The sequence below is a fragment of the Lactuca serriola genome, chromosome 7, assembly GCF_051521515.1.
Source record: "Lactuca serriola cultivar US96UC23 chromosome 7, Lser_US96UC23_V15, whole genome shotgun sequence".
Taxonomy (NCBI): Eukaryota; Viridiplantae; Streptophyta; class Magnoliopsida; order Asterales; family Asteraceae; genus Lactuca; species Lactuca serriola.
In genome coordinates, this window is record NC_136414.1 from 182,224,051 (window position 1) to 182,296,139 (window position 72,089).

Consider the following 72,089-nt stretch of genomic DNA (forward strand, 5'->3'; position numbering starts at 1 on the left):
CTGATTTATTTGTGTAAAATTAGGGGCTTTTATAGCAAAAACTCAACCAATAAAGGTACAACAGTGAATTAAATTACTCATATTGTGTTGATTATTTTATTGGAATGATAGTATCATTTACTTGTTGACTTAAATTGTACAAGCTTTTGGAGGATGTGAATGATTTATTACCACATGTTGAGCACTAATAATATGCAAACCATATAGTCTCCAATGTCAAGAAAATGTTTAATGATGCCCACTTCCAAAACCTTTTAATGAAAACTTGTAATTCAAACAATAAAGTCGACTTTAAGACAACTAATGAGCTAATTTCAGTTGTTAGACCATATTTCTTATGTGTATGTGATAAAGAGTGACCCAAAAACATGTTCAATAGTTTTTACCATACACATACATGTTGTGCATCAGTAGAAAATAGGAGTTTGAGAGCTTCAACTCTCTTATTAAATATGCTAGGAAAAATCCAATCATAACCTTGTTGGAGGAAATAAGGATTTATGTGATGGATAGAATTTGTTAGATGAATAATAAGGGTTGGCCTTGGGATAACCAAATTTGTCTAAAAATTAGGACCTTACCGAATGAGTTGAAAAAAGAGAAAAATGTATTGACATGTATTTCTAATGGCTTAAATCAGTTAAAGACCATATGTATTGGGAAAGTAGTATAAATGGATATTGAGAGGAAAAACATGTAGTTGCGGATTATGGTATCTTAATGGATATGGATATGTACATTCAGTTGTTATGGTTTGTTATAAAAACAAAGATGTGGAGTATTATTTCAACCATATGTTTAGAGCTAAAATGTAGATGAAATATTACAAGTACATAATTATTTCTATACATGGCTCCTTGTCGTCATAAACCTCATATATCCAACTTTTACCTCCAAAAAAATACAAGGATGTTTGGGGTTGCTACTAGCCTGTTATTAATAGGAAAAAGGATGCATTAGAAACGGTTGGGACATATAGAATGTTAAAGGAAGGGAAGTAAACAATGTAATGTGTATTTAAGGAGCATGGTCATAATAAAGCAACATGCAAGAACGTGGAACCAAGTGCATGGTCAACAAGAAGTAAGAAATAAGTTAATAGACCAAATGTATGTAATTGTATTATCATATCCTTATTATTTATAGTTGGTAAGATTAACTGGAGAAGTGCATGTATAAGTGCATAACCAACAACAAGTAAATATGGATCATCAAGCATGACCACATACGAAACAACAAGTAAATATGAAACATCAGGCAGGTACAAAAAAAGGACCACCTACTAAACTGCCAAATGTCTTAAAGAGGATGAGGAAGCCTGACAGAATTGTTAAGAATAAGTTTATTAAGCAAGTTCTTGGTGAAAATGGAGAAGAGGACACAACTAGAAAATCAATTAATTTAGAGTAAACTTTAAATGTGTTTGCACTTTGTAAAATTTAATGTAGTTGCAGTGTACTTGCATAGTTATGGTTCTTATTATTTTCCAATATGGAGACAACATGGGGGCATTTGTTTTGTCAATAGTATGTATGGTACCTTTTGTTTGGAAAAAATTATGAGTTATTTATTGTTTTCTAATGAATCATGAAATGTCTTTTTTTTTTTATGTATGTGGACCATAATATGTTTTTTACTTGTATATTTATGCATGTGGATGAGAATTTGTTTCGTACTGGTATATTTATACATTTGGATAAAAAATATCTTAATTATTATGTCACGAAAAATAATATAATACTACAAAAGAGGGAGTTTTCAACCGATCCCTGCATATTTTCGTTATACTATAAGGTTTGTTTATACAAACAGGCAACTTCTAGAACCTAAAGTCATGGATTGTTTACAGTAAAAAAGCCACTTTCTTGGTCATCTTGAGTTTTATATCCAAAACAATTATGACCCAAAAAAAAACTATACAACCAACATACCTGACCACTTATTGAACATAGACAACTTTGAAGAAGACACAAACAACTAAGATACAAATAATTTCATACAATAGTTGTAATTTCATTTGCTTTTTCAGTTGCACCACTTCTACCTTCAACTCCATTATATGTTGGTTTGACATTTCCTACTCTACGAGCCTTAATTTATTATGTTTAAAATATTTCTTTTCTATATGATCCAATTCAATTAATTGATCCCTAGCATGGAGTTGGTTTTTCAAATTTCGTGTGGTGTATGTGTAGTGTTGATTGAGTGGAGGGTCAATTTTCTTGAAGAATTATAGTTTTTTATTGATCATTGAAAGTATAAGAAAAAACAAAATTGAGTTTTCCTCTAACGATTTTATGGTGTTATGTTGTAACTCATTTTGAAGGTGGAAGCAAACAATAAGAAATTAAGTCGATTTACGTTCTCAAAGTTTACCAATGAATTCACACAGTTGAGGAATGTAAGAGTACCATAGTGTGAGATATGAGCAACTCTGAAAATAGATGCATATTTAAATAAGTAATGAACTTTCAACAACATTAACAGCACTATGAAAAAGGTAAACTATGGTTTCCCACTAATTTGATCATATGTGAAATCCAACTCCTTATAAGCTCGTTTTTTGGTCGTTCTAAGCTCTTGGATCTTACCATAGGCCTCTCTAAGCTCCGTTGTCGCTAATGAATGGTATATAGATCTATCTATGTAGTGTTCGGCCTTTTAGAAGCTTCATCAGAAGAAACTATTTGCTTTCCGAATGTCAGACATCATACGCCTCATAGACCTTTATCAAGGTGGAGAGCATTTTTGAACTTAGCACTTAGGTGCTTTTTCCCTGTGTGAAGATCCTTAAAAGAAAAACCAAAATGATCATAAGTGATTTGAAGTGGTGCTCCAATCTATTAAGGCTTCTACTCTCTCATTCTCCATGATTAGTCATGCATTCAAGCCTTGACAATCATTTTGCATGCATTCCTAATAGAGGGAAATGGATCAAATTCCTCATATTATATGAATTAAACTAAATGTGGATGGTTTTGTTATTGACTTAAATAATGTGTTTTAATGTTACTGCAACTCGTGTTTCTTAGCTATGTGAGGAAAAAAGCAAATAGGAATGTATTCTCTAGGTATGAGTTGAAGGTTGTTGGTCCATCACAAATTCGAGAAAGAAAACGACAACATTCTTGCTTTTTGGTGATCAGAGATTTTACTTGAAGTGTGTTTTTCAAACCATTAGTATTGGTTTATTTTAAAAGATAACCATATGGCCATTTATTCATATATGATTGGCATCTACGCAGAGTCATGCCAATGGGTGGGACAACATAGGTAATAGCACATGGTTTCCAATTTTCAGGGCCCCTTTTTTATACATCCTCTAATTATAGATTATAGAGATATTTTTTTGCCTTATGTATTAAGGCAATAGATTAGATTAAAAGCAACATATGTCACAGATGGAACTAATTGGAGCCAAAAACATCAAGAATGCTAAAATTTTGATTTTTAGTTTCATACCTTAGTCTTCGGCAGTTCGACTCTCGGTCTCTCACTCTTAAGTTCCACCTTTGTCTTTGTGTTTCCTTTTTGTACTCGCTCCGTAACTAGAAAGAATCAAAAAATCTCAAACAATGTTTCTTAAAATTGATACATATATAAAAGAGTGAATACTGGATTTTGAAAATCGATTTCTATTCGATTGATCGATTGACTATTGGCTATTTTAAACAAACAATAGGTTTAATTTATTGATTATGATTTCTAAATTCTAATTTCCATGATTATGATTTTTTTAAAAGTTTAATTTATGAAAGTTGATTTTATGATTTTGAGTTCTGAAGTCTAATTTTTTAATTCTGATTGTAAAAATTGATTTATTGTATTCGTTATTTTGGAAATCGATTTCTGATTTTAATGATTTTGAAACCCGATACCTTATATTAATGATTATGAAAATAGATTTATTGGTTTCCTGATTTTTGATTTTAGTCATTTGTTGTTTCACTGACAACTTATTTAATACATTCCTGATTTTGAAAATGGATTTATGATTTTATTGATTTTTTATTTAGTGATTTTGAAATTTTGATTCTTGTTTCTCTTAATTTTTTATTACTAGTTTTTTTATTTTCTATTCATTTTTGTAGTTAAATTAAAAAAAGTAAGAGAAACAATCTTAATCTTATTGTTGTTACCTTGTTGTTGATTTCATATTTCATAATTGATATCAATGGACATTACAACTAGGTGCTTTGTTTTTTTTACTTCTTTTTTCTCATTATTATTTTTTTTATTTAAGTTTAAATAGAAAAATATTGCCTAGATAACATTTATTTGAAAGTGAAATAAGAAAAAAAAAACAAAAAACCAAAACAACTGGAAACTATCTATAGAATGATATATAGATAAATTTATAAAAAAAAAAAAAAAAAAGTTGATACTTCAAATATCAATCATACACATGAAAATGAAAATGCAGACTATTAATGTTTGGAACCACTTTCTTTATTAACTTTTTTACTGTTGTAAAGGGTTTTGTTTTTTATTTTTATTTTCCTTCGGACCTTAAATCGACTTGGACTAGCCTTGCATCTACGTGGACGAAAACATTCCATATCACATATATCATGTCATTGATAAAACCTCTTAATAGGCTAAATATCCAACAATTTGTTATTTAAAAGATAATTTGAAAGTTCACACTTACAATGTACAAATTAAACGACATACACTTAAAACCAACATAATAGTTTATTTGTTAACTATCAAATTATCGCATAAAACAATTTTAACTTAAAGGTATTTTTTTGTTTATTTTTTTTTTTAATGTTTTATCAAAGTTTGGAATAAAGTACAAAGTGACACAAGTTTGAAGGATATTGAGTGACATCGTGTGACGTTTTCATAACTCAATTGTTTTTTATAACCCTTTCCATACTTTTGTGACTTTATATATTTCTATTTAAAATTGAAATTGTTTATTTGATTTTGTTAAATGTTGTCAATATTATTTATAAATTAAACTTGTGTACAAATTTTCGTGTATTAACACAATGAATCATAAAATTTATGCTTCGATTTTCCACAAATATATCAATTACGTGATTTAATTAAGCTGTGAAATGATACCACACTTATTTTTAAGTTACAAAATAATAACCTATATGAAATTATTTTATATATTATCTACAAATAGACTAAACATAAAACCGACCTTAGCTCAGTTGGTAGAGCGGAGGACTGTAGTGTTAACATAGCCATCCTTAGGTCGCTGGTTCGAATCCGGCAGGTCGGATTTCTATTTTTTTCTTTTTCTTTTTCTATTTCCCATATTTTTAATGATTTTAGGCGTACAGAGTACATCATTTATAACTTTTTTATTTATTACGCATATTTTTTTTTTATGATTTTAGGTGTATAAAGTAAATCATTTATTGATTTTAATATATTTTAATGACATATCATCAATACATATCAAGGTTCTATATTCATCATATTGTTCTTTTGTTTCAAATTCATCATTTGCATTAGTTAACTTTGTTAGAGTTTGACAAAAAAAATTCAATTGATAATACGTAATTTTTTAATTTTTTAATTTTTTAATTTAAACATGTAATCAAATGAATTATACACTAGTATTTTTATTTATATTACGTATGTATTTTACAAACCATTATATGAATAAAAGCAACGTCTTATCTGGAAAAAAGGAAGAACAAGGCATGGTATGTCTTTTGAAAAAAGAAATATAAAGACGAAATAAAGGGAAATAAAAAGAAAAAGGTAAAAACAGCATGATAAACAGATAAAGTATTTACCTTTGACTATTTCCAATGTTTGGAACAAATGCATCTCTGAAAGAAATCTATGCAGAAATATTTGACCAAACTTTAAGAAAAAAAGCATGTCAATGAACTCCTTCAAAACCAAAAAGGTAAATTATTATTGGATCAAATGATATAATCAGAAAAGAAAAACTAAAAAGAATCAGAATAGATAGTTGAACATGTCAAAAGTTATTTGAAATTTGTTTTAATGTATACCACTTATAAATTTGTTTAAAGTTAGATTTTTACTTATAATAGAAATTGTCCCCTTCCTGCTTTGTGGGATGTATTAATTTTCAATTGTATTTGTCAAAGTCATAAGTTCCAATGTCTGTTTTACAAATGACGAATCTGTAAATTTTTCTATTAAGCATATACAATTTTTCTATTTTTTTAAACACATGAACCTTTGCTATAAAAAAACATTTTGTAAAAGGACAATTTTGTAATTTATTTTTTACAAAGGGATTAAATATGCTAACATATGAAACCAAAGTCTCAAACCCAAAGAGTATATTATTTAAACATATAGACTATTACAAAAAAAATCATATGAACTTTTTTTTTTTTTTTTTGTAAATTATATACTCAACTTTTATAATTTATTTTTTACATAGAAACCAAACATGTCAATATACAAAAATATTATAGCCAAAGTCTAAAAACAAAATTATTCTATTTGGTTTTATTATATATATAATAATGTGGCTAAAATCTAAAAAACATAAGTACACTATTCACAACCAACTTGATTTTTATTATATATAATAAACTAGTTGTAAGACCCGTATGTTATACGGGTTAAATAATACAAAAATAATTAAACATAAATGTTTGAACAGAAGTTTATTTAAACATACGGGTTAGATAATACAAAAATAATTAAACATAAATGTTTGAACAAAAGTTTATTTAAATTTGAAATTTTAGATTTGAAATTAAATTTTAAAATTTGGTTTAAAAAGAAACATATTAAAAATACTATATAAGTAATATTGTAATTATTGGTTATTTTCAATTAAGGCAATTATTAATTAAGGTGTAAATATGATGTGTTAATTAAAAAAAGATAAAAAAAAATTGAGAAAATGACAAATGGAAAAAACATTTCTTCAAAAATACCAAAAAATGACATGTGTCCAATTTAATGAGAAAGTGACATGTGGCAAAATTATTTTCATTTATTAGGAAGGATACTATAATCGTTATATTTCAAGTTTAATACATTATTAATTATAAATAATGATAATAAACAATAAATTACATGGGCCTTATATATACAATAGGTCCGTTGGATTTCAAACACATATCTTTAATTTTAACATCCATGTGATTATGTATCTAAATTTGTATACATTAGGGATTAAGGGATTAGAAGTTAGGAGCTATGGATAAATCAAAGGTTCCATACTTTTATTTAAGGGAAGATGCCCCCAATTCCCATTGCCATACAGATGATTAATAGGTCCAAAGGTCTTTCTTAAGTCGTCCCATGTTCATGGCTCATGGCCCATGAAACGTACAATAAACACTATTGGATTTTCACGATTCTTGTCAAACTGATTACAAGTAAGAGGTTCATAAAATCAGGTCTTGAGTTAGACACAAATCAGAAAAATTTAAGTAATCGTAATTGGTATTTGTGATCCTTTGTAGTCATGCCACGAGAAACCATTCTCGGACTGGACGTGTGCTTAATCTTAAGTAATCGATAATCTTACAACTCCAATCAAATATATATATATATATATATATATATATATATATATATATATATATATATATATATATATATATATATATATATATTCTTTTATCACACTATAAATACCATAACATCCAACTATTTTTTTAATTCATACCTTCTTATTTTCTCCAAAAAATATTAATCAAAATGTCATCATCTCCATCATCCGATTCGACGGCTCTAGATGAGAATAAGTTTATCGATTCCGTCATGGCGAAAACAGTTGCATACTTTCAAAACCGATTAGGCGAAACTTCATGTGCACGATCTAAACCAAGAAAGTCGCGGTTGCGTAGAAAACGCGAAGCCGGACACGATCGTCTTATAGAAGATTACTTTGCAGATGACGTCATCTACGCTGCAAAGTTTCAACGTCGGTTCCGGATGAGGAGGGAACTATTCTTACATATTGTTACCGATTTGGAAGGCTGTTTTCCATATTTCCAATGGAAAAAAGATGCGAGGCGGATAAAATGTCTCTCTCCAATTCAAAAATGCACGACTGCAATTCGTTAGTTAGCATACGGCATGAACGCAGACAGATGGAACAAGTATTTTAAGATGTCAAAGCGTACCGTGCGGGAGTGTGTGTACAAGTTCTACAAAGTGATCTGTTTGGTTTATGGGCAATGATATTTGTGCAAACCAACTATGAAAGATATCCACTAATTGTACACGGTGCATGAAGGCAAGCATGGATTCCCTGAAATGTTTGGTAGTGTCGATTGCATGCATTGGAGTTGGTCATTATGCCCCAACGCATGGCGTGGTCACTACATGAAAGGCGACCACAAAGAACCGACGATCGTTCTAAAGGCTATCACATCACATGATCTTTAGATATGGCATGCATTCTTCGGTCCAACCGGTTCAAACAATGACATCAATGGTATTCAACGATATCTACCTTGGAAAGTCGCACGATGTACCTTTTCAAGCAAATGGAGTAGCATATAAGTGTGGCTACTATCTTACTGACGGTATATATCCTCCCTTGTCTGTTTTTGTGAAATCGTTTACATGTCCTAACGACCCGAAAAGGAAAAAGTTTAAAGAGGCGCAAGAGTAAGCTAAGAGGATGTGGAGCGAACATTTGGTGTACTTAAGAGACGTTGGCAAGTAGTAGCAGTCGGGGCAAGGTCATATGAAGTGAAAGGTTACAACATATAATGTATGCATGTACCATATTGCATAATATGATTCTTGAAGACGAAGGAAAGACAATATGTCGGTACAACGAAAATAAAGTTTTGCCAAATGTCGAAGGAGTAGCTATTGGTACACAAGAGTATAGGGCAAATAGAAGATAAGTACACAATCGCGACATTCATCACGCCTTTCGTGCTGATTTGGTGGAGCACGTTTATAGGACTCATATTCAGCCGTTGATAGAATTTTCTCATGATGATTTGTTTGACGAATCAGACGAGGATTTTGATATGTTCGTCGAGAGCGAAGATTCCGATGGCGAGAGTGACGTTCGGGAGAATGATGAAGACGATGAGGTAGATGAGGATGACGATGATTCCGAGTGACGTATTTTGGTTTTTTCTTAAATTATGATATCAACTATGTTTTCTATGTTGTGGTTTTTTTGATTTTTTATTTGCGTTCTTTTTTAATTTTCTACTTATTTAAATATTATGTTTATTGTATTTTTTATTTTAATTAATGAAATGCTTTTTATTTTTAATTAAATCTTAAGTTTATTATTAATTTAAAAGTTATAAATCATAAAAAATAATTAATTTTATTTAAAAAATAAAAAAGAACAAAGAAAAACAAAATAATGGGTGAAACTTCTCATCCATTCCTTGGTTTATGTGAGAGAAAGAAAAGTGAGAGAAAGGGTGTTTTGACCCACAAAAAATAAGGAAAGTTTCCTACAAGACCCTTCGATCTTGTGTCATATTGGCATAGCTATTATCACAAAATATAAATATAAAAACATTAAAATAATTATTGCACAAATGATCCTACCGCCACATTTGAATGAAATGTTTAACACTTATGTCTTCCTAAAATCTGGTCGTTCATCATTATCAACCTTTAAAGAACAAAAAAAAAAATGTAAATTCAAACCTCCACTACCTTGAACTTGGTATAAATATTATGTCACATGTTTTTACTGAACTTTTTGACACAATTATTGTTTTAATCAATCTGTAATTATCTAAACCTATGGTTGCATGACACTAGTTCAACAATGTGGTTGACGAGGACCTTTACCCTGACGAAAGGTTGAGATTGAGAACAACAAAAATCATATTGGTTTCATGTCGTTTAAAAAAAATGAGAATATGGAATGTGTGTGAAATGTAAAATATATAAAAATTAATGGACCAATTGAGTCAGAGAATATGAATATGAATGTCAAGAGCACAAAATATAAAAAGAGAGATAACAAAATATAAAAAGCTTATAATATATAATTTACTGAGAATAGTACATTAGAGTTTTTTTTTTTTTTTCTTTTTTTTTTCTTTTTTTTTTTAAGTTGTTTCGAAACTAAAACAACCCATCCCATTTATATGCAATGTATTTGGGCAACATGGTAAAAAGAATAACTTAAAATGGAATAAAAAAGAAAATATAGAGTTATTAGATTATAAAAACCAATGTTTCAAAAAAATAAAGACGGAGGAAAATATTAGTTGAATTTGTTAGGACTAAATCGGGTCTTTTTAGGGGGTGTTTGGATTAACTTATTAGTTTATTGCTTATTAGCTTATTTGTGGTGGGAATAAGCAATAAGCATGGGAAAAGATGCTTATTAAAATTAGCTTATTTAGCTTAATAAGTTGGATTTTATCCAAACACTCAAAATTAGCTTATTGTGGAAATAAGCAATAAAAACCTCTTTTTTTCCTATCCAAATACCCCCTTAATATAGGATGTGAATCCATTCCAACAAAAAATTAAAAAAGAACACCTCACTCGCCATAAATCCGCTCTAAACTACACTGAACAAGACTTGAGCCTGGATGCCTCGCTTGGCCAAAATCAAAGAGTTCGTTGTACACCTCTACTACTTATGGTTGAGATTCTCTATGGTCTTTGTAAGATCCAAGTTTTTATAGACAAACTATATATCTAAAAATTATACATAAATAAATTGATAACAAAAATGCTTCCATGATCGATAATTAAATAATTTTATTATATATTCTGATAATAGTATATACATATACATGTATTAATATGATAATACATGTAAATATGTTTTGGGCAAATGTCACAAAAGTCATTAAGTTTACACGAAAATTTGATTTTAACACTGCATTTTCAATTTGTTACAATTATAACCACTTAATCAGTCAACTCGGTTGATTGCTGATGTGGCATGCCGACGTGTCAATTTTAATGATGTTACATGTTGACATTTCATTTTAATGTGACGTTTTTGGTGACATCGCATTTTGGGTGTTAAAATTGCAAAAAGAACAAAAATATAGCGACTTTTGTAATAATTTTCTAAAATGTAGTGACTTTTGTGCAATTCAGCCTATCATCGGTCCCTATGTGTTTCTTCTCGTGTCGCTCCTATGTGTTTCTTCTCGTGTCGCTATATACGTACCTTTGTATATGTTTTTTAGTTAGACACTAGAACAAAAGAAACTAAAAAGATAGCTAATATGCATAATACCTACCTTCATTTCATCACTTTTTTCTCAGAGAAACCAAAGGGCTATCTGGGTTTGCTAAATGAGGTTACTGCAATCAAATGAAAACATGCAGGTTTAGTTAATATTTAACAAAACTTTGAGATATAATGTATATTCTCTTATTCATTTGAGTTTTTGTTGCAAAACAAAAGATGAACTAAATCCTATAAGTCTATTAGATAAAGATAAATACAACAGGCGAAGACGAATATACAGAAAGACTGACAATATTGATACCACTCGATTGAACAAATTGCATGGTTACTAAAAGATATAAGCAAAAAGGGGTCTTACATGTTCTCCTAATGTTGTAGGTGAACTCTCTTGATGACCATCAACATTGTAAATGAATTAGGGTTTTCAACATAAGTGTAGGAAATAGCTTCCTATACCTCCACATATGAAACACTCCATGACCTCCTAGAAACTCCATGGGTTCCTTTAGGGTGTGGGGCAGTGGACATGTTGTCGATAGCCAAATCTCCACACATTCATCCTTTATGTTTTCAAGTCTATTTTCCATGCACTTTACACTTATGGACACTACACATTGTTTATGAAAGGCAAATAAAAAACATCCGACATTCAAATTGCCTCCAACGATAATAACAATGTACGTATTTATATGTTTTAGCAAAAATAGCAATATATAACTTCATTGAACTTGTAAATTGTTAACAAATTTCACGATGTGTATTACTATAATTGCTAAAAAAAATAGGCATAACATTACGATTATGGGTAAAGAAATATTAGTATGTTGATATATATGCCTGAAGAGTGGCTCGATCATTTAGGGTTTCGAAAAGATATTTCTAACTTGTATTGTAAACCCCGTTTTCCATGATGGGTCGATTTAGGGTTTCAAGGAGTCAAAAGGTCGATTTTTGGAGAAAATCGAGTGTCATAATGTAACCATTGGGTGGTCACAACATGACAGGGGTAAATATGAGAAAAATGTTTTGGGACCAATCTCACGACATGAGACATAAGGTCTCACGACGTGAGAACTATTACATCCCAAACCCATGATCTTTTAGGGTTTTCTTCATATTTAAGCCCCTCTAAGTCATTTTTAGGGTTCATTACCAACCTCCAGCACCCTTTTACCTCAGAAAACCCCTAACCTAATTCTTTGGTTGATTCTTCACCTTTTGGAGCATTTTTTGGCTTGAAGAATAAGAGACGAAGGAGAAAAAGGTGTTCTATTGGTGGAGCTTACAAAGAAACATCATCATCGTCACCTCATTTTGTTTTTCGGACCTTTGTAAGTGGTAAATACTTAAACTTTATTGCTTAAGGTGGTTAGATCTAAGTTGTTGTCCCATTTATTTCATGTCCAAGCAAGTTTGATTGGAAGGAATACATAAAATTGGCAACGTTATGCATTTTAAAGGTCCTTGGAGTATGATTATTGTTCATATCTAGAATTTGCTTGATTATTGGACCCATGTATGAGGATTTTGGTCTAACCTCTTCATTTTGACATATAATAGATGGATGACATGCATGAGGCGTGCATGTTCATCAAGTAATCATTTTTATGGACCTTTGGAGTCCCCTTTGGCTTATGGAAAAGTTAGAGTGAAAGACTTTATGGATTAAGGACTTAAATCTTTGGATTTTGGCTTCACATTGTAGTCATGACGTGAGACATAAGGTCTTACGGCGTGAGAATGAAATATCCCATTTTTGGCTGAGTCTTTTTAGGGCTCACTATGTGATAGCAGGATGTTCACGTCTTGAGGTCAGCTCAAATGACTTTTCCATGACCGAGTTGGTGTAACATCTAGATCTCTAAGGTACTTAATTCCTTGAATTTATAGCTTTTGAAGGGGGGTCACGACGTTAGATATAAAAGGGATTAAAGGAACAAGAAATGTCTCGAAGAGGTCCTTATAAACACTTTTGGAGAGTGTAACACCCGGTTCCCGGTACGTATTTAAATTCAAGGATTGTTGTAATTTACTTTGGGACTCGGCGAGTTCGAGGCCCAACTCGTCGAGTAGACTCGACTTTTGATCGGGGGTTTAAGTGATCTACTCGATGAGTCGGGAGACCGTAATACTAATTGAATTTGAGAATGCAATTTACATAATCGCTATCTCCTTAAAATCTCTCTTAGTGAAAGCGTTTCCTCGTAATCATTTTCATGAAGGAGAGAAACCTTATGACACTTAGATTTTATGGTGCATGTGTTCCTATCCATGCGAACTTGTCGTAACCATAATCACAAGATAATGTTTGTGTCAAATCCAAACTTTTATGGACAAAACTTGTTCATACTTAATTTATTGCCATCAAGGGTCCCACCATTGTTTCCAAGTTATTTAGCAGCTCACATATGCCAGTCAATGTACTTTCATTGAACAAGGTGCTTGCCTTATGCAGTCTCGTTGAGAACTCGTAGAACTCATATGCATAATCACTCAACTGGATTGACAGAGAAATAAAATTTTGTCAACACGATAGGTTACAATCCTTAAGTCGTGTGCTAGTGTTTAATAGGTTTACTTCTTGATTTATATCATTGTGTATGTGTAAAAGTATTTTTAAGAGACGAACAAAACGAGAGAGAAAGTTAAAAAGGAACGTGTATGTGTAAAAGTAAAAATGAATCTAATACTTAAAAAATACAGCTGCCCTTCCTTTATATCATTGTGTCAAGATTATGGGTCGGATCCTAGGATCCGTGTGTCTAATTCTGCACAAGTTTAATAAAAACGAGCCGCATTCTAGAAGAAAGTCATAATAACTTAAACAACCCTTTGAACCTGATTAATAACAAAAAGTGCATCAACAAGGAATAACAATATGTACACAAGCAACCGTGTAACAAAAATAAATACAAAACTAATCCAAAACTAATAAATAATGACATTGAATGTTAAAAACACTTAATATTTTCAATAGTCAGCATGTCACATCATCAAAAACTGACACATCAACATGTCACATCAGCAGACAGCCAGTTTGACTGATTAAATTGTCAAAATTATAACAAATTGAAAACAAAATATTTAACAAGACAAAAGAAATAAACATAGTGTCAAAATAGTTAATATTTGCTACTAAGACCGGACGGAGCCGGATGCAGGAAGAGGGGCGGGACCTTTCTCGCTCCGATGAACACCGCACCGGCGGTGCGGGAAGGCTTGCGCGTGGAATGGATGGCGGGGTGGGGTTGTCACGTTCTCACTCCTCCATCGATTGGTTGTTTATTTTTTTAGTTCCAATGGCTATATAACGTTAAATCATTAATATATATATATATATATATATATATATATATATATATATATATCTATTCCTCCACTATAAATCCCATAACACCCAACATTTTCTTAACCCATACCTACTCTCTCCAAAAAAATATTAATCAAAATGTCATCATCTTCATCATCCAATTCGACGGCTCAAGAGGAGGCTAAATTTATCGGTTTCGTCATGGTGAAAACGGTTGCATACTTTCAAAACCGACAAGGTGAAACATCACGTGCACTGTGACATCTCCAAAATCTCGGCCAGAAAAGACCGATTTTCATTTATGCTTTTAAAATAATTTCAGAGTAAATCATTTTGATTTGAAAAAGTTGCGGAATTTGTTCCCAAAAACAAAACATGATAAAACAATGTTTACCAAAGCATTTCATAAAAGAAATGTATTTTCATTATATAATCAAAACTCGGGGTGTCATGTTCCGATACAGACCAATAAACATAAACGATAACATTACAAGTCATTCAACAAATATATACATATACAGACTTGTAAACAAAACAACTTGATGGTTCATCCATCTTATGCCCTCGCCCAACTTCCTGTAATACAAATAAAACTGAGTGGGTCAGGCTTGGGAGCCTGGTGAGCATATAGGGTTTTCAACCCACAATAAATAATCATATTTAATTTTTACCAACTGACATGCTGCCTTTCGTCAATGTCAGAAACTTGTTCTCTAGTTCCAACAGATTTTGAGCCGAGCAGAACTTGCGCTTGAACTGCACCAAGAATTCTGCCCATGACAATTGCAGTGGCTCATTAGGGCTTAAAGTCTTCCCTAGAGTGTTCCACCAACGAACGACTCCACCTCGGAACTGACACACTGCATAGATAGTCTGCAACTTGCCTTTGCAGTCACAAGTCATAAAGGCCACTTCCATTTCGGAGATCCAATCCATAACTCCAATCGGATCCTCCTTTCCATCGAAGGTCGATGGTTTGCAAGTTAGAAAGTCCTTGTACTTGCATCCCATTCCATCATTCCTTCCATCATGGTTATCTTGCCTAACTATCGGTGGGTTGGCTTGACCAACAGACCCACTGAAGTTTCCACCTTCCGAGTGCCCTTCATTTAATTCGGGCTCTTCCACACGAATTGACAGTTCTTCACGATTCTGTTGAAGCAACCGTCTAGTTTCATCCATCTGACGATCCAACATCGTCTGAATCATCATTTGCACACCAGCCATGGTTATTGGCTCAGGTGCTGCTGCTACGACAAGTATTTGCTCAATCGCTGGTGGTTGATTCCTGTTTTCATCAGCATTTCCAACTCCACTCCTCGTTCTCACCATTTTTGATCTACACACCGAATAAGGTGAAATTAGATCCTCAATCACGATAGATATTCAAATCATCATTATCACTCCGAAACGTTTACATGCTAGTTCTAATATCGTAGACGCACGCTTAGAATCCTACACACATAAAGTTTATAGATCCGGTCGGCAACAGACCATAGATCCGAACAAATAATATCATATATGACAACATATAACATTTAGCACATAAAACATTTTAGGCAACTTTCCTAAAATAAACTAGTGCTCGTGTCTAAAACATAACAGACACACATCTCAAAACTTCACTTAGCATTCTAAGTTTAAGTCTAGAAATCCTACAAATTCCTAGTTCGCTTAAACTAATGCTCTGATACCAACTGTGACATCCCCAAAATCTCGGCCAGAAAAGACCGATTTTCATTTATGCTTTTAAAATAATTTCATAGTAAATCCTTTTGATTTGAAAGAGTTGCGGAATTTGTTCCCAAAAACAAAACATGATAAAACAATGTTTACCAAAGCATTTCATAAAAGAAATGTATTTTCATTATATAATCAAAACTCGGGGTGTCAAGTTCCGATACAGACCAATAAGCATAAACGATAACATTACAAGTCATTCAACAAATATATACATATACAGACTTGTAAACAAAACAACTTGATGGTTCATCCATCTTATGCCCTCGCGCCACTTCCTGTAATACAAATAAAACTGAGTGGGTCAGGCTTGGGAGCCTGGTGAGCATATAGGGTTTTCAACCCACAATAAATAATCATATTTAATTTTCACCAACCAATAATAACCCAATTACCCATTCCCGTTATTCTCACTTTATGTCCCTAAGACACTAACATAAGGGACCTAGTCTAAGAATATTTCATCGGGGCGACAACACATGCTTCGGGGGTTCCTCAGCAATATAAGTCAAATAAGGCAACCATGAGGGGGATGGAGTACAGCGAATGAACACCCAAGTTCATTAACACCTACAGGTGGCGAACCTGCTAATGTTCCATAAGACTGTCTAGAAAAGTCCGTGGTCGTCATCTAAACTCCGCTAGATGACTGAATCAAACAACAACGAGGCCTCTCATCTGTTTATTACACACCAACTATCTACCCATGTTCTACCTAACATATTAGTAGATAAAAATATACATTTTTATACATAGTTTTAAGAAAAAACTGTATAGCATGCTTTGATCAATACATATTCCACATAACAGATGAGGCACACACACATAACACGTATTTCATAGAAAACAAATCAGATCTATGAGATAGAAGAGAGTGAATATACATTCACACATCTAACACAAAATATACACATAATACGTATTTCGTATAAAATACTTCATAATTATGCGTTAGAAGAAAGTAACCACACACTCACACCTATAAACAACAATATACTTAATACACTCGAACCATACTTGTATTATTATCGTGTTTATGAAAGGTAGTATACACTCACTTGATCAGAAGATGATCGGACAACACTACGACTTGCAGAAGTAGTAATCCTCAGCAGATCTGGAAGATCTTCACAAAAATCGAACTTCTCGCGGGCAGAGCTTCGGCTCGGGAACCGCATTTCTCGGGATCTTCGGGATCTCGGGACTTGCCTCGGGGCTCGAGAATAATACCGGGGCATCGGGGTATTTCTGGCACGCAAATCGATGCAAAACGGGAGAGAGAAGAGAGAAAAATAGCAAAGAACTCGGCTGCCTTCAGATCCTATTTATAGGAGGCTGGAGCCTCAGAGTACGCGGGGCGTACTGGTCCGAAATCGTCACTGCTTACGTATCCGAAGTGCTCGAGTGCGAGTGTCGACATTCCTCGGTGTACGCGCGGTGTACATGGGTACGCGGGGCGTACTTCGGATCAGATCGGTGACTCCTTTGGATAATCATCCGAATTAAAGATTAAATTTAAATACAAATTATTTAATAAACTTCGGAAATTCATATCTTCTTCATACGAACTCCGTTTTCGACGTTCTTTATATCCACGTGAAGGTGAGACTACGCTCTACAACTTTCGTTTAGACTTCGTCGGCTAATTTTAACTTTATTTTTATTAATTATTTTTAATAGGTCGGGACATAAAAACTTCGTTATAAATTCATAACTTCTTCGTTTGACGTCCGTTCTCGCTTAACTTTTTATCGCTTCGATACCAACAACGAGACCTTCGATCCTCGTTTAGATTGCTTCGGCTAAAAACCCTCGATCTCAAATCAAGTATAACATGCTGCATACCGCTAAGCCGAAACTTCGATAAATCATAACTTCCTCATACGAAGTCAGATGCGGGCGTTCTATATATATTCGGAAACCTCATTTCAACTACTACAACATTAACCAAAGATATCAAGTTTATTTTACACTTAAATTTTGACGCTTATTTTTATTCTTAATTAATCAAACCACATAATTAAGCAATTAAGCACAAACATATAATACTCAAATAATACAATCTTATTATTTCAAAACGGGTTACAAAGGTTAACCTAGACTATTACATTGCTAAAAATGGCAAACCCGTAAACACAGGCGTTACATGCACGATCTGAACCAAGAAACCCGCCGTTGCGTATAAATCGCGAAGCCGGACACGATCGTCTTATAGAAGATTACTTTGCAGATGACGCGATCTACGCTGTAAAGTTTCGACGTCGGTTCCGGGTGAGGCAGGAACTATTTTTACGTATTGTTGGTGATCTGGAAGGCCGTTTTCCATATTTCCAATGGAAAATGGATGCGAGCCGGATAAAAGGTTTCTCTCCAATTCAAAAGTGCATGGCTGCAATTCGTCAATTAGCATACGACATGGGCGCAAACAAATGGGACGAGTATTTTATGATGTCAAAGCATACCGTGCGGGAGTGTGTGTACAAGTTCTGAAAAGCAATCTGTTTGGTTTATGGGCAACGATATTCGCGCAAACCAACTATGAACGATATCCACCAGTTGTATACGGTGCATGAAGGCAAACATGGATTCCCTGGAATGCTAGGTAGTATCGATTGCATGCATTGGAGTTGGTCATTATGCCTCAACGCATAGCGTGGTCAGTACATGAGAGACGACCACAAATAGCCGACGATCATTCTAGAGGCTATCGCATCACATGATCTTTGGATATGGCATGCATTCTTTGGTCCCTTTGGTGCAAACAATGACATCAACGATATCTACATTGGAAAGTCGCACGATGTACATTTTCAAGCAAATAATGCAGCATATAAGCGTGGATACTATGTTACCGACGTTATATATCATCCATTGTCTGTTTTTGTGAAATTACATATCCTAATGACCCGAAAAGGAAAAGGTTTAAAGAGGCGCAAGAGTCAGCTAGGAAAGATGTAGAGCGAACATTTTGTGTACTTAAGAGACGTTGGCAAGTACTTGCAGTCGGGACAAGGTCATATGAAGTGAAAAGGTTACAACACGTAATGTATGCATGTATCATATTGCATAATATGATTCTTGAAGACGAAAGAAGAGCGATATGTCGGTACAACGAAAATGAAGTTTTGTCAAATATCGAAGGAGTAGCCGTTGGTACACAAGAGTACAAGGCAAATATAAAAGAAGTACACAATCGCGACATTCATCACGCCTTTCGTGCTAATTTGGTGGAGCACCTTTATATAACTCATATTCAGCCGCCGATAGAGTATTGTCATGATAATTTGTTTGACGAATCAGACATGGATTTTAATATGTTCGTTGAGAGCGAAGATTCTAATGACGAGAGTGACGTTTATGAGAATGATAAAAACGATGAAGTCAATGACGTGGATGATGATTCCGAGTGACATATTTTGGTTTTTTTAAAATTAAGATATTAATCATGTATTTATGTTGTGGCTTGTTTGATTTTTTGTTTGTGTTTTTTTGTTCTTTTAAATTTTCTACTTATTTAAATATTAGGTTTTGTAATTTTTATTTTAATTAATGAAATACTTTTTATTTTTAATTAAATTTTATGTTTATTATTAGTTTAAAAATTATAAATCATAAAAAAAGAAATTTTATTTAAAAGAAAAAAGAAATAGTGAGAAAATCTTTCTCACCTATTACTTGAGTTTTGGACCTTTGGTGAAAGATATCAAAGTGAAAGAAAAAATATTGTCACCACAAAAAATGAGGGGAGTTACCCATATCCTCCCGTCGAATAAGAACATGTTAGTAGTATGTAAACAACAATTTAAAAAGTTAGCGATAACATTTTCTTGTTTACGTGATGTTTCCTCGTGTGGCTCATGGCTTTACACGTGCCCGTGTCATGAACGAACGGCTAGGATATAGAAGTTACAAATATTTTTTTTAATAATTAAAATATTTTGTTTTTTACTTTTATAAAATACAAATACTATATTTCAATAAAATAACTAATGTGAACGTGTAAATATTGACAAAATTCTTATTTACGATTAAATTCCGGATTATCGATCCGGTAATACAGCCAACGGCGGCGTCGATCACATTTCTCGTTTCTCCGATGTTGAAACCTCAAGCGCCGTCGATTACCTCCTCCGCTGCTTCCTCTCACATCATCTGCTGATGAAACCGCCACAACCACCACCACTACCACCACCGTGTTCTGTCACTGTCGTTACTGAACACTCCTCATCCTCCTCCAGTTCTCCGTCCATTTCACCTGCTACTACTTCCGACATGTGGAATTACATATGGATCCCTTTTCTGCTGTCTCTCATGAAAGAAGTCAGCTCCGCTAACGCTGCTTCCGAGTCAAAAATCTTCTTGCCCTCTGCTTCTGTTGCTGGTTTGACTTCATCGTGTCCTGCGCCGGATCCTAAGCTGAATTACCGCCCGATAATCGGGATTCTCAGCCATCCAGGCGATGGTGCCTCCGGTCGACTTAATAACGCTACTAATGCCTCGTATATTGCTGCCTCGTATGTCAAGTTTGTTGAATCTGCCGGAGCTAGGGTCATTCCTCTCATCTATAATGAACCTTCGGAGGTTCTACAGAGTGTAATTTCTCACATCTTCAATCTATAATTCCATTTCCAGAAACTTCAACTGAATCGATTAATCGGCATCGAATAGAACGTTGAAATTTAACCTATAAAATTATCTGATCTAATTAGTTACGTGTATTCGTTAGTGTTATCTAGCATCCGAAATCCAAGGAATGGCCGTATGTGCCTATCCTATAAAATCGCTTTTAATTGTGTCCATCATAAATTTAGATAACCTGTTCAATTGCACTGCAGAAACTCAATCTGGTCAATGGAGTAATCTTCACCGGTGGATGGGCTAAGACTGGCCTCTACCTTGATGTTGTAGACAGAATTTTTAAGGTAATTGCAACTTCTTATTGAAATATTATTCTGAAAAACATCTTGATTCATGATCATGTGCTCTTAATGTTATCGGGTTCTTTCATTCTCTACTTTTGCAGCAAGTTCTGAAGAAGAACGATGCAGGCGACCATTTCCCATTGCTTGCAATATGCTTAGGTTTTGAACTCCTAACAATGATTGTTAGCAAAGTAAGCCATGTTCATCCATGTATTACACTATTATTGTTTGTTTATGCATTGATTTTCACTGTTTGTAGTTCTTTTATATCACTAGAACAATGACATCCTTGAAGGCTTTAGTGCATCAGATCAAGCTTCAACACTCCAGTTCATTAAGAACATAAACGTTGAAGGAACTTTGTTTCAAAGGTATATCACATTGAAAAAACCGCTGTTAAAAAACGAATAACTTGTATGATTTCCATAACTGAAATATGTTAAGTTAATCCTTTTGTTTTTTCTACAGATTTCCTCCTGAGTTACTTGCAAAGATGAGCACAGAATGCCTTGTGATGCAAAACCATAAAGTGAGTTCAACCATTGCTAAAATGATCTTAATCCAAAGAATTCTTTTCAATCCTAAATTTTGATTTGTCTATGTAACAGTTTGGCATATCACCAGAAACTTTTCAAGGAAACATGGAACTCTGCAGTTTCTTCAAGATCTTAACAACCAGTGTTGATGAAAATAACGAGGTGCATTGTGATTTGTGCATAGCTTGATCATGTTGTTGCATTCAACTTTCACCTCTTAGATCGATTATGGAATCTTTTTTAGGTGAATGTTCTAATTAGCTCGAATCTAAAATCTTTAAAAATGATTTGATCAGGTATATGTATCAACAGTTCAATCAAAAAGTTACCCTGTGACAGCTGTCCAATGGCACCCAGAGGTATTACTCTTACTAAATGTCTATATCTTCTTACTATAGTAGCTTATAAGCTAGCTTTTTAAAAAGAGGTATTTAATATGCAAGTAAATGTTGTATATATATATATATATGATGCAGAAAAATGCTTTTGAGTGGGGATTATCGATGATTCCACATTCAGATGATGCAGTTCAAGTGACTCAACATGCTGCCAACTTCTTTGTGAGGTACGCTTTTTGTTAATTTAATAAAGTTTGATTTTAATTATATACTTTTATGTAATGAAAGTTTATTTATTTATTTATTTTTTGGCAATGTAGTGAGGCTAGAAAATCTTACAACAGGCCGCCTACAAAGGAAGTGCTGGATAATCTAATTTACAATTTCAGCCCCACTTATTGTGGGTATGCTGGGTAAGTTTTTGCAACTTTTGAGCATCAAATTAATTACTTATGAAATTAAAATTGTTGTAATGAATTTAAATATTTGTTTTGGACTTTTAGTTATTTGAATGTTATCTGTTTGGGTGCAGGAAGGGATACGATGAGGTTTACATCTTCACTGATAAGATTGCTCGAATGTGATTGTTTTAAATGTCATAGTGTTACACGACACTTATTGGTATTTGGTAAAGTCTGTATTTGTAATTGAAGTATAGCTTAAAAGGGACATGTGTGAGATATGTGAATCATGATGCATAATCATGTTAATCCAATGGTGAATTGTAGATAGATTGGTGAAAAATTTATTAATCAGGAATTACATAATGATGAAAAATTAGAAATTATAATGAGTAGATGTGAATTATTTTTATAAATTAGAGTTTAAAGGAAAGCCTAAAAAGTAAACCCGGAAACATGAACTATTTGAAATGGGCTTTTCCCCTGCAGAATCGGTTTTCAGCCCATGAAGTGTCCACCGATGTAACTATGTAATGTAAATCAAATTTGGCCAAAAAAATTGATAGTTATTTTTGAAAATCCTTAAATTTAATAGCTATTATTTGTAATCAATACTTTAAAACGTATACAAATATTCCATATTACCAAGTAATCAACAAAAAGGATAAGACTATCATTTGAAACATTTCTTGTTAATACTTGTCATACATAAACTACTTTCAATTTTCCTTTATACAATATGTTCAAATTAATTCCATACACAAGTATCTACGTTCTTATGATAAAGTCTAATAACAAATGCAATATTTGACTGTATTTTAAGGATAAAAAATATAAAAACCTTATATCTAAAATTTCAAGTTTAAACAAAATATTACATTCCTTATAAAAAAAAATTGTGATGTGCTTTAAGCAAAATCACGTGCATTGTAGACGTCACGTGCATAACACAAATGACTCGGACAGGCCCATCTGTTGAGTGTTGAATGTCGATGGTTTGATGATATCAACGAAGAAAAAGGGAAATTAGAAAATAAGAAAAGCGGCAAAGAAAATGGCGGGAAATCAAAGAATCTGGAGGGAAGAGAAACGCTGAAATCGTGTAATCGCTGCAAATTGTTGGTTAGAGAAAGATCCCTCCCACCTCAGGAGACATGGCCGATATCGAAACCCTAGGTATTCTAGATGAGATTCAAGCACTCGTCTCCGATAAGCTACAAGTGGTATATATCTCTTGCTCTACTATCGCCTTATCGTTTTCTTCAAATTGTTCGCCACTATATGCAGCGCCTCGTAGATCATGTTGTATTTCGTTATGTTCTGTTCATAGTCGTCAAATTTAAGACTGATTGAATTATAGGTTGAAAGTTGATAACAAAATCTATAATCGCTGGTGCCTACTGTGTTGTTATCCGATCGTTTCGTTAGTAAATTTGTCTGGAAGAAGTAATTAATTATGTGGTATGACTGATTCGTGGTATGTGCTTGCATATAGACCTTATATTTAGGTTTCTGATTACTTATACATAGAAACCCTAAAAGAGCTTCTATTTAGGTTTCCAACTCATAAACCGTAATTATTTTCGGTAGGTTTCTTACAAGTGGCTGAGTCGGAACTTTTTGGTGCCATCAAATACTGCCAAGAAGTGAGTTCTTCTTTCTTTTCAGATATTCTCCTAGCTCTAATATCACTTACACATCCATTTGTGGAGTTTTGATCAACATCTTTGTGCATAGACTTCTTCAAGAGTTCGTAGAAAAGCAAGGATCTCAACTGGAAGTGTTATATTCTTTATCTGGATGGTTGAAGAATAATCCTTCAGTTTACCACACAAAGCTTGTTTTGAGCTCTAAACTTTCAGGTCAGTACAACCATGGCTTAATTTTTGCAGTTGTAATATGGGATATACACGTTCAATTCTTCTTTTCATTTTATGCAGAAGCCAAAGAAGAATTTGGTGACAATTATTCAGTTCAAGTATATAGTGTTCAAGCTTGTATCCCTAAAGATCCAGCAGTGCTTTGGAATGCTGAGTTTATACAAGCAGAAGAGCTCTTCAAGGAGCCCCCTAATGTTGTTAACTGCTTACGTGACAACAGGTGAGGTGTTCATATCTTTTTGTTTTTTCATCAAATTCGTGCAATACACATTCATTTCTCTAACTTTTTTTTTTCTTCAGGTTTTGTGGGGTCTCAAATTCATTTGTGAAACGCAATGCTGAAGGAACACCTATAGTCAGCAAAGCTTCATTTCAAGAAAAAAAGGTTGAAGAATCAAACCCTAAACCTGATAAGGGAAAAGATAATCAAAATGGAAGCCATAGGGCCCAAGTAATTGAACAAGAGGTCAAACCAGTTCCAAAAAAAGATCAAGCTCCTCAATTGCCAAACAAAAAGAAAGCCCAGAATGATAAAACCTCTTCTGGGACTTCAGGTTCATTAGCTAGTATGTGGGGTCGTGCATCTGTAAAACCAAAACCCGAATCTGCACCTGTAAAAACTGATAATCCCATTCCTGTTTCAAATGGTTAGTTTGCTTTATTGCTTCTAATCTCATTGTGATTTAGCTGAAAATCTTGTATTACACATCTAATTGTGCTTTTAAATTCTATCAGATGCTCAAGTTCTTGCTAATGAATTGGAAGAAGATGATAGCAGTGGTGATGAAGATAAGCAAATGAACTTCAAGAGAGGTTCTAATGGTGATGGGAATAATAGAAAAAGGAGAGTTGTCATTGATTACTCTGATGAAGAAGATGAGATAAAAGATGCAGTGAGTTTAGCCTCACCTGATCCTCCAAAAAAGCAAGTTTCTGTGGATTCAAAGAAAAGTTCTAAAAAAACTACAGCTCTTGAAAATAAGAGCTTGGATTTTGATGAACCAAAGGAAGAGAAAGTCAAGGTATCTGACATTGATGCTAAAAATATATTGAAAGAAGAGAACCATGACAAGAAAATTGTGAAACCTATTTCAAATGAGAAAATTTGTCCTGAAAAAGATGATGTAGAACAGAAAGCTAAAGGGAGTGATGCTGCTCAAAAGGCGACTAAAAAGAGAAAAGTTTTGAAGACACGAATCGATGAACGTGGGAGAGAAGGTTTGATATAAACTAAATTTAGCTTCTAGTTGTTAAAAAAACATAAATAAATAAAAGTAAGAAAAAATTTGAAATATTATATAAGTAAATAATTTAATGTTTTTGATTATTTATCAGTAACTGAGGTTGTTTGGGAGGATGAAGAAGAGAAAGAAACAAAGCCTGATGATAATACAAGAAAAAATAAAGACGACAATAATACCATCACCACCAACAGGTAATTATTTAGTATCTTTGTACCTATTTTGAATTATATATATATATATATATATATATATATATATATCACATCAGATATCATATCTGATATCTTTACTTCATAATTACTTTTTCATGCATATTACATGATATTAAATACCACCATATTGTGATAAGTGATGTGTATCTTGGCTTTTCTCATAATTGAGTAGCTTTAAACTTTTTAGGTTTATTGAGTAAAGATTTAAACTTTTTGAATAAAGTTATAAGCTTTTCAATGTTTATTAAATAAAAACTAAATTTTTTTGTGATATCAGGCCTCTTGCAGCAGCTGCTGCTGCTCCCAAGAAGGTTGGAAATGTTCAATCCAATGCAACAGGAAAAGCAGGAAACAAGAAAGCCATTTCCAAGGATCCAAAACAGGGGAATATAATGTCCTTCTTCAAAAAGAAATAATGAGACTTGAGAGGCAAGTTTCCTCATTTATGGATAACTACTATAGTTTTGTTATGTAGAATTTATTTTTGTGCTGATTAAGATGTACACTCGTTTGGTTATATCATGCTTACATTTTAGCTTATGGTTTTTGCACAAATACAATAGATAAGAGAACTAGAAGATGAAAGTCGTAAGTTATTTTTTTTTTCATAGGATTTCTCGAACCCATTACAAAAATATGCCTAAAAACTAATAAAACTACAGAATGGAATCATGAGCCTGGAAATGTTGAAAAGTAAAAGTGGAACCAGGCTTTTAAAAAAACTATTAAGATACATGTAGTAATAATAATAATAATATATCATTATATATTTATATTTATATCCCCCTTTTGTTTGTGTGCTTCTTGTATTATCTCGATCAACTCAGTTGTATTAAGTTTGTGGGCTCGCTCAACACATACCTCGGTATTTCATATTTGGAACCTGTAAATGTAAATATCACACAAAAATTATTAAATTATATACTCATGATATGAAACGCAATGGTGGGTTGTACCATATGGTACAACCCAGAGATGCATTTGGTTGATATGAATGAAAAGGAAAGAGACCTCCTTCATCATAACAAACTGTCATATCGGGTTTATGAACAATGACACCAGCACTGTCTATGATTGCTTGAGCAAGCTCTATATCAGCTTCTGCTGCTGCATGTATCGCATCCCATATTTCTTTTTTTTTTTTTTTGGATAACGTTAAATATTTATCAGAAGAAATGCAAAATAAGTTTTTCTTAATAATATTAGTAATAAAAGAAATAATAAAAGTAAAATGAAATTACCTTTCTTGCCACCGTGGTGGGGGGCTGTATCCCAAAACTCATCACGCATCTGCACAAGCTGACTCCACGTCACCGGACGTGGGAACTTCCATGGCTTTGGCTTCCTTATCTTTTTTGTCCTTCTCGCTATAATATATAAAACAGTCAAAATTAATTAATGTCATTTTTTTAGCAAAAATAAAATAAAATTGTAACATCAGGAAACAAGAAACAAAAATCCTTGTTTGGACATGGTGAGACTTACGGTGTTCTTTATTTAGTGAAGATGTAGAGCAACCCATTTTTGGTCTCTAAACTTCACAGGTAGGGATTAGAGAGTGGAGACACTATTGTAATAGTATTCAAGGCAAATGAAGTCTTTCAAGAAAGATTTAAATACGAGTGGTTGGGTACTTGGGTAGCTTCATTGTTTCTTTCTCGTGATAAAAAGTTTGAAGTTCATGTGATTCTTCTCAACTTGTTTTTCATTGGATAATTAAATCAAGCCCATGAGAACAAAAAACAACAGTTTAAAGTTGATAAGATATTTTTCTTTTTTGAAAATAGTAGCTTTAGCACATATCCATGGTACAAACACTTGAAAGCTATTTAGAAATGGAACATACACGGTGAAACAATATATTTTATAAGGCAATGAACTATTATTTTTGTATATATCTACATTTTTTATACATTATTTATCATTAAACTTACATTTGTTGCTAAAGAAATACCATTTTAATTGGCAAGCTGGTTTATATGTTCAAGAAATATTATTAAGCTCACATTCATCAAACTCATTTTAGTATATAATTTATCATTAAACTAATTTATGTACACATTTAGTTAGTTTAGTCTTTTTTGGTCATCTTCTATGGCTACAAAGAAGATATATCATATCAATTTACGTATCTACTTGTTTTTTTTATGTTTGTTTTTCAAGAAGTGTCATTTTAATCGGTAAGTTGGTTTACCTGTTAAAAAGAATACCATTAAACTCACATTCAACAAACTTATATTTTTATACATAATTTTTGTACACATTTAGTCAGTTTCATCTTTTCTAGTCATCTTCTATGACTAACAAAACTACAAAGAAAAAAATTACACCACTTTACATGTTTATTTTTAGAAAAACACTAAAAAGTGTACAATCTTCTCATTCTTCTCTATGGGAAAATGCCACAACCCTTCACTTTACTACTGTTGGCATCTCTCGTGCCGTCATTCACACATTTCTTTGCTATTCTCCACTCCTCTTACTTCACGAAAACCATCATACCCGCGTTATATTCTCTCGCCAGTTTCTCCTTGGATCATATGCCATTAGCACCCACCTCCGTTCAAGGATATTAGTTTATTTTTTATTTTTATGTATTTATTTATTTATTTATTGTGGTGGTGATGAACGGTGGAGATGGGTTGTTATGGTGGTGATAGAAGTTGTTGTTTGTGTCTATGGTGTTGGTGGGAGCCCGAGAGGTGGACGGTGGTGGTGGAAGTCGATGTTGTTGGTCGAAGAAGATGGTTGATACATAGTTTAATGATAAATTGTGTATAAAAAAACATTAAACTTTAATACCTAGTTAAATGGTAGGTTTTGAACAGCTTTAATGATTTGAATCCTAAATTGTATACAAAAATAACGAAAGTAACTAAATGTGTAATTTGTAGAACTCCTCGAACCTATCTTTCAAAAGTTTCTTTTACACAAATTTCAAAAATCCTCTTCAACACATTTCATTCTTAATGCTAGCTTCAAATCTTTATCGGATTTTAATGTGTAGAAGGCTTATAGGCCATAGCATATTAATACTATTGGTGCGATAACATCAACTTACATTGGTAGGGAGACACACCCTAGAAATAATTTCTACCTCTATAGACATTGATTTTTTATTCTCTATATTCAGATTCACCATCACTAGGTCAGATATACCAACGCATAATTTTATCATTTGTGGTAACATACAATGAACAAGGTCTATAAATTTTTTTGCATCATAGTCGTCATATAGGCTATAGCCAGACAAAATTGCCAAGTTTAGGATATTTGAAATGATAGTTTGCTAAACATAACTTTCTCATCACCAAACTTACCTAACTGATAATGTGCTTATACCAGATATCAAATCCAAGAAACAACTCATCAAATCTAACGTTATGTCCTATGAAACATCATATCTTTCTTTTGTGTCCTCAAATAAAAAGTGCTCTAAGTACCTTATTTTATGTGTTTGAAGATATGTTATTTAGTTTCGTACTTGAATTTGTGTTTGAAGATATTTGATACGTTACCATTAAGCTGTCCTATATACCAAACTAGGCGAATGCCCGCGCGTTGCGCAGAAATACCTATATAGTTGAAATCTTTACAAATATATGATTTTTTAAATATAACAATAACGTTGTTGTTAAATTTGATATAATAATTTGTATATACTAAATTGATATAATATATTGATTATTTTGAATTATATGATAATATATACATTTATTATAACTTCTTAATCTCAATCGTTTAAATGACTTCTACCCGCGAGTTACACATGAATAAAATTAAATATAATATATGATTTGATGTTATTTATAGTTGTTTTTATTGTTAATTAATTTTTTAAAATTTATTTGCTTAATGTTTTAATTTCTATCATTATAATTATTTAAAACATCAAACATTGTTTTTTTTATTTTAAAGCTAACAATATAATCATTTATATAGAGTTGTTTTTAACTATTGTTATTGTAAGTTATTTTAAGCTATTTATTTGGAAACTTTTAATGATTATAAAAATATATTTAAGAAATATTTTAGTTAAATTGAAATTACAATTTACTTTTTGTTTTTATCACTACAATTTATCACTTTTAACTATTTAAAAAATATTATTTTGTTTTTTTTAAATGGAACTGAAATTTATATTTGAGTTGACATTGTAATGCGCAGAAACACATATATAATTGAAGTCTTTACAAATATATATTTTTTAAAATATAACACTAACGTTGTTGTTAAATTTGATATAATAATTCGTATATTAATTTGATATAATATATTGACTATTTTGAATTGTATGATAATATATAAATCTATTATAACGTCATAATCTCAATCATTTGAATGATTTCTACTCGCGAGTTACACATCAATAAAATTAAATATTATATATGGTTTAATATTATTTATAGTTGTTATTTTTAACTAGTTTTTTAAAATATGTTTGCTTAATGTTTTAATTTCTATCATTATGATTATTTAAAACATCAAACATTATTTTTAGATTTTAAAGGTAACAATATAATCATTTATATAGAGTTATTTTTAACTATTGTTATTATAAGTTATTTTAAGCTACTTATTTGAAATTTTTTAACGATTATATAAATATATTTAGGAAATATTTTAGTTAAACTGATATTACAATTTAGTTTTTGCATTTATCACTATAATTTATCACTTTTAACTATTTATAAAATATTATTTGGTTTTTTTAGTAGAACTGAAATTTATATTTAAGTTGACACTGTAATATTATATTTAAATTAACAATTTAAGTATTTTGTCCAAACTGTTCAAAAATTGTAGCTTTAAACTGATAATGGTTTATATGCAACAACATTTTAAATCTAATAAATTGAGTATAATATGTTAAAATTTAAAGACATAACTTTATAAATAGAAGTAAAGATATTATTTTAAAATTGAAATTTAGTCTATTTATGATTACATTTTAGATTTGATATTTATTTAACCTTATTAACTAACTTACAATCATTATTAGAAAGACACTACAATTAATCACTTTTAATTATTTATAAAATAATCTTTGGGTTGTTTAAGTTAAATAAAATTTATATTTAAGTTGAGCCTATAATGTTATATTTTAATTAATAATTTAAGTATTTTATACAAATCATTCAAAAATTATATCTTTAAAATGATAATGGTTTACATTCAACAATATATTAAAACTAATAAATTAAGTATGATATGTTAAAAGTTAAAAAAACATAATTTTATAAATAGAATTAAAGATATTATTTTAATATTGAAATTTAGTTTATGTTTGAATACACTTTAGATTTGATATTTATTTAACCTAATTACCAAATTATAATTATTATTATAAAGAAATTGAAAAGTCATGAAAATTTCAAATGAATGTGATGAAAGAAAAAAAGAATGGGGGTTTCAAATGCATGAGATTCAAGAAAAAATGCTAGCTTTATAAGTACGTATGATTTTCAACATTTTACAAAAAAAATGTTTTTGTGAAACATAATTTTGCCTAAAAGGTCAAAGATTGATTGGAAGCTACATAATTCCACTATACAAAGTACACAAACACTTGAAGCAACTTAGAAATGAACAACAATATATCTTAAGCCATAAAAGAGTTGTATATTATAACAAGTCTACAACACTACAATTCCACAAAACTTTTTCTAAGTATAACGATACGAATCACCATACTTATTCCTCATATAACTGAACTTCCCCTCCTCAAAGTTGACCGGTTGCTGCTTCAAGTCAACCGTACTCTTCTGCTCCCCATAAACAGCTTTATCTTTATCTTTATCTTTATCCTTATCTCTAACCCGATGTTTCGTCCTTTCCTTTTGACTTTTTGACCGAACATGTGGGCCCACACCACCACCACTCGACCCATAAAACTCCGCGTATTCTTCCCTCTTTGAAGCCCGATGCTTTAAAGGATCTTTCAATGATCTAACCTTAACGGGCTTTGTTTCTGAGTATTTCTCATTTGGATCATGGGCCTGACGGGCTTCGGAAACTGGGCCTGAAGTTCTGTGCTTTTGGAGTAACGGGCCGGGCTCATCTTCGGGCATGATTAAGGAATCTTTTAATGGGGTGAGCCCTTTTTTGGGGACTTGAAATGGGTTGAAAGAAAAGACATTGGTGAAGCCTTCGAGGGCTAATTTGGAAAGATCGAGGATGAGCTGGCTGAAAGACGGCCACCCCGCTTCTTGTTCTTCCCTCACACTTTCCACATTTTTTGTGATTTTTAAGGTTTTCTCTTTGCTTTGTAGTGGCTTACTATCACTCTCCACTTTTTCCTGACAATATGTTGAATTAGGTTATAGAAAATTAAAAAGATTTACCTTTTTTTCTAATGCTAATTTATATAAAACATGAACTGGAAAAATGCATCAAAGTCTCACCACTTTTGAGAAATATGATGAACCATATCCTTGTTGAATCATGCTTATAACATATCCTATTGCGATAGCACCAAATACCAAAACAATATCTGTAAAGTGAATAAAATGTAAGATGTATTTGGATTTAGTTTAGTCAAATAAAGTCAATGTCAATATGTGGATAAGTGTTCAAAACCTGTGGAAGAGACAGAGGTGGAGTGCAAATCACAATCTTCTTGATTGAGAGAAATTTGTCTAAGAGCAGCATTTCCTCGATCAATAACAAGCAATGAACATGTTGGTCTCACGTAAATTACATCAAAATCAGATGAAAACTGTGCATCTTCACTTGGGCCATCTCTGTATCCTGCTACATTTGATTTGCCTCCAGCAATTGTTGTCACACCTGTAAATAAATCCGTTTTTCAATAATCTTTGAAGTGGAGTAGATTTATGAGGTGAAATGGATCTCAAACCTGCTTCACCGATCTTTCTAATGGCAAGATTAGATGTATCTGCGACATAAACATTCCCTTTATCGTCCATTGTAACACCTTTTGGATGATCAAAACGAGCATCATTTGGTTTTCCATCTACGTGTCCTGTGTAACCCTGGAAGGATCCGGCAATCAATCTTGCCCTACTATCTGTGTTCATAAGAATAGTGTAATTAGTAGAAGAATTGTTAGATTTAGGAGAAGGTGAGAAATAATGAGAAAGCTTACATTGAGATAATGGAGGAGTGATTCGAACGATGTTGCTATTGACTGCATCAACAGCGAACAGTTCACCATCTTGCGAGACTCTGATGGAATAAGGCACAACCCCTAGCTGATTCCCTTCTACTACAGTTTCTACTAAATATCCATCCTCAAATTGAAGAATATTCCCATCTGTGTATCACGAAATTAAAAAAAGTAAAAAAGGCAATCCACATTATCTACACATAAATCAATCGATATCAATTGAATATTCATAAAATCTAGGGTTATCGACTTAAATCTAGTAGTATGTATTTATGGAATGAGAAGATAAACAATAAAATAATGAAAGTAACGAAACCTAGAATTAAAAAGTACCTGATAATGGTGATTTGGAAGAAGACCTAGCTGTCCATTTGAGTATGGAAGATAATTGCTTAATTACCGGAGCTGATTAAAAACGACGGAATCATGAATACATGTAGCACAGAAACTAAATCATGGACAATCGAATGTGTTAAAGAGGGAGAGGAAGATAGCATACCAGCAGGAGCAGCTTGAGCTTGAAACTGGAACACGTAAATGGAAACGAGAGTTGAGAAAATCAGATAAAGAAGTGAAGAACTCATTTCTCTCATAGGAGAAAAGAAGATCGGAGTTGAGTGTTGTCGCCGATCAGTAAAACTGTAATGGCTATGGAGGTTAGGTTTTGAATGGATCTTCCTCTGGTAATATTAGTGTTCATACCCCAAATCCAGTTGAGTTTCGATTGCTCTGTTCTCCACTTGCAACTTCACAACATCTTCACAGTTCTCAATGACCACTCTCTCTCTGCTTTCTGATTTTTTTTTTTTCTCTTTCCTTTTGTTTTTACTTTTTCCCCCTTTTATCGCAGTATCTTAAAAGAAAGGAAGAAAAAGAGCGAGTAGCATGATAAATTGTGAAACGAATGGGAACATCTATGATCTATGGGCTAGTATGTGGTTATAATTGGTTTGAACTTTTGGTTAATCAAAAAGTTATTTTAATTAGTTTTTTAGAGTTTTTTTATAAATATATTTATGTAATTTTAGCTTATAATTATTTTTACCGAACAATCTTAAATAAAAACCACAGCTTATCGTTTTTATCTATGCCAAATATACCTTTTTTTTTATTTTTTATTTTTAAATATTTATGATACAAACGATTGATTAAAATGTTTATGATTTACTCTTTTGAGAGATAAAGTTCTTAAAAGCGAATTTCTATTTAACTTGATGTTTTGTACTTATTTTATCATCGTAATCGGTTATAGCTGGTATTATGGGTTTTTTTTTGTCTAAGCTGCAAACACATGGCGTAGATAGTATCAAAGTAAAAACAATAAGTTCAAATTACCTTCATATTATTTTAAACCATGTTGTTTCTTCTGCCGTTTTTATAAAGCTTAAGTTTCATAACATTTTTAACTAAGGTCGGGGATTGAAGCATAATCGAATGGGTATCGAAAATCAATTATTGATGAAGGACAATGTCTTCATCTTTTCATCACAATAGACCTAACATTGATGGTGAATATAAAGATCATCTCCCCAATTTAATTCTGTTGTGGTATGACAATGAAATGTATGACATCAAGGACGTAATCAAACTCATGTAGATGATTTTAAAGTTGTTGCCTTGGTCATTTGTAAGTTTCACAAGATTATATATATAACCCTACACTAGTTTTTTAAAATGTGTAAGATGGAAGGATGATATCGAGCTTCCTTTATGGGATTGACCCCAAGCAGTCCAACAAGTTGTAGAAAACCATTATGTTCGACATACATATGAAATTGAAGTCAATTAAAAAGAGATGATAACTTGGAAGAGTTAAAAGTTCCATATATGAAAAATGAAAATTTAACATTTAACCCTAGAGGTCTTTGTCATACAAAATAGTCTTTGGTGTAACATCCCAAAATTTGAGGCCAAAAATTTTGTTTTTAAATTAAGTAGATCATAACTTATATTACCAAAACATTGTCACTATTTCATCATTCATAAAATCATAAAATCATGTCTCGAAAACCATATCATCAGGAACAATGAAAATCAGAGTACAATCCCAGAAAATCTGATGCGGAAACCATGTGTGTGATGCGCTGCTACACTGTCGGCTCTTTCCTTTTGGACGAAGAGGTACCTGAAACCAAAACTGAAACTATAAGCACAAAGTTTAGTGAGTTCCCTTATCATACCACACACCACATAACACCATCGGTATCTTTCAACCGATAACCATCATCGGCATCTTTCAACCGGTACACGTTATCGGTATCTTTCAACCGGTAACTGGGGACTATTTCACCCCCTAGCACTAGCATACCGTAACGAGAGATAATCATCCAGTCAGGCATAACTGGGTAGGGACAACTAATCTCTTCTACACACATAACATATCATACATGCATATCTCGTGACCATAACACATTAACATACCAAGATAATTATCACGAAGACAATCATCTCATACATAACTACTTACTGGCGGGCAGGCATTAGTGTGCCTTGTTATAAGAGATTTCACCAAAATAAGCCTAGAGTGTCTTGCATGTGTACCAAGATTCGACCTTTACGTGTTTATTGCTCATGGGGAAGTGAGATCTATAGATTAGAGAAGCAGATATGACCTCAGGAGGTCAGATGAGTGTTTTCATGGGAGGAACTCGCCGAGCCCATAAGGGACTCGACGAGTCGAGTCGGGTTGCCCCGCGATTCGCGACCTGTGATAACCCGTTGAGTGTGGGGTTGACTCAGCGAGTCGAGTGAGGACCAGGGACGAAGAGGACATGCATAAACTCGCCGAGTCACACGAGTGCACTCGACGAGTCTGGTCAAAGTTTGACCGTTGACTTTTGTTGACTTTTAGGGTTTAGTCAGTGTTTGGACTTATGAGCCATTAGAGGGGTAGAATGGTCTTTTACCCATTCTTAGAGAAATTATAGAGAGGGGTTAGCCTAGCCTTTAGAAGTTGTATTAATTAGAGTAATTATTTATGTGAGTAGGCGGAGGCTAGTGCAATATTTCAGAGTCCGAGGTTTACCGAGTTATCCGAGGCGAGTCTTCTCACTATACTTTACCTAGAGTGGTAATTAGAGTTATGTGACAGAGTATATTGTATGCTATTTGTTATCTATATTATTCTATGCTATATGTGATTCAGAGTTTATAGAGTTAGGACCGAATGGTCCACAGAGTTAGGACCAGAGGGTCCACAAAGTTATGGGACTGGAGGGTCCCACTGAGACACTTTGACCAGAGGGTCATACAGAGTTATAGCCTCGAGTGGCTAATATGTGTTGCATGTGGTATTTTGGGGAACTCACTAAGCATTTATGCTTACAGTGTTTGGTGTTATGTGTTTTAGGTACCAGTGAGGATCGCGGGAAGGTGCCGACATGATCAGTACACACATGAGGAGTCTTTATACTTTATGATCTTGGGTTGTGTTATATGGATTGATATGTGAAATGATGAGATTTTATAATGTTTATGAATGAAAATATGTTTTTAAAATGTGAAAATTTGTTTGTAAAATTACGGTGTTACAAGTTGGTATCAGAGCCTTGGTTTGAGGGATTCAGATGCATCTTCGAGCGCATTTGAACTCAAACTGAGGATTTGAGGGATTTTTCGGAATAAAACAAATTTTTCTAAAAGAGTAAAAAGGTTTTGAAAAGAGCAGAGCAGAGCAGTGTGTACGATCAGCCAACGCCCGAACGGTGATTTCCCAAAATACCCTTATATTATGTGATTGAGATATGAGATAATATGTTATGCATGCTAGAGTAGGCTAGGTATTCCTATTAGGACTAGAGCGGCCTGATTTGTGATGCCTTAGCCTAGGGGTTTTTTGCTGCTAGGAAATGCTTGAGAGTGAGTAGATAGCAACGAGGAGCTATGAGATATCTGCTAGAGAGTAGACTATGCATAGTGAGAGTAGAGTACTTGGGATTTGGAATCCAAGGAGGAGGACTTGTGGTGTATACTGATGCAGTGTGGACAATATTATTGGGCCCGTACTACTGAAGACATCGGATTAGTGCGCAGCCCAAGTAAGAATCCTTAGGGTACCAGGGATCGAGTAGGAATGGGATATCGAGTGTGTGTACACTCGAGCGAGTCTCTGATATTTTGTGTTGTATTTCAGAGAGACATCATGGTTGGGACACGCCACACACCTGAGAGCAGTTGTAATACCCAAAAATTTACGCCAAATTTAAACTTTTAATACTAACAAAAGAGTCAAATAGTAATTGTTTTTACAAAACATTTCCAATTCGTTTATCCTCAGAGTGTCCCAAAATAGATCATGGGGATGAGGAGCGGTACAGTCACGCCTTCGCCTTCCCTCGCTCTCCTGAAGTACCTGAAACAATAAACTGAAAACTGTAAGCCCGAGGGCTTAGTGAGCTATCCCCAAAATACCAACACCATACTGACAAAAACCACAACCATAACGATCAATCAAACAACATACATACTGGGCCATCGGCCAGACTGGTCCGCCCTACTGGGCCTACAGTCTATCTGAATCTATCCCGAGCCTTCGGCATGACTGGTCCGCCGCGTGGGCCTACAGTCTCCCCGGCCGCTCAGAGGGTGTGTTGGCCTTCAGCACAAAGCAGGACCGCCTCAACCCAACCAACAAGCAACTAACCATGTACGCATACTATCATATACTGGCATATACACATAGCAAACATATCTATCTCATTGACCATCAATCATAGAGTTTCACTCGTAACTAGAGTATCGACCTAACAGGTCACTAACATACCAATCCTTACGGATCATAAAGCATAACATACTATCTATCCTGATTCCGATCTAACAGATCAGAATCATATGTAGCATACCATAACCATCGATCTAACCGATCTCTAGTATAACAACCATCCTAAACAAGATGAATTCTAACAAAGCAATAACGTAACACCCATCCTAAACCAGCATGATATCTAGCATGGCAATAACAAAGCAACCATCCTAAACCAGGATGTAAATCATAAAGGGCCGACCTTGGTGCCGTAGACCTTATCGATATAGTGAGGATAACTCACCTCGCAGATGTCGATTGAAATACAAACTCCAACTATCGGATCACTTGACACCGGCACCACCACCTATAACCATGACACAATATACTAATAAGTTCTTACTCTTATGAGACACCCCATAACCTATTAGTAATTTCTGATCAAGGTCAGAGTCCTCAGTCAAGGTCAACAGTCCATGTTGACCTCAACTCGCCGAGTGCACTCGGCCACTCGCCAAGTCCGTGGAGCACATTCCAACTCGCTGAGTCATCGAAGTGACTCGTCGAGTCCCTTCGAATCCCGATCAATCCTTAAGGGCCACCCGTCGAGTTTCCTCCTTGCAACTCGACGGGTACACACGCATGCCTATCCAAGGGAAAAGCCATCTGACTTGCCGAGTTGTTCTTCAACTCGTCGAGTTTTATGGTGATCTTCATCGGACTCGCCGAGTTGTTCATCCAACTCGCCGAGTTCAATGACCATCTTCATGTGACTCGCCGAGTCATCCTTGAGACTCGCCGAGTCCATCCAGTCCTTTTTCCATATAGACCTGTTTTGAGCCATGCAACGGCTCCAAATCACAGATCCAAGCTTCTAGAGCATACTTACCACGTAAAGTTGCAAACTTTACGTGCATGCATGGTTATAAAGGCTCCAAATGTCTATTTTAAGTTCTTAATGGAGCTTCTAGTCCAAGATGGACTCCAACCACAACAATTACAGCAACTTTATGACTCTAGCATCCAAGGAGGGTCCAGATCTGAAGTTACAACTTCAGATGTAGCCCATAGCTCAACATCCCAACTTGAAAATCCATAAAAAAAACGCTAGAATCAACCAAAGGGAAGAAAAGGAAGTAAGAATGGTACTTTGATACCTTCAAACGATGCTAGCTGAGGCAAAACCCGCTTCCCACTCCTTTCTTGCTTCAATTTCCTTTGCACTCTTAGCTTCCTTCCTCCAAGATCCTCTTTTGCAAGCTTCAAACCCACACCAAGGCACACACACACACGAATTAGGGTTTCAAGGGTTCTCAAAGATTGTAAGGAGTCCCAAAGGAGGTTGAGGCTCCTTTAAATAGGGGTGCAAACCCCGAGATTTAAGGTTTCAATTGCCAGCTCCTACTCGCCGAGTAGGTCACTAACCATGCGTTCTCACCCCGCTGCTACTCGACGAGTAGGTCGAACAACTCGTCGAGTAGAGGTTATCCAGAAATTCTTAATTAATTAATACCTGAGGATCGAGGCGTTACAACAGTGGTGTTAGTGACGAGAAGACCCGCAGGTTGATTCATGAGGAGGTGGCTGCTGCCATCCGCACAGAGATTCCAGAGATGTTCGGGTCTATTAAGACCGCACTGATTGAGACTTTTGATGAGAGATACGCAGCGGTTACTAAGGTTGTAGCCGCTGCAGCTACCGCAGCTGTTGCTGCTGCCAGACCTCAGGGTGGTGATTCGTTGTTGTTCAAAGAGTTCAGTAACACGAAGCCACTAGAGTTTGATGGGACGCTGTCACACCCCAAAAACCAAAGGCGGAAACATTTCCGAGGTTGACTTTACGTTGAGCATCAAATCCAATGCACATAGTAAAGCAGTAATCACAAAACATTACATTACATAATATTGTTTACATCTGTTTGAAAGTAAAGTTGTACAAGTGTTTTACATATGTAATATGAACAAAAGTAAAGACGAGTCTTCGGAACGCTCTGTCTTCTCCAAAAGGTGGCGGTGTACCTGTCTAACGCTGACCTGTGAATACAAGCGGTTTGAAAATCAACATAAAGCTGGTGAGTTCATAAGTGGTTTAGTTTTGAAAAGATCGAGTTTCCTTTGTTACAATTTCAAAAACGGTTGGTTATGTCATTCCAGGAAAATCCCATATTTTCCTTATAGTTTTAGTTATTCGTTTGTTACTTTATCCGTTTATGAGTTGATGTGCTACCCAGGAAAATCCCATATTTTCCTATGTGTTGAGTTGCCTATTTGTATCTAAGTTCATTACTGGTTGTTATGTTAGGATTGATTTCGAAGTACTAGTAATTACCATGTGTATAGTATTAGTTAAGTATTCTAAACCCTTAGATATTCTACATTCGAATGACTATTATCTACTAACTTAGTTGTATTTTTGAATGTTTGGAATCACACAGAAGTGTAGATTACAGTATTTTTGAAGTTCTGTTGAGTTCCAAAAGAGTACATTAGTTGTATAATCGAAGCTCTGTCGACATTTTGAGGTGGATATATTCGAAACTCAGAAGAGGTCCAGAGGCGTATTCTCGTATTTAATTCGAAACTCTGGTGACACTCAAGGGGTACACTAGCTGTATATTCGAAGTCTTGGTGTCATCCAAAGGCGTTAATTCGCATTCGTATTCCTATTTCTATTCGTATTCGTACTATGCTATTTGTTAGATTCGTATTCGTATTCGTTCTATCCTATTAGTTATATTCGTATTCGTTCTGTCCTATTAGTTATATTCGTATTCGCATTCGTATTCGTACTAACCTAATAGTTATATTCGTATTCGTTCTATCCTATTAGTTATATTCGTATTCGCATTCGTTTAGTATTAATCTTAGTTATGATTAGTATGATTTCTTATTCAAAGAGAATATAGTTATAACACTTTTAAAAGAAATCTATGTTTAGTCTAACTGTTTAACCTGCAATTTGAACCATTAGTTATCACAATTTTCATTATTAAAATCATACATGAAATAAAACATTTGAAATGAAAATACATTTAAGTACAAGATTTATTGTACTTTTGCTTGTATTCCCCCTTAAAACGTAGAAAACCATTTGAAAAACACATGAAAAAGGGTAGGGGTATGAACTCACCGGACGCGGAAATGTGACGATTTCGAACACTAAACGTCGGTTCAGGGCCTGATTACTCGCGATGTCCCTATGTAAAATGAAATAATGTCCATATATATCTAATTAGATTTACAATCACTAATTATATGGAACATTATACTCCAATGAGATTAAACACCTCAAAACGAGTGTTTGGAGTGACCCGGGTGACATCTACGGACGTGTAATGGTACTAAGGACTTGGGATTTGAGTTTACTCCCCAAGAGTAAACATTTTAGGGAGTTTACAACCATAAAACACATACATACATGAGTTCACGGCCGTGAACTCATGTTGGTGTGATTTTGAGTGTCTAATGGCTTGATTGGACTTGGGAAATGTTGGAATGGACTTCTAAAATGCCTTGGATTAATTTAAGGGGAATTATACCATGTTTAAGGGAGTTCACGGCTGTAAACTTGGATTTTACGTCCGTAAACTCTCCCATGGTCTTGAATAATTGATTTAAGGCACTTAGGACAATCACATGTGATTCTAGTTAATTTTCCAAGCCTTGGGGTGATTTTAGGGCATCTTTTAACACATTTTTAGAAGTTTACGGCCTAAGGATATGAGCTATGGCCGTAAACTCTTATATGTTGCATTTTGATATGTTTAAGACTCCCAAACTATTTTTAGATGGCTCTAGGATTTACCACAAGGCTATTGGTTGAGTTTCAAGGCATTTGGACAAGTTAAAAGGGGTTTACTCTCCATTTTTGAGGGTTTACGGCCTAAGCATGAGCCTTGGCCATAAACTCCTATTTACTCCTCAAAAATTATGTTTATGATGTTCTAAGGCAAATACCATTATTCTAAAATTCATATCTAAGCCTTGTTTGAGTCTAGGAAGGGTTTAAGGGCTAAAAACCCTTTTAATTTAGTGTTTACGGCCTAGGCACCTTCCTGGGCCATAAACTCTTTCAAATCCCTCAAAATCCATGTCTAAAATGTTCTAAGTCCAATCCATGAAGTCATTTAGCCATATCTAAAATCTAGTTGTGGTTTGGAAGGGTTTTGTTGCTCAAAAACCCCCCCTTTAAATGAGTTTATGGCCTAGGATAGTTCTAGGGCCGTAAACCCATGATAATGGCCCTAATCCATGGTTTAAACTCGAATTTGAAGGCTAAACATGATACACAATGAGTTAAGGAAGGTACCTTGGTGATTGGAAGCCTTAAACTTGTGATTTAGACCCTTAAACTTGGATTTAGGAGAAAGGTTAGAGAGAGAGAGTAGAGAGATGAAGCAAAAAGCTTCAAATAAAAGCTTGAACACGTTTAAATAGGTCCCAAAACTTGGACACGATGGAATTCTACCCGATACCGGCACTAAACGGGGCTTTTGGTCGCACCCGATTAAGTTTCCGTAACTCGACGGGGACGTTTCTAAAATTTCTAAATTATACAATTTGGGCTAATTTTGTGAGTTCCTAACAGGTTTGGACACTCATTAGCATCAATTAAACATATAAGTTTAATTAATTTAACCCAAAAACGACATCGGAACGAATTGACATACGGCAAGTTATACAGGTAGAATGGGTTTTCAGCGATGAACAACTTTGGGTTGTTACAGACGCAGGATCCGATTTCTGCGATGAGATGGGTTTCTAATATTGAGGGATGCATCTATACGTTTTCATGTCCGGAGCATCTGAGGGTTCGGTTCGTGCTGAACCAGCTTCGCTTGGGAGCGAAGGACTGGTGGAAGTTTGTTACAGTGCACTATTCGCCTGCTGAGCTTGCTGCGGTGACCTGAGAGAGGTTCATCGCCATGTTCCGTGATGAGTACGTTCCCCCGGTGGAGAGTGAGCGATTGGCCCAGGAGTTTCTGACCCTCAAGCAGGGTACTGAGTTTGTTACTGTGATCACCAGGATGTTCCATGAGATGACGATTTTCTGCCCTGAGCACGTGTCTACCGAGCAGGCACGTATGATTCAATATCTGAGTATTCTGAGGAGGGACATACGAGAGTTCGTGGCGAAATCGTTGTACCGAACATTTGCTGAGCTCTAGGCAAATGCTCAGAAGAGGGAGATAGAGCTGGAGACTCGATATAGAGAGGAGGCGGAGTCTCAGGGGAGGGATTGGCGGCCATCTCAGTCCCAGCCGACAGCCAAGCGGGCCAAGCCCGCCGATTCGAGATCAGGGAACCAGAAGGGCCGCACTTGTGGCAAGTGCGGCAAGGGTCATGAGGGGGTTTGTAGAGCAAGGTCTTGCTACAAGTGTGGCAAGGACGGGCACATGGCCAAGGATTGCCCCAAGGGGTTTGTAGTCTGTTTTCACTGCAACCAGACCAAACACCGGAAGGCCGAGTGTCCGCAGTTGCGGGGGTCATCCCAGGGGGCATCACAGGGATCTGCCCATGCTGCCGTTTGAGCTGCAGAGAGTCGTCCAGTGAAGGCCGAGGCGCCAAAGGCTCGCGGGAGAGCCTTCCAGTTGACAGCGGAGGAGGTCCGCACAGTGCGAGATGTTGTGGCTGGTACATTTCTTGTGAGTTCTGTACCTTCTTTGGTGTTATTTGACTTGGGTGCGAGTCGGTCTTTTGTATCGTTAGCCTTTAGTCAGCACATCAGTATCTGTCAAAAGGTGTTGAGTTGACCTCTGCGAGTTTCCATGGCTGACGAGTGAGCGGTGTATACCACTAATGTGATTCGAGGGTGTGTACTCGAGATCTTAGGAGTCGAGTTTCCGATTGATTTGGTCCCGATTGTGATGGGTGATGTCTGTGTCATCATGGACATGGACTGGTTGAGCAGATTTGGAGCGGTTATCGACTGCGAGTGACAGATGGTGACCATACGAGACCCTAGTGGGGGAGTTCTTACGGTTTATGGCGAGGGTACCCGTTCCGGGTCAGCATTTTGTTCGGCTGCTAGAGCGAGGCAAAGCCTACAACAGGGCTGCAGTGGGTTTGTGGCGTATGTGGTGGATACGAGAGTAGATGCAGAGAGACCGAGGTCGGTCGATAAGGTCTTGATAGTGCGTGAGTTCCCACATGTTTTCCCCGAGGAGTTACTGGGTGTGCCTCCCGAGAGGCAGGTAGAGTTCCGTATCGATTTGGTTCCGGGGGCAGCAGCTATCGCCAAGGCGCCCTATCGCCTTGCGCCTCCATAGATGCAAGAGTTATCCTCGCAGCTTCAGGAGCTCCTGCAGAAGGGGTTTAACGGCTGAGTAGCTCGTCGTGAGGAGTGTCGATCCTTTTTGTCAAGAAAAAGGATGGTTCACACCGGATGTGCATTGATTACCGGGAGTTGAACAAGTTGACGGTCAATAACCGTTACCCCTTACCGAGGATCGACGATTTATTCGATTAGTTGCAGGGAGCGTCTTGGTTCTCCAAGATTGATCTGAGGTTTGGATGTCAGCAGATGAAGGCGCGTGAGGAGGATATCTAGAAGACGGCGTTCAGGGCTCGTTATGGGCATTACGAGTTCGTGGTGATGCCTTTCGGGCTTACCAATGCACCAGCGGCGTTCATGGATCTCATGAACAGAGTGTGCAGGCCGATGTCGGATCGTTCGGTGATCGTGTTCATTGATGACATATTGGTGTATTCGCGATCCAGAGGGCAAAATGAGGAGCATTTGAGGGAGATCCTTGGAGTTCTGAGATCGGAGAGGCTTTACGCCAAATTCTCCAAGTGAGATTTATGGTTACGAGAGGTCCAATTCTTAGGACACCTTGTCAACCAGAATGGGATATTGGTTGATTCGGCCAAGATTGAGGCGGTGATGAGTTGGGAGGTGCCGAGATCCCCCTCAGAGATCAGGAGTTTTTTGGGGTTGGCCGGCTATTATCGGAGATTTATCATAGATTTCTCCAAGATTGTTTTTCCTCTCACCAGGTTGACCCAGAAGGGCGTGACATTCAGTTGGGGCCCATAGCAGCAGGCCTCATTCGAGACATTTCGCCAGAGATTATGCGAAGCCCCAGTATTAGCCCTTCCGGAGGGGATGGAGGATTTTGTGGTGTATTGTGACGCGTCGATATCAGGATTAGGTGCGGTGCTGATGCAAAGAGATCATGTGATAGCATACACATCGAGACAGTTGAAGCCTCATGAGATGAGATATCCCACTCACGATCTGGAGTTGGGGGCTGTGGTGTTCGCCCTCAAGATCTGGCGTCACTATTTGTATGGGGTCCGGTGTACCATATGCACGGATCACAAGAGCTTGAAGTATCTGATGGATCAGACCAACCTGAATATGCGCCAGAGGAGATGGCTGGATGTGGTAAAGGATTATGAGTGTGAGATCCTATACCACCAGGGCAAGGCTAATGTGGTAGCTGATGCCCTAAGTCGCAGGGCGGAGAGTGCCCCGTTACGGGTTGTTTGTTTGAGATTGACAGTGATGACTCCAGTGTTGGACATCATTCGGGAGGCTCAGGTAAAGGCCATGAGACCGGAGAGCCACAAAAGAGAGCGGGTGAACGGACATATATCTGAGTTCGTTGCCGATATCCGTGGGCTTATGACCTTTCAGGGTCGGATTTGGGTGCCTTATGAAGGCGGGGCACGTACCATTCTAATGGAGGAGGCGCATAGACCGAGGTTCTCGATCCATCCCGGGGCCACTAAGATGTATTTGGACCTGAAGAAGGAGTATTGGTGGCCCTGTATGAAGAAGGATGTCGCGTGGTTTGTAGCGAGATGCTTGACCTGTTGCAGGGTGAAGGTCGAGCACCAGCATCCGCATGGCAAGTTGCAGCCACTTGAGGTTCCCGAGTGGAAGTGGGAACAAATTTCCATGGATTTTATCACCAAATTGTCGAGGACTGCGAGGGGAGTCGATGCAATTTTGGTGGTTGTTGATCGGCTGACGAAGAGCGCTCACTTCCTTTCTATCAGTGAGAGCTTTTCTGCTGAGATGCTGGTAGAGTTATATGTGAGAGAGGTGGTATCACGGCATGGAGTGCCGATCTCGATTGTGTCAGATCGAGATGTCAGTTTCACTTCCAGATTTTGGAAGAAATTCCACGAGGAGTTGGGTACAAGGCTACATTTTAGTACCGCATACCACCCACAGACGGACGGTCAGAGTGAGCGGACGATTCAGACGTTCGAAGACATGCTGCGAGCATGTGTGATGGACTTCGGAGGAAGTTGGGACACGTATTTGCTGTTGGCTGAGTTTTCTTATAACAACAGCCACCATTCGAGTATCAACATGCCTCCCTTTGAGTTGTTGTATGGGAGGAGGTGTCGGACTCCCATATGCTGGGGAGAGGTCGGGCAACGAGTGATGGGCAACATTGAGTTAGTGCTTCATACGACTGAGCAGATACAGCAGGTCAGACAAAGGTTGTTGACAGCTCAGAGTCGCCAGAAGAGTTATGCGGATAGGCAACGATCCGAGCTTGAGTTCCAGGTGGGGGATTTCGTTCTCCTGAAGGTATCTCCTTGGAAAGGAGTGATCTGATTCTGGAAGAGGGGTAAGTTGGGCCCCCGATACATCAGCCCTTTCAGGGTGATTGTGAGGGTAGGCAGGGGTAGCATATCACCTGGAGCTACCTGCGGAGTTGAGTCAGATCCATGATACCTTCCACGTGTCTCAGTTGAGGAAGTGTATACCGGACGAGACGACGATGGTACCGTTGGAGGATATTCAGGTGGATGTCAGCCTGAATTATGTTGAGAGGCCGATTGAGATTGTGGATCGGAAGATAACGGTTCTGAGGAACAGGGAGGTGCCCCTGGTGCAGGTCTAGTGGCAACATCGGAGAGGGTCCGAGCTGACTTGGGAGCCGGAGTTAGAGATGCGTGAGCAGCATCCATAGTTGTTTGTGGAGTAAGCCTTTGAGGGCGAAGTCTGATTCTAGTGGGGGAGAATTGTAACATCCGGAATTCCAGGTATTATATTTTATCATTTATTTTTGAGAAAAAGGGAGGGACTCGGCGAGTTGAGTCGTAGGCTCGTCGAGTAGGACCGCGAATGCTGACTGGATTAATGAACGGACTCGATGAGTCGGGAAGGGTGGACTCGACGAGTCCACGCTGTGGATTGAAACCCTAATTCTCGGGGTTTGTGCCCTATTTAAAGGCCTTTATGGCCTCCATTTGCGGCTACTAGTCCAGAGAGAGATACCCTTAGGGCTGCTCACTATTCGGATAAAATCGAATTATCCAATTGGACGATTTGGTTCGGATATTCGGATATTCGGATTGGTTTTCAACAAAACCGAATTATTATTTTGGATTTCGGATTGGTTTTGGTTTATAAAATAAGAACCGAATAGTCCAAAAAAACCGAATAAACATTCATTATTTATCTATTTATAATATATATCTATAATTATTTATTAATTTTGTAATTTATTTTTTCAAATATGTTCAAAACGTTTGACCCGATAAAAAAAACATTAATATGCATTTTCTCTCGAAAGTTTGTATCTATAAAATATTTAACTATAATATATATCTTCTTATTAGTTGTTTATAAATTTCAAATCACAACTAAATTATTTGTTTTTGCTTCTTGTGTAAAGTTGGATAATATTATAATTATATGTCGTTTTAAAATGATTCGATTTTTGAAAACCGAATTATAAAAACCGATCCAACCGAATTGTAATTGGATCGGATCGGATCAAATATGAATTTAGTTTGGACAATTCGGATCCATGTTTGATTTACTTGTTTGGATGGGATCCAACCGATCCATCCAAACGAACACCCCTAGATACCCTAGCGATTGTGAGCGAGTTGTGAGAGAGTTTGAGCCTTTTTGATCATATTGTTGTGATTTTGCAAAGGAGAAAGTGTTTCCAGCAAGAGGAGGTCAAGAGGATTGCATTTCAGGGGGTTTCCAGCTTGGATCTTCAAGTTTGAATTAACTATTCGATCCTATCCTTCTGTTTTGCTTAAGAGCATTGAATTTAGGGTTTTCTATACCCTTTTATGGCTTGTTTAGATAAGTATAGTGTCCCATTGAGTGCTAAACTCTAGATCTGGACCTTTTGAGGTCCAGAGAGCCTGAACCATGCTGCTTTTTGTTGTTCTATGGAGGAAATGGACATAGGTTGCCATGTTAGAAGAGATTTCACCAAAATAAGCCTAGAGTGCCTTGCATGTGTACCAAGATTCGACCTTTACGTGTTTATTGCTCATGGGGAAGTCAGATCTATATATTAGAGAAGCAGATATGACCTCAGGAGGTCAGATGAGTGTTTTCATGGGAGGAACTCGCCGAGCCCATAAGGGACTCGACGAGTCGAGTCGGGTTGCCCCGCGATTCGCGACCTGTGATAACCCGTTGAGTGTGGGGTTGACTCAGCGAGTCGAGTGAGGACCAGGGACGAAGAGGACATGCATAAACTCGCCGAGTCACACGAGTGCACTCGACGAGTCTGGTCAAAGTTTGACCGTTGACTTTTGTTGACTTTTAGGGTTTAGTTAGTGTTTGGACTTATGAGCCATTAGAGGGGTAGAATGGTCTTTTACCCATTCTTAGAGAAATTATAGAGAGGGGTTAGCCTAGCCTTTAGAAGTTGTATTAATTAGAGTAATTATTTATGTGAGTAGGCGGAGGCTAGTGCAATATTTCAGAGTCCGAGGTTTACCGAGTTATCCGAGGCGAGTCTTCTCACTATACTTTACCTAGAGTGGTAATTATAGTTATGTGACAGAGTATATTGTATGCTATTTGTTATCTATATGATTCTATGCTATATGTGATTCAGAGTTTATAGAGTTAGGACCGAATGGTCCACAGAGTTAGGACCAGAGGGTCCACAAAGTTATGGGACTGGAGGGTCCCACTGAGACACTTTGACCAGAGGGTCATACAGAGTTATAGCCTCGAGTGGCTAATATGTGTTGCATGTGGTATTTTGGGGAACTCACTAAGCATTTATGCTTACAGTGTTTGGTGTTATGTGTTTTAGGTACCAGTGAGGATCGCGGGAAGGTGCCGACATGATCAGTACACACATGAGGAGTCTTTATACTTTATGATCTTGGGTTGTGTTATATGGATTGATATGTGAAACGATGAGATTTTATAATGTTTATGAATGAAAATATGTTTTTAAAATGTGAAAATTTGTTTGTAAAATTACGGTGTTACATTCCTTTTATCAGTTGGAGGCTTCCAGAAGCTCTATTAAAAGCCTCCAAAACCATACACCATAAGGAGGATTCTAGATCATCTCTTTTGTTTAACTGTTGAACAATTATAGCTCAATCCTTGTATCAATAATTAATTCTAATTAACCCATAATTAATTCCAAATTAATTCTGATTAATTCTTAATTAATTATCACTATGTCTAATTAATATATCAATCATGTAATATATTAATAAATTATTTATCTATCTTCTTTGATCAATCCTAACCATTTCCTGGTTACGAGGGCAACCCAAAAAAACTTACTTTTATTCATCAACATTATACCAATTTAGTTAGGACCTTAGACACTTAATCCAAAAATATCCCACTTGGATGAGTCGCTAACTATAATTGCAAGTACAACTCCAAATAACCAGTGGAGAGTGTTTTCCAAAGACACTACCAAACTTCGATTAGACATTGGTTCCATAAGTGATCAACTATTCCTTTGTTCTTCCTGATATCGTATGAACATGGGACATGGATTAGAATCAATCTCATTGTTCAAGATTATGTTTTCTGATTTTCTGATTTGTGATGACATCATTAGACTACTAATTGAGCACATCAATTTAGTCCCGACTGGGCCCAATACTATAATGTCAACATTAAATCACCGAGGGGCCCAAAAATATTGATTTTCCCATTAAGGAAAAAGGAGCTAATAAACTTTGATTATATAATCATCTATTTTTCTCACTAACTTATGCATGGAATTACACTTTATAACACCCAATTACGAGATGCATTGGAGTAAACCAATGCACAACTGATTTGCAAAATATGACTTGTATATCTCTGTTTTAAGAATAGAAGAAATATCGTCTTAGAATTACTCGTGATAGAATCCATGAAGTAATCTCTAAGCGCGAGTTTAACATATACTTAAAATCCTTATTTCCAACAATACTCATGAATATTGCATCAGACCCTATGCAATGTCCAATCCCTATGGACAATCTACGAATAATTCATGACAATCTTGAATCAATACTTACTCCCAAAGTATGACTTACTGTGGAATTTCAAAATAAATTAATATTCTGGAATTAAAACATGCAAAATGAAACACAAGAATAAATTAATTGACAAATGACATCACACACTTTGAACATAAATAAATCTCTATTTAATTAATCACCATTTAGTTACAATTTATTATTGTTACATTGTTTCAAAATATAAACTAACTACGAAAATCTAGAATCTAATAACATCTCTAACTCCCATGCTCCTAGCATGCTCAGAGTGTTCGACCTTTCTTAATACCTTTGTAAGAGGATCAACATGATTATCCTCCGATGATACACACTTTACCACGAGTTCACATTCTTCTACTTTATGTTTGATTTAGTGGTATTTCCTTTCGATGTGTATGGATCTACCATGATCCTTTGGTTATTTAGTTAAATTGTAACACCTGGTTCCTGGTACACATTTAAATTATATTTTATTGATTTTTGTAGAGCAGCTCGACGAGTTGGGAGCCCCAAACTCGTCGAGTAGAAACCAGAAGTGACGCGGGTTTTAAGTAACCTACTCGACGAGTTGAGAGCCTTCAACTCGATGAGTAGGGATGCCAGAATGAAACCCTAATTTCAGGGTTTTGCACCCTATTTAAGCATCTTAATACCCACATGATGGCCTCATTTCCAGCCTCCAAGTCCAAAACCCTACATTCAGAAACCCTAATGCATTTGTGAGCTTGTGAGCCATTTTTGAGTGAAACTTTGCGTGTGTTGAAGCTTGTGAAGGACGGAGAAGCTTAGGGATTCAAGAAGAAGCTAGTAGATCCAGAGGCTTCATTGCATTCTCATCATTTTCTGGTAAGCAAGTCCTAAACTTGCTTAGTAACTTCTTAGATATCTTTATTACCATTTTATTGGATTTTTGGTCTAAGAAGCATGATCTTTGGGATATGGGTGTCCCAAGTGTGTATACCATCGCATCTGGAACCATGGAAGGCTTTCATGGCATAAAGGTGCAAACTTTATGGCCATTGAAGCCCCATGTAAGCTATAGAGTGTCATTTTGGCTATTTAAGCTCCAAAAGTCCATGCATGGAGAGAAATGTGGAAGCTTTAGGTGTTCATGTAGTTTCTAGGGTCCAAATCTCAGTTTACATGCCTTGGTTTAGAGTATTGATGGCTTTAGGATCAAGATCTAGTTCCTAAAGAGTTAGGGTTTGAGCTAAACCCGTTGAGTGAGTGTATTAACAGGTAAAGTTGGAAAATTTATCCTTAAAAGGACATTTTCAGAGTATATGAGAAGTATGAAGCTTAGATCTGAAGAGTGGGGGATTAATCCATTAAGATGGCACAAACAGACTGAGGAAATCGCCGAGTCCATAGAGGAACTCGACGAGTTAAGTTGATTTGTCCCGGTTCTGAATAGGGTAGAACTCGACGAGTCTGAGGAGCGTCTCGATGAGCTGAATCGCTTTATCACGACTATGAGTAGCAAGGGAACTCGGCGAGTCAGGGGATGACTCGACGAGTTGATTCAACTTGAAGTGTTGACTTTGACTTTGACCGAGCGTTGACTTTGACTTTGACAATGACTTTGACCAAGGTTGACCTATGAAGGGGTCTTGATGTAAGGAATGGTATCTAAGGGGTTGTTTTGTATAGTGCGTGAGTAGAGTCGGTTGTAGGAGCAGAGACATTCAACTATTTTACCCGACATTTGAGGTGAGTTTTCCTCCAGTTGGAACGAGTCGAAGGCACCAATTCCAGCCCGTTTATGTATGTTAGCATATGCCGGACTAAGGTCCGATGCCGGGTTGGGCCCGATGTAGGTTATATTTTTCCGGACTTCGATCCGATGTCGGGGCAAGCCTGATGAATGTTTGTATGCTTGATGTCTTCGTGATTCTTGGATGTGCATGTTTAAATGTTTTCGGACTTCGGTCCGATATCGGGGCAAGACCAATGAATGTTTATATGTATTCATTAATATGCTTATGTATACCAAACTTTGCTCGTTGTCAGGCAGGGCCATATGTCAGATTTTGGTCCGATGTCGAGCGGGGCTCGATGTCGGGCAGGGTCCGATGCCGGGCGGGGACCGATGTAGTGGGTTAGGCCCAAGTTATGTGTTTATGTGATTATGTGTATGGTATGTGGTAGTTTGGGGAGACTCACTAAGCTTCATTCTTACAATTTTCAGTTTTGGTTTTAGGTACTTCCGCTAGTAAGGGGAAGACCTCGGGATGACTGCATTACACACACCACAATGTTTAGCCTGGGATGATTTACTCTGATATTTGGACATGTGATTTTGATGCAGTGTTTGATATGATGTTTTGAGATACTATCACTTATGTTTTTATGAGATGATTTGGGTTACTATGGTTTTATTTATAAATTAAAAATGAAATTTTTGGACCATATTTTGGGATGTTTCATAAATCTTGCTACACCCTCGTTGTAGCAGAATATCTCCATTGGCTCTTGGAATGATGGAACAACTCCAAGATCTCCAATAAATTTTTTCAACCACATTGCTTCCTTTGTTGCGATGTACTCTGATTCACAAGTAGAATCAGCCACCGTATGTCGCTTGGAACTCTTCCAAGTCACTGCTCCACCACTCAATAGAAATACCCGGCCAGATTGTGAATAACCATTATCTCGATCTGTTTGAAAGCTGGTGTCACTATATCCACTTATCTTAAGTTCATCTTTTCCATCGAAATCTAAGATCACATCCTTCGTTTTTCGTAAATACTTAAGAATGTTTTTCACTGCAGTTCTGATATGTGCATATATATATATATATATATATATATATATATATATATATATATATATATATATTACATCATATCTTAATATTTTTAGCCAATTTGATGCTTATTATAGAACAAAAGATACTTAATCTTTTATATGTTGTGATGTAGAAGCAAAAGACATGCCCGGGAGCAAAAAGGAAGCAGTAAGCTGGAAGCTAGGAACTTGGATCAAGGCTAAAATCTGGAAAAGTTTCCTTACCACGACGTGGCATTTTGAATTTTCCCGATGAACCTCGAAGACTTGTTGATTACGTGATAAGCCCAAAAACCACGTCATGGTGGACTTGCCATGACGTGGTGAAGCGACTTCGAGAAAAATATATATAGAAGGTACATTCCTCCGAAAAACCTTTTGTTGGATCTTTGGTCGACTTTTGAAGGCCAAGAACGTTACTTGGAAGTTTGGAGTTGTAGAAGATCGATTAGAAGCTTGATTTTGATAGATTTGAGGCAAAACTTATTATATTTACTTATACTTCTTGTGTTTAATCATGGATTATGTGGCATCCCCATTTTTCAGAATCAATTTAAAAAGTTTCTTTACGCTTTTAAGAATTGAAATGCGGAAGTTCCTAATTAAATAAACATTTTTGAAATAACGTGAGTTATTTTATTAAAACCTTCGGGATGTCATTCGTTTATATCCGACATACGTTACATCGTAAATAAAAAGGTCTTGAAATAACTAATGCAAGCCTATCCTTTATTCCACTCAACATCCTAACTAGGCAATTTCAACATTGTCTTCACTGGCTGTGATGCAATAAGACGAGTGGGTCGTGTATGGGAAACCTGGCGAGATACGTAGGGTTTTCAAGCCCATAACATTTTAATGATAAAATATCATTCCTATTAGACATATATCAGGTATAAACATATAACCTATCCTAAGACCATCTACCCAATCCCAACTGATCCTCACATATCCTAATTTGACAATCATCTGGAAGAATCACCTTACTAGATGAATTGTCTAAGCAACTGCTTGACTACACCTGCTAGGGGAGTCCTTGGCTAGTGTAAGTCATATAAGGCAACCAATGCTCAGATATTTTTATGAATATGGATTTCCATTTCTTCTACGTCCATGGGTTATAAAGCCATGATAGCAATGTAGTTCACAAGACTGCCTAGAACAACCAAGTGTTGGTCATCTACTCTGGTCGATGACCCAGACATACCGTATGATTATCTGATTGGGACCCACCATTTATGGTCATCCCAAGATGGGGAGGATTACACTCCGATCTGGTCCCACACTCTAACCCAACTATGATATCTAATCGATGTCAAGCCTACTAAACACTAAGCAATCCTTTATAAGTCTTATTCCTAATCCAAGGCAAGACCTATACCTAAAGGCAATTGATTTCTAGAACAATTCCTAATCCAAATGTTACTATCTTATATTTACAAATAGCACATAACAGAGATAATACAAGCGACATTTATTATATGGATATTTTTAAGTTAAGATTATGTTCTTGATAATAACTACACACTCGCTTGAAAAAGTGTGTCTGGTGATTGGTGAATCAAAAAGAGCTTCGCCTTACACCTTTCTCGAAAGACCTAGATGTACATAACACTACATCTTAGTCTAGTTTCATACTACATGGAACTATTATCTTAAGAGTTTAGATTCCTCAAGAAATTCCAAAGTCTACTTCAAGATCAAACAAGTAAGGAACAGCCATGCAGGACAGTCGGGAGGCAGGATCCTTTCGACATATAGTCTTTCTGAAATCCAACAACCAAGCCGACACGACCATTATAGACACCTCTCCCATAGTAGATCAATCAACATGACAACTTGGAATCATTTATAAATCTTAAATATAAGATCCTACTAACGACTTACAACTATAATTGTAAATAATTACTGTCACACCCCGAAACAAGAATGGCGGAAACGTTCCGGGGTGGAGGACGTCATGTTTAGCATCACAACCATTGTCCAATGAATATATATATATATATATATGAAAAATGTTTACATCAGACTGAAAACTTGTTTTAAATACACCAAAAGCATGTAAAATATAAAAACATGACTCTTATTGCTCCGACCCCTCTAAATCCAAGAAGTACCTGCCTATTGATTTTCTAAGAATACAAGCAGTTTGAAAGAGCATCAGCATAAAACTGGTGAGTTCATAAGCATTTAGTTTTGGTGGAAAATGTTCTTTGAATTCTTTTGAAAATTGTTCCTCAAGAAAATCCCATATTTTCTTATGAAAAGCAGTGTTGAAAAAGTATCTATGTAACATCCCAAAAATACAGACCAAAAATTTCATTTTTAATTACGTCATTTTAAAACCAACAGTGTAATAAAACATCTGTAATATTATGTCATGTCAAAACCAAAGTAGAAATAATCCAACATGTTATTATAAAACAATATCAGAGTGTAATCCCAAAGATCTCATGTGCGGAAAACCGTAGTGTGATGCGCTGCGATCAAGCCGGCTCCTTTTCTTTAAACACGAAGTACCTGAGACCAAAACTGAAAACCGTAAGCACGAAGCTTAGTGAGTTCCCCCATCATACCACATACCATACAATCACATATTATACATACTGCCGGGAAATTCTGGGGTGCCCGACCTACCCGGTACGGCCATTCTGGGGTGCCGACCTACCCGTGTAAAGCCGTTCTGGGGTGCTAACTACCCATGTCAAGCCATTCTGGGGTGCTGACTACCCATCGGTCCTAACAACCGATCCTCGGGGACTATTTCACCCCCTACTGCTACTATCACATATATCATAACATAACATATTATCAGACATATCTGGGGTGTCCGATCTACCCTTCGGTCCTAACGACCGAACTTGGGGACTATTCCCCTCCTACTACCACTATCACATATAACATATCATGCCAGCATATAAACATATCATCACATACTGTCAGACATACCTGGGGTGTCTGACCTACCCTTCGGTCCTAACAACCGAACTCTATTACTATCACATATACATATCATGCCAGCATATAACATATCAGGTAGTAGCAAACCTAGATGTTATCACAAAGACAATCATCTAACATACAACTCCTACTGGTGGGCCGGCATTGTGGCCATAGACCCACCGCTACTGGAAGGTAACTCACCTCACACTGCTGAAGTCCCGAAGACACAATCCCACACTTGCTGAAGTCCCACATACTCGACCCCAGCTGCTGGCTGACAGATTCCCGAACTGTTAACACCAAAATAACACCCAATTAATAATTGGGTCCCAATACATAACCATACGTACATTCTTTGGTTAATTACTACATTACCCCTCGGTTGGCTTATTCAAGCCCAAGGCCCAATCTGTAGGCCCAAAGTCAATTAGGAATCAAAGCCCAACATATGGCCCAATTTTCCAAATTGGGCCTAGGCCTATACATGGTCTCATTTTAAGGCCCAACATCATATAATCATTAAGGTCCAAACTAAGGCCCATCTATGGCCCAATTTTCCAAATTGGGCCCAAACCCCTTACATGGGCCTTACCCCAGGCCCATTAAATTATTCTAGTTCATTGGCTTGACTTTAGATGGCCCATTAATTACCCAACCCTCAAGGCCCAAAAGAAAGGCCCAACAATAAACCCAAGTGAAATTAGGGTTTCACATAAAATGATGATTAGGGTTAAGTTTCCTACTTAACCCATTAAGGACTTAATCCATTAAGTCCATTATCGCTTAGATTAATCTTTGCCAAAGTTTATTATTTAATATCTCAAGTTATTAAATAATTCTTGTGTGTGTGACCCGATTAATTCTTTAAGTTAGGGTTTCATTGGCATTAGGGTTTTCCAATCCAATCTTAGCCCAATAGGCCCAAAACCAAGTCCTTAAGCCCATTAGGGTTTTCCTTAGGCCAATTAGGGTTTATTACACCCATTAGTCACATGTTTGGCTTTTAGGTCCATTAAGCATCATTGGTCCCATTAGGGTTCATTAAGCCCATTAAGCCTCATCAGGCCCATTAGGGTCTCTTAGTCCCTTGACCAATCATCCAAACGAGTCCAAACACCAACAAAGCACACCGCCACCCGACACGGCGGCCGGTGGCGGCAGCCACCACCCTAAGGTGGTGGTTTTCAGTTTCTTTTATTATTCCAGGCTGTAATTTACACTTTACAATGTTGAAGCTCAAAATAAACACCTACACTAAACAACACAAACACACACAACCACCCTATGGTGGCCGGTGGTGGCAGGAGGTGGTAGCCACCACTCTATGGTGGTGGTGATGTCCTTTTCGAGCAATCCAGTCAACACCCACACGTATCATCACGCCTTCGGCTTGGAGAGGGAAGCCAACCATCCCTTTGGTGGCGTATGGCAGTGACCGATGGTTTTACGTCGACAGCCACCACCTCGTGGTGGTGGCGGCGGTTCCTTATGGTTCCCAATCGAACAGCCTCCCCTACACCCGAATCTTGAAGCAGAACCACACCAATTACTTCACAGCGACAAACACCCTCCTGATAGCGAAAAGTCGAACACAATAACCCCTTCACGGCCTCGCTGGCGACTTGAAGCAACACGACAATAGAACGAAGGGAAGGAGAAAGAGGAACGGTGGCAGTGAACGACGCCCACCCTTGCACCTACAGCTGGCGGCAATGATAACCCCGACCATGACGACGCCTCACGATGGTTTCAACTTTGATGGTGATGGAGAGCTCATCCCGGTGGTTCTCCAACAACAATAAGAACTCGACTAGGCGGCAAGGCTTCGGCCTCGAACGGCAGCGAACGGCTGAGTGGTAGTCGTCGGCGGCCATGGATGATCGGGGGATGAAAGAAAATAGGTGGTGGCGGCTGAGAGGTTCGAGTATAGCGGCTGCCTCATCGTTTTTGGGTTAGGGTTTTGGTAGCGATCTTTTAAACGGGAAGGAAGGACATCAGGTTTAAATCCCAACATTAAAAATTCATAGGATCCTTTTCCAATCCCGCTCCTCTCAAAACTTTTCTCCTAATACAAGTTTAGTCCCTCCCCATAGGATCCTTTTCCAATCAAATCCTATATTTACCCATTAAACCCCAACATTAAAAATTCATTACAACTTAGGTACGAAATTTACCAATTTCACCCCTGCTTCCATAATTCCTCACAAATCCGATCCCAAGTTTACCAAACAACCCCTTAGCCTCAAAATCACTTCAAATGAAGTCCTAGAAGTTACCATTTAGTCCCTGCCTTCATAATTACTTACAATTTAAATATGAACTTACATTTTACCTCGAATAATTCAACTTATGACATTTGGCTTCCCAAAACCAACTCCTTGCTATATAATTATAAATTTTAGGGCCCGAGTCATCCATTAATTAATTTATTTGTTTAATAAATAAATGGGGTTTTACAATATATCAGTAGAAAATAACCATTGGTTTTAGAAATGCCGGTGTTATCCTGGGAAAATTCCATATTTTCCCTAAAAACAGGTTATCCGTCCTAGAGGCAGAGATGCAAGTTTAGAAATCCCTGATTACTATCAGTACATATATGAAAGTAGTTTTATTACTCAAAATAAAACAAATGAAGAGTTGAGTCCGTAAACCAAAGTTAGTTTATACTTATTTACGAGTCGTATAACCATACTTGATATGACCTAGAGACCTTTATAACGTTCTCCAGGCATTAGGCTAAATGACATTTGTTCACCCCAGGCGTGCCCGCCTAACTGTAGCTAGCAGTTCAGGTGTGGGATTGTCAGTCCCGAATAGATTTATTCACAAAATCTCACGCTCTCCCACCAGGAGACTCTTGTTATACTAAAAGGATTTATCCGTGTACACCTAAGGGTACAATATTGAAGTAGAGCCTCACAATTCTGTATAATCTAGTTTACAAGCTAGAGATAGTATAAAACAGTAACTATCCTTGAATAAATGTACTTTATACTCCTGAGAAAATATATAACACAAACTAAGGCTGCCATAGTTTATACATATTCATACATGAAGTATGATTTGGTAGAAATTGCCTAGAGGGTTATACCAAACTATACCCATTTTAGTTTATTAGATTTGATATGGAAAATGCTTTATAAAAACCTTTCTGAAAGCTATGAAGTTAGATTTCCAAAACAAAAGTTTCCCTTATGCTCAACATATTACTAAAAAGGGATAAAATATCCGAATATGTTATCAAACGTGGAAATCATTAGACTGTATTAATAAGTTTAAAACTTAATAAAATACTTTGAGTTTGGCTTGTATTCCCCCATGAAAACATTAAAATATGGAAAATGTAAGGGTATGAACTCACCTAGGGTAAGTGGTTTATTTGAAGGATCGATACGGAAAGCTGGGTGTTCAAGTGAAGCCTTGAACACAATTTGATCCTAATTAACATGTAATGACACATAAAAGAGTCAGATGAAGGTATTTCACCACTAGATGTGATGCAAAACCACTATAGAGACTTGGAACTGCTTGCACTAAGTGTTAGGACCTTAAAGGATTGCATGAAGGAGATGTATGGCCAACTTAAAGGTGTGTGCGACCATGGGTGTGCGGCCGTACACTCATGATGAGAGGTGCCTTTGTGGTGTTTTCAAGGTCCATACTTGCATACATGAAGTGTCCTAGGTCTATACTCGATTGTAGTGTAAGTTAAGGGTCCTAGAAGTGGGTTTGCGGTCCTAGGGTGTGTGTGTGGTCGCACACGGGAGTGTTGTAGCACCTGGTTCCTAGTACGTACTTCTTGTAATTTTAAATTCTTAATTTTTGCATTTTGCCTTGGACTCGGTGAGTTGAAGGACCAACTCGCCAAGTAGGAGCGAGATGGGACACGGGGTCCGAGCCGTGGACTCGGCGAGTAGGCCCTGTTTGGGCAAAAACCCTAACCCGATCATTGTCACCCTATTTAAGCACATTAACTTGGCCCCTTGTCCTTAACACTTCCAGAGAGCTGTAGTGAGAGTCCCTAGTCCCCCATTTTGTGCTTGTGAGTGAGTCCTTGCTTGGTGAAGGGAATTGGAGCTTAGAAGAAGAAGAAAAGAGTTTGAGGAGTGCAAGAGAGGGAGTAGATCCGAAATCTACTTTGGGAGAAGCTTTCATTCAGGTAGTAAAGTCTCTACCTTGATCTATAGTTCTTTAGATCCCATTTTGTCCCAATTTGGTGGTTTGCAAGCCCTAAAAGACCAAAATCCATGTGTTTGTGCTTAATAATCCGAAAGGACTTCAGATCTAGACTTTATGGACGTGTTAGAAGCATAAAATTGCTGTGGTTGAAGTGATTAAGGACCCCATGGAGTGAATGACCTCTTAAAGAGCTTAGAATTCCATTTTTGAGCTTATAGGGCCATGCATGCACGTAAAGTTTGCAACTTTACGTGTTAAGCATGCCCTAGGATCATAGATCTGTGGTTTTGAAGAGTTGCATGTCTCAGATTTGGCTCATATGCGAAATGGGTCAAGGGACTCGGCGAGTCCCAAGGTGGAACTCGACGAGTTCTATGAATACGGCCTTAGACTCGACGAGTTGGATGAACAACTCGGCGAGTCCTATGAAGATTGCCTGGTACTCGACAAGTTGTTCTTCAAACTCGGCGAGTTGCATGAGTTGTTATTGTGTACGAAGGGTTTAAGTGCCAGAAGTCCAACCCTTCGTGTTTTCACGTAGGATTAGCAATCTAACGTGTTGCGTTAGTCCCAGAAACCCCAGATCCTCATAAAGGATGTTTGGATAAGGATCTGGAAGCGAGTGGGGTGTCTGCTCGCATGGACTCGGTGAGTTCTTCATGGACTCGGCGAGTCAGGTCAATTGGAAGTTGACTTTGACTTTGACTCTTGGTTGGTTAGGGGTAAATGGTCATTTTACCCTGAGGTCGGTTAGCAGTATTTGACTAAGTGTTTTGTGGGAATTATTAGCCGGAGGATTTCCAGAGCAGCAGCAGCAGAAGACAGTTAGTTCCCACACCGATCATCAGCTACTTTGAGGTGAGTTACCTTCCAGTAGCGGTGGGTCTACGGCCACAATGTCGGCCCACCAGTAGGAGTTGTATGTTAGATGATTGTCTTTGTGATAACATCTAGGTTTGCTACTACCTGATATGTTATATGCTGGCATGATATGTATATGTGATAGTAGTAGAGTTCGGTTGTCAGGACCGAAGGGTAGGTCAGACACCCCAGATATGTCTGACATTATGTGATAATACGTTTATATGTTGGCATGATATGTTATATGTGATAGTGGTAGTAAGAGGGAATAGTCCCCAAGTTTCGGTCGTTAGGACCGAAGGGTAGATCGGACACCCCAGATATGTCTGATAATGTGTTATGTTACGATATATGTGATAGTAGCAGTAGGGGGTGAAATAGTCGCCGAGGATCGGTTGTTAGGACCGATGGGTAGTCAGTACCCCAGAACGGCTTGACACGGGTACGTCTGCACCCCAGAATGGCCGTACCGGTTAGGCCGGGCACCCCAGAATTGCCCGACAGTATACATGATATGTGATTGTATGGTATGCGGTATGTTGGGGGAACTCACTAAGTTTCGTGCTTACAGTTTTTAGTTTTGGTTTCAGGTACCTCTTCTTTGAAGGGGAAGGAGCTGGCGCGGTAGCGGTACATCACACACATGCTTTGTATTTGATATATATATATATATATATATATATATATGTATAACATATCTTAATATTTTAGCCTTTATTATTATTATTTAGAACTAAAATATACTTAATATGCTTTGAAATATTTAATTACATTTAAAATGGGAGATGGAATGCAAAAGAAAGAGAATGGAGCTGAAAAGATGCAAAAAGGATATTGGTGGCAGATTGACCCCTCTTCAGTGTTTTGGGTATATCTGATGACTCACAAGTCCAATTGACGAGATTCACAATGTTCTGAAAACTAGACGAAATTTCCTACGACTTATGTGATAGGGACTTTTGGCTAATTTGACACTTATCTTATCCAAAATCGGCCTTGAAGATGAAGCATAAAAGCTGGACGGAAATTCCCTCCAAGTTACTTATTCCCCAAGCACCACTTTCCTTATCTTTATTTGCTTAATCCCTAAGCCACATTAGTTTCCTTATTCCAATCCAACTCTGATATTCCATATAATTCCATCTCCATCAACTATAAATACCCCATATCATTCCACCAGTTTCATAATCTATGATATTCCACTTCGACTTGTGCAACAAGAAAACTTCATAGTTGTCGTTTTGAGGATCTAGGAGGCGGCCGGAAGGCCGTTAAGCTAACGGGAGCGGAGATCGGAAGGATTGGAGAGCGGATACATGTCGGTAATCATATGGGTTGTTAACGTGACCATGTTTAGCATTCCATTGTGTTACTATTCTGTATTTAGTTTCTGATTTGGGTGTAAGAACCTTTTACTTTGCGTTTATGATTGAATGAAGCTTTGATTATTAGACTAATTGCTATATTGAATTATTTGTTTATGTTTAATTTATCTTGCCAAGCTTGTTAGAAGATCCTTACGTATTAATGATAATTATTTGCTGTTAATTATTAAGTAAATTGAGTTGTATGAACATCTGCTTGATTGCTTGTTGCTTATGATTTTGATGACCATCGAGATTATAAGTCTAAGAATAATGAATGTGAAACTAGGATTAACTTGGGAATAAGTAAGTTAATGTGTGAGCCTTGTTTGATGACCATCAACAAGAGATTAAATTGAATTAGTAATTTGATTAACTATATTTACAAGTCTTGCTTGATACGAACTGAACACTAGGAAGCATGTTAGTTTAATCAACTGATCACTGTTTGAATTGACTTGTTTGCTAAAGGATTAGTTGTAGTGAACGCGAATCTAATCATTTTAGGAATCAGTGAACATAAATAAATGAATTTATGTATGCAATTGTCTATGTTTTTAAGGTGTAATTTATCTAAATCAAAGTACCTGAAGAGATTTGTTTTCCTGTTAGTTTATCGAAAGTTGTTAATTAATTGTTAGTTTGAGATTTATTAAACTATTTCTTTATTCTTTCATGTGACCTGTAGCCTATAATCAAATATTTTAAATTAATTCACCACCGTTCCCTGTGATCGACACCCGACTTACCTAAGATATACTGTAATCTGATTAGGTACACTGCCTATAAGTGCATAGTTAGTCTAAGTTTGTTAGGTCATAAATATTAAAATTAGTGAGTACTTTTGTTATTATTTATGTATTTCAGAATGGTGGTACTACGCTCGAGGCCAGCAGTTGGCAGTACAGGAGAGGGATCGGGTTCGGGATCAGGTTCCGAGCTAGTAGATGAGGGGCTACGCAAGTTTATCGCGTCAGAGATCACCAGAGGCATCCTTGAGTTGACCCCCATTATCTTCGGGTCGATCAAGGAAGGGATATTGGAGTTGATGGAGGATCGCCTCCGGGCATTCAGGAGCGACATGGCATCTGGCCAGTCGGGATCTTGCACACTGTCCTTCAAGGACTTCCGGGGCATTGGTGCGCCGGATTTTCACGGGGCGAAGGACCCCATAGCTGCCAGACGATGGATTGCAGACATTGAGTCTGCACAAATGATTAGCTTCTACCCCGAGGGGTCGAAGGTGAGGTTCGCAGCAGGGTGTTTACGAGACCGAGCTAGGGATTGGTGGGAGTCTGTGGGGGACTCGTTGGGAGCCTCGGCTGTCGAGGCTATGACTTGGTCAGACTTCGTGACCAGGTTCAGGGCAGAGTTCGCGCCGACTGTCGAGCTTCAGCAGCTGGCCAGGGAGTTCTTGGATATGAGGCAGACGACGGAGACTGTGGCGGAGATCGCCGCCAAGTTCCGGTAGAGGGCATTGTTGATGCCCCAGTATGCGGGTGATGAGGACATGAGGAGGACCCGCTACCATGATATGCTTCGAGCTGATATTCGGGAGCATGTCAGTTTTTCAGCTTGCCCCACCTTGGACTCTATGATTGCCAGGGCGAGGGAGAGGGAGATAGATCTGGAGCACATCCGGAAGAGGAAGTCAGAGGAGGGACTGGCAGAAGGGGCTTCAGGGAAGAAGCCCAAGGGATCAGATGGTAGGTCGAAAGGCCAGTCAGGACCGAGCCGCTGCAAGAAATGCGGCAGGCCTCATGACGGGGCGTGTAGGTTGGGATCGTCGGGCTACTATAAGTGCGGCAAGACGAGGCATTTCAGCAGGGATTGTACCGCCCCTACACCTGTGATTCAGACATCGGAGTTGTTGTGTTTTCACTGCAACCAGAGGGGCCACAAGAAGGCCAATTGCCCCCAGTTGACAGCATCAGTGCCGGTTAAGGCGCCGACTCTAGCTACCCTGCGAATTACAGATGGCCGGCAGGGCAAGGCAGAGGCTCCAGTGGTGAGGAGCCAGGCGTTTCAGCTGACGGCAGCGGAGGCACGCACCGCACCCGATGTGGTGACGGGTATGATTCTTTCCCTCTACATTATTTTTATGATGTTATGATATTGATATGTGCTCTGTGTATATGTGTTAGGATCGTTCCATGTGAACAGTATTCCTGTCCAGGTGTTTTTTGACTCGGGTGCCACCCGATCACTTGTTTCCCTTGCGCTTAGCAAGAGGTTTACTGAGTCTTCGGGCATGTTGGATTGCCCTTTAGAGGTAGAGATTGCCGATGATCGATTGGTGCGAGCGTCAACAGTATTCAGGGATTGTGTCCTAAGGTTATTTGAGGAGCGCTATTTGGTGGATTTGGTTCCCATCCCTTTGCGGGGTAACAAGGTGATTATAGGCATGGATTGGTTAAGCCCCAATGGGGCGGTGATAGATTGCGCACAACAGCTAGTGCGGGTCAGAACCCCAAGCGGGGGAGAGTTGGTGATCCACGGCGAGAGGCCACAGCGTGGACCTATAGTATGTTCAGCAGCGAGAGCTAGGCGCTACCTTCAGCAGGGTTGCGTTGGATATGTTGCGTATGTTATGGATACCCGGGAGACGGGTAAGGCGACGGTGAGCGAGGTTCCAGTGGTGCGAGACTACGCTGATGTGTTCCCGGAGGAGCTTCCTGGAATACCTCCGGAGCGTCAGGTGGAGTTCAGGATCGACCTAGTTCCTGGTGCGGCTCCGATAGCCAAGGCACCCTATCGGTTGGCTCCTCCCGAGATGCAGGAGTTGTCTATGCAGCTGTAGGAGCTACTAGACAAGGGGTTTATTCGACCGAGCAGTTCACCCTGGGGAGCCCCGATCCTGTTTGTAAAGAAGAAGGACGGGTCACATCGGATGTGTATAGATTACCGGGAGCTGAATAAGGTAACGGTGAAAAACCGTTACCCACTCCCGATGATTGATGACCTCTTTGATCAGTTGCAGGTAGCATCTTGGTTCTCCAAGATCGATTTGCGTTCAGGTTATCATCAGATGAGGGTCAGAGAGGAGGATGTACAGAAGACCGTGTTTCGGACGCGCTATGGCCATTATGATTTCGTGGTGATGCCGTTTGGACTCACCAATGCTCCTGCCGCGTTCATGGACCTCATGAACCGCGTGTGTAGACCGATGTTGGATCGGTCTGTGATAGTTTTCATTGATGACATCTTGGTTTATTCCAAGACGCAGGAGGAGCACGAGGAGCATCTGAGAGAGGTTTTGGAGACCTTGATGAGGGAGAGCTTGTACGCCAAGTTCTCCAAATGTAAGTTTTGGTTGCGCGAGGTGCAGTTTCTTGGGCACCTTGTCAACCAGAACGGGATTTTAGTAGACCCGGCTAAGGTGGAGGCCATGATGAGATGGGAGGTTCCGAAGTCTCCATCCGAGATTCGAAGTTTCCTAAGATTGGCAGGCTACTATCGGAGATTCATTCAGGATTTCTCCAAGATAGCCGTACCCCTGACACGGTTGACTAGGAAAGCCGTGGTCTTTCGATGGGGGCCTGAGCAGCAGGCAACGTTCGAGATTCTGAGGCAGAGATTGTGCGAGGCGCCGATCTTAGCCCTGCCTGAGGGCGTAGAGGATTTTGTGGTATACTGTGATGCGTCGATCTCAGGCTTAGGCGCAGTATTGATGCAGAGGGGGCATGTCATTGCTTATGCCTCGAGGCAGCTGAAGCCTCACGAGGCGAACTACCCGACACATGATTTAGAGTTGGGGGCGGTGGTTTTCGCCCTCAAGATTTGGTGGCATTACCTCTACGCGGTTCGATGTACCATTTACACGGACCACAAGAGTTTGAGGTACCTCATGGATCAACCGAATCTGAACATGAGGCAACGTCGGTGGTTGGACGTGGTGAAGGATTATGATTGCGAGATCCTTTATCACCCGGGGAAGGCCAATGTGGCGGCCGATGCGCTTAGCCACAAGGCGGTGCCAATCAGGGATATTTGCATGAGGATGACTGTGGTGACTCCCATATTGGAGCAGATTCGGGAAGCTCAGCAGGAGGCTATGAAGGAGGAACATCGGAAGAGTGAGCGAATAGTGCAAGTTACCTCCTTCGATTATGATAGCCGAGGGTTATTGACACTACACCGTAGGGTGTGGGTGCCGTATCACGGAGGCGTGCGCCAGATCTTGATGGAGGAGGCACAGAAATCCCGATTCTCTATTCATCCATGGGCGACGAAGATGTATCGGGATCTTCGCCTAGACTATTGGTGGCCCTGCATGAAGCGGGATGTGGCGTGGTACGTCGAGCGGTGTTTGACCTGCAGGAAGGTCAAGGCCGAGCATCAGAGACCGCATGGCAAGATGCAACCGTTGGATATCCCGTTGTGGAAATGGGAGGATATTACGATGGATTTTATCACAAAGCTTCCCTGGACGGCGCGATGAGTAGATTCGATTTGGGTTATCGTGGATCGATTGACCAAGGGCGCCCATTTTATTCCGATTCAGGAAAGTATCTCGGCCGAAAAGTTGGCCGATATCTACATCAGGGAGATAGTGGCGCGACACGGGGTGCCAGTGTCAGTGATATCAGATCGAGATGTGCGGTTCACTTCCAGGTTTTGGAAGAAGTTTCATGATGAGTTGGGCACTCGTCTGCACTTTAGCACCACCTTTCACGCGCAGACGGATGGTCAGAGTGAGCGGACCATCCAGACCTTGGAGGATATGTTGCGGGCATGCGTGCTAGACTTCGGTGGTAGCTGGGATACCTATCTTCCCTTGGCTAAGTTCTCGTACAACAACAGCTACCACGCGAGTATTGACCGTCCTCCCTTCGAGATATTGTACGGTCAGAGGTGTAGGACCCCGATATGTTGGGGTGAAGTTGGCCAGAGGGTCATAGGGAGCACCGAGGTGGTGCTCAAGATGTCCGAGAGAATCCAACAGGTTCGGAGTAGGCTTCAGACTGCGCTGAGTCGCCAGAAAAGTTATGCCGACAAGCGTCGATCAGACCTGGAGTTCCAGGTTGGGGATATGGTTCTCCTGAAAGTGTCGCCTTGGAAAGGCGTCATTCGATTCAGGAAGCGGGGCAAGTTGGGCCCGAGATACATTGGTCCGTTCAGGGATGTAGCCCGGGTGGGCAAGGTGGCATATAAGCTGGATCTGCCAGCCGAGCTCAGACAGATCCACAACACCTTCCATGTCTCCCAGCTGCGGAAGTGCCTATTGGATGATTCAACGGTGGTGCCGCTAGAGGATATACAGGTTGATGACAGCCTGAATTACATTGAGCGCCCAGTCGCAATCCTCGACCGGAAGTCGAGGGATCTTAGGAACAAGAGGATGGAACTCGTAAAGGTGCAATGGCAGCATCGGAAGGGATCAGAGTGGACTTGGGAACTGGTGGAAGAAATGATGGAGCATTACCTCGAGCTATTTCAGGATCGAGTAGTAGACTTCGAGGACGAAGTCTAAAATAAGTGGGGGAGATTTGTAGCACCTGGTTCCCGGAACGTACTTCTTGTAATTTTAAATTCTTAATTTTTGCATTTTGCCTTGGACTCGGCGAGTTGAAGGACCAACTCGCCGAGTAGGAGCGAGATGGGACACGGGGTACGAGCCGTGGACTCGGCGACTCGGTCTCCCGACTCGGCGAGTAGGCCCTGTTTGGGCAAAAACCCTAACCCGAGCATTGTCACCCTATTTAAGCATATTAATCGGCCCCTTGTCCTTAACACTTCCAGAGAGCTGTAGTGAGAGTCCCTAGTCCCCCATTTTGTGTTTGTGAGTGAGTCCTTGCTTGGTGAAGGGAATTGGAGCTTAGAAGAAGAAGAAAAGAGTTTGAGGAGTGCAAGAGAGGGAGTAGATCCGAAATCTACTTTGGGAGAAGCTTTCATTCAGGTAGTAAAGTCTCTACCTTGATCTATAGTTCTTTAGATCCCATTTTGTCCCAATTTGGTGGTTTGCAAGCCCTAAAAGACCAAAATCCATGTGTTTGTGCTTAATAATCCGAAAGGACTTCAGATCTAGACTTTATGGACGTGTTAGAAGCATAAAATTGCTGTGGTTGAAGTGATTAAGGACCCCATGGAGTGAATGACCTCTTAAAGAGCTTAGAATTCCATTTTTGAGCTTATAGGGCCATGCATGCACGTAAAGTTTGCAACTTTACGTGTTAAGCATGCCCTAGGATCATAGATCTGTGGTTTTGAAGAGTTGCATGTCTCAGATTTGGCTCATATGCGAAATGGGTCAAGGGACTCGGCGAGTCCCAAGGTGGAACTCGACGAGTTCTATGAATACGGCCTTAGACTCGACGAGTTGGATGAACAACTCGGCGAGTCCTATGAAGATTGCCTGGTACTCGACAAGTTGTTCTTCAAACTCGGCGAGTTGCATGAGTTGTTATTGTGTACGAAGGGTTTAAGTGCCAGAAGTCCAACCCTTCGTGTTTTCACGTAGGATTAGCAATCTAACGTGTTGCGTTAGTCCCAGAAACCCCAGATCCGCATTATGATATCTTCATGGGGAATTGTACTCTGACACCTTTATGTTTATAACAATGTTTTTCCGACATGCAACATCTTTTGTGAAATGATATGATCGTTGAATGATTTATTCCTATATGTTTTGCTAAGTACCTGTTTTAAAAATGAAATTTTTGGCTCGTATTTTTGGGATGTTACAAGTGTGCTGCCGCACAAGGGTGTGTGCGGTCATACACCCCACATGAAGATATCCAAAATGTCCATTCCAAGGTGCAATATGGCTAGGGTCATGTCCATCTCGAGTATGAAAGTCAAACTCTCACTTTGGAGGGTGTTTTAAGTATGTACGGCTACCTTAAAAGGGGTGTGCGGCCGCACTCACTTCCAAACATGAAGAACATGATGAATATTGCACACTTAAGGCTTAGATAAAGTGGTCTTTCATGGACATCAAGTTAGAGGAGGAATTACTCACGTTCTTGAAGCTTTGGAGGGTTTGTGGTTGAAGAAGCTTGAGAAAAATGGTGTTGTGTGTTGCCAAGGTGTTAAAGGAATGAAAGGAAAGGGGTTTACCCTTTATATAGGGGTGGGTGTGCTGCCTAGAAGGGAGTGTGCAGCCAAGAGGTGAGTGTGCGGCCACACACCCATGTGTACGGCCGTACACTCCCCCTAAGGGTGTATATGTCCCGATTTTGTCACCCTATGGCTTGCAGACTCTTTCCTAACCTCAACCTTGGCTATAATCAAGCTTAGAATGCTTAAATGAACCCTTAAACAGTAAGAGAAGTCACCAAAACGAGTTTACCATTGATTTAATTGGCTACGTGTTACAAGATAAAAGTTTCGGTTTGTCACAATTACACAGACGCATAGTAAGCGTAGCTCACTTACAGATTACAATAGATGAGAACCGGGATCTAATGGGCAAAATGGCATATAACAATCTATGATAACCCAGACAATCGTAGAGGACCAACCTGAGATATAACTTACTCAACCCAAGCAAAAATCCAACGCAATAGGAATTCCCAATATCAACTCCGACGAAAATAGAAGATGACATACCCGCAAAAGCATCTGAAGGAATCCTGACTTCCTCTTCTTGGGGACATGGTGCAATACTCCCCTCCGATCTCAAATGACAAGGACTAACAATAAGATCCTCCTTCCTGAAAGATTCTAGGGATCCACAAGCTTTGGGCTCCAGATGACCCCCAACCGCCCTACTACATCCTCGGCGCAAAGGTCTCGCGATGACCAACCAAGAGCTCCAAAATCCCCTCTTGGCTGAGCCAAAGACCACCGGGGTCCATTCCAAAATACTATGAGTAATCTCCGATGAGATGAACTATCGTGGCCGCCCATTGATCGACTCAGTACCTGGTACTGAGCCGGAACCAGAATCCAAACCCCATTCCTAAGTGCTCAACACCATACCGGAAACAACATGCAAGTGATCTGAATATACCCAAGAATCCTTATCCCACAAGCTTCCTAGATTCAACAAGACTCGCCCCGATTCGAGTATGGATCTTGTGCTTTCAGTAGTACAAGCTCAATACTACCTTCCACACCTATCCATACTTTCCTAAAAAATCCTACCGAATCCTCTAAGTCACCTTCTCAATCCATGCACCACACACTCGCTGACCAGCGCAACAAAACCCACTGAAGCAATCCCAAGGCTTTCCTAAGTTCCCGACCTCACCCTGCTATCAGTTGCTGGAGAACTCCTCACAATGCCATTCACCCACCTCATTAATACAATCACATGCAACAAAGCTTAGATAATCCTTCGATTAATAGACTCATCCACAAAGCACAAATCAAGAAACATTCATGCTGTAACGCTCCAATTCATAGAATGATCATAGGACATTCAACCCATACACCACAAAGCAAGCTAGAAAATTTGACCCTCACTACTGGTTGCTTTATGCATGCAAATAGACTGTTGAATAAAAGACTCTACCCTAGGATCACAACCGGACGAGGAACATGAAATAATTCCAAATCAATTATTCTATGGCTATAAGATCCTAACCGTGTACAATTTTAAAGCATAATCTTAGCAATTACTAATACCAATAGATATTTCCATCCCAACATAACATCCAATATTCCCAAGACTACAAGGCATCACATATCAGGCCAACCTATAACAGGCTAATCAATTTGTAACGCCCCAATAGTGTGTCTGAATCCCTCAAACCAAGGCTCTGATACCAACTTGTAACGCCCCGAAAATAATGGCATAAAATTTTATGTTTTTAGATTAATAAATCAATAATACATTTCTTTCCCATAAAACGAGGTAATTACAATTTAGCAAAACATCATCAAATCAGAGTAATTCACAAAATACGGAAACACGTGGTGTGTGCTCTGCAATCATCTCGAGCTCTTCCATTTGAAAATCGGTGTACCTGAAACACAAACTGAAAACCATAAGTACAAAGCTTAGTGAGTTTCCCCACCATACCACATACAAAACAAACATACTGCCAAGCATATCCGGGTATTGGCTTACCCCTTCGGTCTATTTCAACTGGATACTGCCGAGCATATCTGGGTGCTCGACCTACCTCTTCGGTCTATTTCAATCGGATAATGCCGAGCATATATGGGTGCTCGACCTGCCCTTCGGTCTATTTCAACCGGATACCGGGTCTATTTTACCCCTACCCCTGCCACTACCATATAATATCATTCATAATTCATAGAATGAAAAAACAATACATGCACAACTGGTAATTATCACAAAGACAATCATCATGCTATATCATAACAAGTAGTTTGACCTTGGTGCCTTCGACCCACAAATTCTACGACAGGAGACTCACCTCGCACTGTTGAATCCTACAGATAAATCTTTGGTTGCTGGTTGATCGATCCCCAAACTAACAATATCAAAACAACACCCAATCGATATTTGGGTCCCAAACCGTATCCATAAATCCATTACTAGGGTAAATGGCCAATTTACCCCTTACTTAGTTTGGACCAAGACTTAGGCCCAAACCTAATAATCTAAAAGGGCCAAATACCCAAAAACTACCCAAGGCACAAACAATGGCCGACTTTTCCTAATTGGGCCTAAACACATTGTAGACCTTCTCAAAATAATCATTAGTCCAAAACCTGATGTCCCAACAGGGCCCAAGACAACTAAGCCCAAAAGAAACAACCCAACCCAACCAAAGTCCATACCAAAAGAGTCCAAGTCCAAAAAGCCCAATTCCCATATGATCAGACGTACGCACAACGTATATAACTTGTTCGCACGACGTACGTTGCTGGTCCAAAAACGAGCATCATAGCCAGAACGTGCGGTGTTCCCCAGTGGTAGGCTTGATGTTCCCGATGGCCACCCAAAAGTCATTCCAATGACTTAATCCTTTAAGCCAAATGTCCAAAACCTCATAATAGCTAAATATAAGTGACTTGATCCATAAAGTCGAAGGCTTTAAGCCTTTGCATGGCTTAATGAAGCCCAACACCAAAGATGAACTCCAAGGGTCAAAGTCACTCCAAAATGTCTTAAAAGCTTTTTAATACCTTAAGACCCCCGACCAAACTTCCAGATTTGATTCAAAGGGACTTCTTAAGTCATAAAATTCCTGACTTTATGACTAGCATGAATTAATGG

General features: G+C 37.9%; 4 protein-coding genes and 1 non-coding gene across 5 annotated transcripts; 3 read left to right on the forward strand and 2 right to left on the reverse strand.

Moving 5' to 3' along the window:
- Nucleotides 1–5,153: 5,153 nt before the first annotated feature.
- Nucleotides 5,154–5,239, forward strand: TRNAY-GUA (transfer RNA tyrosine (anticodon GUA)). The gene is given in 2 exon segments: nucleotides 5,154–5,190; nucleotides 5,204–5,239. It is a non-coding gene; the product is annotated as a tRNA-Tyr (tRNA).
- Nucleotides 5,240–20,144: 14,905 nt separating this feature from the next.
- Nucleotides 20,145–22,749, forward strand: LOC145062759 (gamma-glutamyl hydrolase 2-like). Its single transcript, XM_079010358.1, has 10 exons — nucleotides 20,145–20,762; nucleotides 21,005–21,091; nucleotides 21,193–21,282; nucleotides 21,368–21,462; nucleotides 21,560–21,620; nucleotides 21,700–21,789; nucleotides 21,924–21,986; nucleotides 22,104–22,192; nucleotides 22,286–22,378; nucleotides 22,498–22,749. Exons 1-10 carry the CDS (start codon nucleotides 20,328–20,330, stop codon nucleotides 22,547–22,549), a joined length of 1,155 nt encoding a protein of 384 aa, XP_078866484.1. The 5' UTR covers nucleotides 20,145–20,327; the 3' UTR covers nucleotides 22,550–22,749.
- A 610-nt stretch (nucleotides 22,750–23,359) lies between these two features.
- Nucleotides 23,360–26,242, forward strand: POLD3 (DNA-directed DNA polymerase). The gene is made up of 8 exons (XM_079010166.1): nucleotides 23,360–23,589; nucleotides 23,957–24,012; nucleotides 24,104–24,228; nucleotides 24,307–24,466; nucleotides 24,547–24,893; nucleotides 24,982–25,464; nucleotides 25,582–25,681; nucleotides 25,980–26,242. The coding sequence occupies exons 1-8, from the start codon at nucleotides 23,521–23,523 to the stop codon at nucleotides 26,116–26,118; spliced, it is 1,479 nt and encodes a 492-aa protein (XP_078866292.1). The 5' UTR covers nucleotides 23,360–23,520; the 3' UTR covers nucleotides 26,119–26,242.
- A 29-nt stretch (nucleotides 26,243–26,271) lies between these two features.
- LOC145062585 (uncharacterized) lies at nucleotides 26,272–27,329 on the reverse strand. The gene is made up of 4 exons (XM_079010167.1): nucleotides 27,188–27,329; nucleotides 26,944–27,069; nucleotides 26,714–26,833; nucleotides 26,272–26,585 (listed from the first exon to the last, which is right to left on the reverse strand). Exons 1-4 carry the CDS (start codon nucleotides 27,222–27,224, stop codon nucleotides 26,521–26,523), a joined length of 348 nt encoding a protein of 115 aa, XP_078866293.1. The 5' UTR covers nucleotides 27,225–27,329; the 3' UTR covers nucleotides 26,272–26,520.
- Nucleotides 27,330–31,304: 3,975 nt separating this feature from the next.
- LOC145062501 (NHL domain-containing protein) lies at nucleotides 31,305–33,714 on the reverse strand. Its single transcript, XM_079010097.1, has 7 exons — nucleotides 33,331–33,714; nucleotides 33,165–33,236; nucleotides 32,811–32,978; nucleotides 32,562–32,732; nucleotides 32,282–32,491; nucleotides 32,107–32,195; nucleotides 31,305–32,001 (listed from the first exon to the last, which is right to left on the reverse strand). The coding sequence occupies exons 1-7, from the start codon at nucleotides 33,422–33,424 to the stop codon at nucleotides 31,369–31,371; spliced, it is 1,437 nt and encodes a 478-aa protein (XP_078866223.1). The 5' UTR covers nucleotides 33,425–33,714; the 3' UTR covers nucleotides 31,305–31,368.
- Between the last annotated feature and the right edge of the window lie 38,375 nt (nucleotides 33,715–72,089).

Excerpts from the sequence above, each read along its gene's own strand:
- LOC145062759 (XM_079010358.1), top strand. The coding sequence starts at position 20,328 with ATGAAACCGCCACAACCACCACCACTACCACCACCGTGTTCTGTCACT. Across the intron at positions 21,283-21,367 it reads TAACAATGATTGTTAGCAAA|AACAATGACATCCTTGAAGG; the intron begins GTAAGCCATGTT and ends TTATATCACTAG. Across the intron at positions 21,621-21,699 it reads TTGTGATGCAAAACCATAAA|TTTGGCATATCACCAGAAAC; the intron begins GTGAGTTCAACC and ends TCTATGTAACAG.
- POLD3 (XM_079010166.1), top strand. The coding sequence starts at position 23,521 with ATGGCCGATATCGAAACCCTAGGTATTCTAGATGAGATTCAAGCACTC. Across the intron at positions 24,013-24,103 it reads CCATCAAATACTGCCAAGAA|ACTTCTTCAAGAGTTCGTAG; the intron begins GTGAGTTCTTCT and ends CTTTGTGCATAG. Across the intron at positions 24,894-24,981 it reads TCCCATTCCTGTTTCAAATG|ATGCTCAAGTTCTTGCTAAT; the intron begins GTTAGTTTGCTT and ends AAATTCTATCAG.
- LOC145062501 (XM_079010097.1), bottom strand. The coding sequence starts at position 33,424 with ATGAGAGAAATGAGTTCTTCACTTCTTTATCTGATTTTCTCAACTCTC. Across the intron at positions 32,733-32,810 it reads CACTCCTCCATTATCTCAAT|ATAGTAGGGCAAGATTGATT; the intron begins GTAAGCTTTCTC and ends TTATGAACACAG. Across the intron at positions 32,002-32,106 it reads CATCATATTTCTCAAAAGTG|GAAAAAGTGGAGAGTGATAG; the intron begins GTGAGACTTTGA and ends ACATATTGTCAG.
- LOC145062585 (XM_079010167.1), bottom strand. The coding sequence starts at position 27,224 with ATGGGTTGCTCTACATCTTCACTAAATAAAGAACACC. Across the intron at positions 26,834-26,943 it reads CCACCACGGTGGCAAGAAAG|AAATATGGGATGCGATACAT; the intron begins GTAATTTCATTT and ends AAAAAAAAAAAG. Across the intron at positions 26,586-26,713 it reads AGTTTGTTATGATGAAGGAG|GTTCCAAATATGAAATACCG; the intron begins GTCTCTTTCCTT and ends TTACATTTACAG.